General features: G+C 48.2%; 1 protein-coding gene across 1 annotated transcript; it reads right to left on the bottom strand.

Moving 5' to 3' along the window:
* Positions 1–37,157: 37,157 nt before the first annotated feature.
* Positions 37,158–39,218, bottom strand: LOC149371113 (uncharacterized). The gene is made up of 2 exons (XM_089584766.1): positions 38,001–39,218; positions 37,158–37,669 (listed from the first exon to the last, which is right to left on the bottom strand). The coding sequence occupies exons 1-2, from the start codon at positions 38,026–38,028 to the stop codon at positions 37,314–37,316; spliced, it is 384 nt and encodes a 127-aa protein (XP_089440892.1). The 5' UTR covers positions 38,029–39,218; the 3' UTR covers positions 37,158–37,313.
* Between the last annotated feature and the right edge of the window lie 32,871 nt (positions 39,219–72,089).

Here is a 72,089-nt window from a genome sequence, read left to right as displayed (position 1 = left end):
ACTGCGCCATAAACTAAAAAGACCCGCAACAATTAACAGGCGAGCAAAACGGCCGCTGGGGAATCGGCCGCGGGAGACGAAGTACGAAATGCCCTGCCCACGGAATCCCGCATGAACCGCGCGCCAAAAGACACGCGCTACCACGCAGGTGGCTGTAGCGTGGCGATTAGATTCCGGGAGCGGGCAATTCGGACAGGTACTGGAGCGTAAAACACCCCATCGCTCTAACCGATCACAAGTAGGGAGCACTGCCCAGCCTAGTTTCCAGACAAAGTCACGTAGATGGTCTGGGAGAGGTGTCGACGCTAAGCGCGCCCACTGAACGCGGCGCATAAGTGAGCGGCGAGCCGCCGGCACAACAGGCAACAATAGCGAGCCCATAATGTCCACCACACGGTCTGCGACGATGTTGACATCAGGTGCTACTGCTGTTACATGCCTGTAAAAGGCCACTGACGAGGCAGAGAAAGCGGAAGGTTGCTCTGACTTGAGGTCCATGATTAACAGGGGCCGCGGGATCCAAAAAACGCAAAGAAGGGCCCAAAAAGTACCGAGTCAGGGTTCGCGCCGGAGACGCGTTTCCTAGCAGGATACGCAAAATACCCTTTAAAGCTAACAGCGAGGACGTAACAGACAAATTTGGAAAGGCAAAACCTCCTCTCCCCGTGGTTGTCCAAGAACAGCACGAGCCACAAGCTCGGTACCGCCTGACCAAAAAATAAGAAAAAACTGTAGTCTGCACCCGCCTTATGACAGGGAGGAGTGGTTTAACAGTATAGCAAAGGTACCAGAAGGCACCGAGAATGACTGACTGAACCAGGTAGCGCCTCTCAAGCAGAGGCAGGTCGAATGTCTGCGCCCTTCGCACACGAGCTGTAATGTCGTTGACGACCGAAGACCACACACCATCCCATATTCCAGCACAGTCGTAGGTCACACCTAAAATGCGCATCTGCGCGCACCACTGCAAAGGTATTGCAGATGAAATACGAGTCTGGGTAGACCCCACAAAAAAGTAACGACTCTTCGAGTAATTAAGAGCAGCTCCAGACAAGGAGGCGTACTCTCGAAAAACATTTAGAGTTTCAAGCAGGCTGCGTTCATCAGCTAAGTACAGAGTGATGTCATCTGCATAAGCAGCGACGCGTACCGCTTCGCTCCCTGGCAAAGCCAGACCTCTAATAAGGGAGTGGCGATTCACTGCCAAGAGGAAAGGCTCTAATGCTGACAAACAAAAGGGGGGAGAGCGGACAACCTTGACGGACGCCACGGCGAACATCAAACGCGGTACTTTCCCGGCCATCGAGGAACAGAGTGCTTGAAATATCTCTGTACATCTCTTTAATGAGAAGCACGAAAGAAGCTTTGAAACCGAAAGCATCCAGCGTCCCGTAAATATACTCGTGCTCTAAAAAGTCGAACGCCTTCTCTTGATCAAGGGAAACAAGAAGACCCTGTGCTCGCCGCCGTAAAGTATACGTTAGGATGTCTCGCGTTACAGAAGATAAACTATGTATTTCACGGCCTGGGATGGAGCAAACCTGGTGGCAGGAAATAAGCAACGGGAGGAGAGACCGCAGACGACGAACGAGTAATTTTGCTAGTACTTTGTAATCTGAATTTAGTAGGGTGATAGGGCGCCAATCTGCCGGACATGTCGAGAAAGGAGACTTTTTAGGAATTAGGACAATGCGGCCTTTTTTGAATGATTCAGGGAAAACTTGCTGAGTGAAGCATAATTTTAGCACTTCCGAGAAAATGGGGCCTACAATATCCCAGAATTGTAAATAGAACTCCACAGGAAGGCCGTCTGGTCCAGGGGCTGAGCCTCGTTTCATGGAGTCCAACGCCTCCTTGATTTCCCTTGTTGTTGGCAGAGCCATAAGGCCGTCATGGAGTTCAGTGGAAACCTGAGGCAAGCCTGCTAAAAATGGGTTTGCGGAAACTACATTGCGATCAAGTAGAAGGAGCGACTGAGCAATACTCCTGAAATAGTTATAAAACGCACCGAAATTCCTGCCACCTGGTTGGGACATAGCCCCTGCGGTAGATGTAAAGGCAGGGCCACCTTGAGGGGTCAACAGCTCTTGACGCGCAAAGCGAAGTACCTCGGGATGAGCAGTTGGACTGCGTCGACAACGCCATGCAGAAGCTGTCAAAGAGGAGGCACGTAAAAGGCGCTGTAGGCGCTCCGAAAGCTCCTCTTTCCATGCGCACATAAGCAAAGAAGGCGACGGGGTGCGTTGAGCAATACGCAACTTCGCCGTCACCACGCGCACCTCATCTGACACGCGAGCCCTAAGGGCTCGACCAGATGCGGCGCAATGGTGACGCCACTGCTCCTTCAGATGGTCCCGGTCACCAGGCACGGCCCCAACAACCGAAAAACGCAAGACGCGCGTGAGCCCTTCTTTAGTGCTGGCGTCGTGAAGGATACGTGCATCCAACCGCCATGGTCTCTGAGGCGATCCTGCAGCCGCCGGAACCGCGAGCGATAGAAGAAAAGGGCGGTGGTCTGATATGTGCACCGGCGAGGATGGTAGCATCATTACATTGGCTGCACACACTGTCCGCGAAAGGCTCGTCGGAACATACGCCCTGTCTAACCGACTCGCCGATAACCCGCGACGCCAAGTCCACACAAAGACGTTGCCATAGAGGAGCTCATAAGCGTCCGTGAGCATAAAATGGCTGACTAGGCGGCGCAACTCGCGCGCATTCCAGCCTGGCCTACCCCTACCAGGGCCTTGCACATCAGCGACCGTATCGAGCACGCAGTTGAAATCGCCCAACATCACAACATTACGCCCTCCAAGAAAATACACATCTAAATCTTTAAAGAATGCGTTTACCAATTTAGAATGAGCAGGCGCATAAATGCAAAGAATTCTCAGCTGAAGTGCGTTAAACGTGCAGTCGAACGCCAGCACGCGTCCAAGCGCATCGTAGGTAACATGATGATCTCGCAAGAGTGAGCGGTTCAAAACGAGAACGCCAACGCCGCTAGAACGCGTGCTGGCGTACGAAAAGAAGGCACCGACGCCAAACCTACGCTTGAATTTCAGCACCTCACTGAGGCGAAAAAAATTGGTTTCCTGCAGGCAGACAATATCGCAACCCGAGGAACGAGCGAATGCGACCACCGCTGCATGCTTCAAAACACTGCGGAACCCCTGTACGTTAAGAGTAATAATTTGAAGATGAGTCATTTTGGAAATGAAAAATGAAACCTGAACAGTCGTGATGTTTAGGCAATACAAAGCGCGCCGCGAACGGCGCTAAACCACCTCACTTTTTGCGGAGGGTCGGACCAGAGGAGGCACGAGGCCTCCTTGGCCGACCGGCAGAATTGTTCCAGTCCGTAGTTGACGCATGTGGACGCTTTAAGCTTGAACTCAAAGCGACCATCTCAAATAAAATTAAGCGACTTTCTTAATAATTTCCCCCCTTTCATTTCCAAAAACATTTCTGGCAAATATGAGGTTGTCTTCCAACTGCAATAAGAAATTTGCTCTGCGCAGGTCTGATTATTTCTTTCAAACGATATCGGCATTCTTTCAGGGGGAAATGGGTTGCCCAAAAATGGTACTTGAGAAAAGGATGGCTAGACGCCGTAATTTTGGCTACATAGTTTTTTTGTTATTTTAGAGGGCTCAAGTAAATTCTCAGAAGCAATTTTCATATTTTAATCATAGCTTTCTAGTCCGGCGATTAAGAGGTAAATGTAGGTTTCCTGATTTAACAGTTTTCCGCCAGAACAACCTGTCTCATCTTTTATATAGTAAAGTTTGCGCCTCACATTTAATCATCTCCAAAGGGTAGTCAGGTGGATGCGATGTTTACTTAGCAGACCAAACATCTTCGTCCGAATAAGTAGAGTGAACGTTAAATATCTTAAGAAAGATCTACCGCAGTATAAGGGGTTTTCAAGCAGCCAATGACAGGCCATCAGAGTACCCTGAACTTCTGGACTAGACGATTTCTTCGCTGATGTAAGATGCCCTCTGTACGTGGCCCCTTCCAGTTTCGTTACCTTGATTTGTAATTCTTCTGTGCTGATTGTGATTATTTTATTAGGTGTTCTCACTTGACTGCGTATTTTTTTCTGCTTTCTGTTTGACCAATTTTTTCTCTTTATGTCCTCGTTCTTTTCCTAATCTTTGTTTGGGCAATGTTCACTGTTTTACCATTTCTTTACACGACTTTTTTTTTCGGCTTATTTTTTTTCTAATTATTACAGTTTTAAGTATAGTTCTTAATGTACAGACCAAGTATAGTTGTTAATGTACAGACAGGAGAACATGAAAATAAATTAAACAGAAACAAGTTGCAAGCTCCGTAAAGTCTGAACGACGATTTGCCGCTCATGATATTTTAACCGTAAGCAAGCCATATGAGAAGCTTTCCAGGACATCACCAACTGCCGCCATCAGGCAGCTGTAAGTAACGCACAAGACTTAACTTAATGGGAGTATTTTTATCTGCAGTTTGGAAAAAACTAAGCAGTCCCATGAATATGGGCGCAAAATTGTTGATACTGAAGGCTATACACTCTTCCAATGCGCTGCAGAATATGATAAATTATTCCAGCGTTCGCACTAGAGATTTTTACGATCATAGAAAATCAGTGGAGTGTACGTAAAATTCTAAATTTTCACAGCACTTTTTCTTGCTGCCTGTTGTACAGCCCGTGGCGGCATCCGCATAGACTAGTAGCTGTTGTCCAGATTTTGAGGTCTTGCCTTCAGGACGGGAAGAACGCCACGTCTTTTCTCTTTATATGGTGCCTCTGAGAGAACCTGGTGTTCGTCAGAATTCATCTGTGATACCTAGGCTACGTCTTATAGGGGGACACTGGGAACCTCTCCATCCAACTATTTTTCTGAGTAAAAACTCATTATTTCGCTCTTTCTGCCTATGCTGGTGTTGGTCCGACAACAAAAGACGCCTTAATCAGCGAGAAAATTGGAATTCAAATTCTTCCTGCTAGTCGATTTAAACTCGTGACGTCGTTACCTTGAAGGATAGCTTACCACCGTTTTAGAGCGATTGGCCGCATAATATATACTGCGGGATCAGGAAAAAAAATTGCCGATGATTACGTTACTTCCTAATGCGAAATGTGAGCGCAGCTTATCAGCTGTTTCAGCTTTTTCATAGATTCAGGCAAAGAATTTCATCAACACATGGATGTACAAATACAGACAACTTGTTATTTTTCCCACATATTCCTTCTTCAAGAAGCACTCCGCTAACAGTGCTTGATTGTCACGAAGGATGATTTGTGGTCGGAGAAATAGATAGATATATGCTCGGCTTTCTGCACCAATGCCTTGTTCTCAAAGTTGAAGTCTATGCAAGTACACGCAGTGGCGAACGGCGGCGGCTATGCGTTTCGGCGTGCGGGAGATGGCGCCAGGAGCGCGCGCAGCTAGAGCAGCGCGCTGCCCCGGCTGCGGAGCTGGTTACGAGGGACAACGGCGACACCGATAAACGCAGGAACGGGCGCCAATGAGCTGCGCTCTAAAATCGGTGTCGTCGCACACAGTTTATGTGCCAAATAAGCCGGATATGACGGCACTTGTACATTTTTTTTTGTTCTTTGTAGCTGATAACACTTCCGTTGTCGATTAGAGTCTTCTTGACTTAAATGCGACGCCCTAACGATACATACCACTTCTACTTGCCCTCAGTGCCACTTTAGCGATGCAAATTCTTGTCTTCCTTGCGGCTGCACACCTTAAAGTTCATTTTTACAGTAGTTTCCTGCTCGACCTGCGCGCTATGTAGGAAAAGAACCGCACGTAAAGGAACGACTTCTCTGGCAAAATACATGGGTCTATGGGGGGTTTGCGCCGAAATCAGTCTAAATTCCAGTAACGCATTTAGAGGTGCCCGTTATACTAGCGTCATTCAATCGTGAAGTCGAAAGGGACACTTTATATTGACACTATTTTTATTACCGCCCTACCTTTGGACATTGCTTTCCATGGCGATGGTACCCAGAGCCTAAATTTTTCTTTCTAACTCCGTAAAAAAAGGGGTCATGGAAGACATTTAGATACCAAGCGGGATGTAGTATTAAACTTGTGAAACTGATAGTGACATGTGACAATTACTGGAATTAATTCAAACCCAATTTTTATTTTTCTATGCGAATCTGCATTGTTGTAAAGGCTACTTTCAGGTGGTATTGAAATCCTCGGTATGCGTTTACCACGAAGTGCTTTCTGTTTTTTTTTTAGGGGATATCGAGTACAACTGACAGAGCGTTTTGTGCTAATCAGTCTCTGTCGATCAAGGATACCTAGGGTAAACTATAGTGAGTTGTGATTCATTTCCTGCTCTAGCCCAAGTTTAAAGTAGGAGATCTGAACAATCTGTGTCACTCTTCTGCAAAGCATTCTAGCATTGTGCCGCATGCCATAGAAACTGAAAGTTCCAAGCAGCCTGCTATATCCGGGCGAGGTGCTTCTGCACACTATAGCTTGCATATCGATGTGGCTCCGCTTCTGCACTAGCGTTGCCTATAAATGCCAAAACGATGCGATGACGCGTTTATTTCTAAGCATGCAAGTGCGCCGCACGAGCCCACTACACAAGGCTGGCGTATGCTGTACAATAGGACGCTAACCTGGGATAAAACGTTTCACTGGCACTACATAAACGACACAAGCCCTTCCAGGCACATTTCCCCATTCTATACTTTCAATACATCCATAAAGCCCCTTGCTTGAGGAGTTATATATGGGTCTAAGGCGCGGGTGAGGGGGGGGGGGGGGGGGGGATAGTTTTTTATGACAATCGAACATGTACAAAAAAGTATACGTTATTGCCAAGAAAATGAAACGAAGAAAAAAGCAATAAATATTGAAAAAGATATTTCATGAGAAATCAGGGATTATATGCACAAATAAAAGATAGCTTCGTGCACAAAGAAAAAGGCACGAAAATTAAGAGAATAATACATACGGTTAAAGTAAAATAGTTTAAAAACACTATAGACATAAGCAAACTGAAACACATACATGCTAAGTAACAGCAGAATACAGGAAAAATGAAGTCTTTGCCTTTCCTTCCTGAGATGCGCTGTAGTAAGCACTCATTTAAGCGAGTCACATGAATTGTCATAGATTAAGGCAGATCATTCCGTCATTAAAGTTCGGTGCGTAAAAAGTGCAACTAAAACAATTGTGCCTTCATGTAAGCATCTTTGCAATAAAATTGAGCAGGAGCGACTTCGGGCAGTCCTAATAGGGAAGAAAATGCGGTAGCTACTCAGGAAAATAAACAGACAATCTCGAGAAGACGGATTGTCGCGCTTCGCTTGAACGGTCGTCCGTCGCGGTCGGCGAGGACAACCCATCCCCCTCCTCCCTTCCTCACCGGAATCGACTGCGGCTTCCCTTCTGCCGATGGCGAACACTCACGCATGCGCGCTTCCGACGACTGGTCTTTGCTGTGGGAATGGAAGGATGGCCTTAGAATGCGCATTTTTACTAGGCGCAAATATATAGCTTTAAAAACAAAAAAAGAAGAAATTTTGTGACTGGTGAAGAGAGAGAAAGACGAACGGAAAGGCAAGGAGGTTAACTAGGCGACGGTCAGTATGGCACCCTACACGCGGGAACGAGGATGAAGGGAGATAGAGAAAGGGGAAACAGGAAAGGGAAACCACTTTTCACGTGTCCGTAGGCCATTACAAACAGGCTACGCAAAGCACACACAGAAAGTTTATAACCTTGAACTGAATCCTGTGTCCTTCATGAACTTGCGAGGCGCCTTCATAATGTCTTCTACGATGAGGGTTTAGAATAACTAAACACAGCAACGCAGTTCTCTGGTTTTGCACAGATACTCATCAACTCTGCGTGTCACGAAGAGGCCTGTGGCGGAAGGCAGGCAAACACCTACTTAGGTTGTGCTCGAAAGCGTCAGCTAAGTTTTATTGTCTTCCAATCTCCTCTTTCCACAGTTACATTACTGGCAAGAAGGAAACAACCCGCAGGAGCCTCAGCGGCGTCGTCGGACTTGGCTTCTGGTCAAGTACGCATGGGACGATATCGCACTGAACACAAGACACCATGCACACGTCATCGTGCTTCCGTTCGAAAGATGCTACAGCATGATTACGCTGTTGAAATGAATTATCAACCTGCCCAAGCCTATTCTGTTCTGAACGAATGATGCTGTTTTTTCTTGGCGTTGACGATGCGCACAAAATTTTTCAGCCGCTTCTGCCACGAAGTCGTTCTCTCAGAGATTCGCAAGAATCAACGCAGTCTGCGCATTATGGTGCAGGTGTTTCTAAAAGCACACGTGCAACTTGTATTTCTCATTTCACCTGCAGCTTATCTAGCAAAAAAAAAAATGGTGTTTCGCCGCCCATGAAGTTTAAAACCAATGAAACGCGCTGATTTCTTTATACCCGCTGCGCATTGGCCCGCTTACAGCGTACTTTACTTAGCGCTTTCCTTGATCATAGATCTGCCCGCGACGAAACTTATGCTTTGAGGCAGTTATTGAATTAAAGTAAATGAACCAAAAGCGCCAATGTAGCTGTGAACAATGGTCAATTACAGCCCAAGAAAATAGCTGAACAAATGTAGAAAAGTCGTCGATTACTATTGTGTTATTTCCCTTAAAGGTCTTATTGCCATAACACAGCTAAATTAATACTACAATGAACTACCGAAGCTTTCTCGAGTTTTTTTGCAGGTTACTAATTTACACGAGGAGAAGTTTTGCGAAGTCGTCTGGGCTGATTTTCGCACGCTTTCTTGTAAAGAGATCAGCAGAACACGCTTTCAGTGGGTACATTGGATGGAAGGGTTGTCTTATAAGCTATGAACACCTGGCGCACCAGCTCGTAGCCCCGCACACGTTAGACCGCGTGGATTGCATGCCTGCTCTAGTAGTGTACCTCAACAGAGAGCGGCTTGCTCATGAGGGGCTGCACTGTCGTGCCGTTTATATTTGTTTTTTTTTTGGAAACGCCGGCACTGACGCTGCACCTAAGCCCCACCCTGCCGTAATGCTACCTGGTAACATCCCTGACTATCTGTCCTTGCCAGAGTTTAGTCGCTAGTAGTAGGTAGCGGCCACATGCTTCGCGTCGTAGGCAGCGCAACGCTGCATACGACACTGAGAGCAGTCTAGGAGCGGAAAAAGGGTGGGTTAGATAAAAATTCTTGATCCCCGTTCTCAAGCCGCGAAGCTATGTTCGCAAGCTTTTTCTGAAATATGGAGATTAAGGGGCAAGGCTGTTGACATTACTAGTTTTAATTCATTATTACGTGTATTTTGTTCAAATTCCTGTGCCATATTTTTATGATTGTATCGCGCCCCACCCCCCCCCCCCCCCCCCCCCTAAGTAATACCCTCGCACGAGGGCCCTTAGGGATATTGTAAATAAATAAATGAATAAATAACCCTCCTGTAGCTTGACGAAAAGTCAGTTGGGCGAGATCGAAGGCACGATAACATGGGCTCCACGTTTGCATAAATACCGCAGGAGCGCAACGTAGTTCCTAGTTGCGGGGCTAGTTGATTATGCATTTCCTTGTTTTGAAATTTTCTAGTTTGTCTCGCGGAGGGGACACGCCATGGTTGCATGCACGCGTGTAAGCATACGGCACACGGCGGTAGGGGCGTGGTGGGGGCAGCCACTCACAACTTGAGCGTGCTCTGCTTTGCTATCCTTCTGAGGGGGTATTGTGTAGGAGCATAGAGAGGAGGAAGGGGGGGCCCGAAACTAGGGTGCCTCGATGCGCAGGAGGGGAGGGGGAGAGAAGCGCGCACACATCTAGGCGTCCTCCGAACACCTGTTCCTATTCACCCCAGCACTCGACTTGCACTTGACGATCTGCGCACTGCCTGAGGGATTAGTGCGTTTTCCTGGCGCATTTTTCCTGTTTACATGAATGGGATGCCCCTGAAAGTTGATATGATGCGCTGCTCTCGCATTCATGTAAACGGGGCTTATCAGCCGCACCTAGTGTTATGCGCTTTTCTCTAAGTTTATTTAATGCTCTATCCCCTAACTATGAGAATTAAATACAATCTAATTCAAATGTTTTTAGCGTGTAAGTACTTTCGCGTAACTAAAAGTTCGGTCCACTTCACGCCGCGGATATTTTTCACCTCCATCGTCTATGATCGCAAGGTACAGAAATAGAAAGGCTGTCAAAAGAAACAGTGGTCACTACTCTGTCACTTCCGCGGCTTAATTAAAATTATACTCCTAAAATATGATATGATATTACTACCTGGAGCCAGCTGTAGTTAAGTTCAAAATTTCAAGATGCCGTCGGCAGTCCATACTGCGTTTTGAGCGTTAATAGTCTGTTAAAAGATTGCAGCGTGGGGTGTTCATCGCCGGGAAGATATGCAATATGCTTTTAACTGCCACTCTCGGCAAACACAAAGACAAAGATCATCACGATAAAATGCCTCCCACACAGGATGCTTACCTTAGAAAAAAAAACATAAATTCGCTATTTCCCTTACTACAATTTAACTAGGTCACAGTTATATGCATGGCTGGTTTGGATAGAAGAAATGATCAGATTAAAGCAGCCATTAGGTTTTTTTTTTGCAAATAAACAACAGCAGACATGAAGAACTTGATGCACATAATGAGAGTGAAGGCGCAGGAGACGAGAAAGAAAATATTGCCACGTATAATTGCAGCGTCCGTTCGTTCGCGCAGGGCCGCAGAAAAGGGGTGTTATCATTTTTGTTCGAGACGCGAGAAGCGACCGGTCTAATCTCGATTGTTCACAGCCATGAACAGCTGCATCTACGTATTTCCAGATTACTCTAGATGATCTCGACCTGTTATCTCGAAGTTTCCTTGGCGGCTTTAAATTGCGCGATGCCGCCAGCAGCGGGCATTCGTAGTTCGACGATTGACGAGCACGCTTGTTGCTTACGCCGCCACCGAGTGAGTCAGTTCTTTTGCGGGCGCAAGTCTGCCAAATAAATAGCTTCGTTTGCAAGTATTTCTGGTGTCTTCCTGACCGCTGGACTGCCGTCACTACAACGTGACAATATAGATGTAGCTTATTAAAAAAAAATTAAGTATAAATCGGCTGTGCCTCCTGAAGCAGCAAAGCTAATGTGGCTGGATTGTTTAATGTCGTAAATTATTTTGTTATTCTGCGGTGTTTTGGGGTAATCTGCATTGATGGCTCTTGCGTATGTTTGAGCTTATAAATATTACCTTTATTAAATGACAGATTGAAAGCTTTTACCAATCGCAATCCAACTCGTTTTTGTTTACTTTTTCTTTGCGCGAATCTTTAATCAATGTGCCGGAACTGGTGCATTGCTCAGTAGCACGTCGTATAATTTCGAGGTGGCGCTGACACGCGCAGGTGGGCCGAGAGACTACAGCTGAGGCCTACCTGTCTACATTATTGCGTATAAAATGTAGGGTATTCCTCGCTCTACAAGCGATGAATGGCGTTGTTGGACATGTGTTATCCTACTTTGTTCGTCGCATGTATCAGATATGAAACACTCGAATAACACGTATTGAGAATGCTAACTTGCGTTGTTTAAGATTTTCGGTATTTTCACAGCAAGACTTTTAACTAAGCTTGAACCAAAGAGAGACACGACCGCAGACACCAGCAGACATTAAGCTAATGTTTGGAGCCGTTTTGACAAAATCGATGAACAAGCTCCGGGTTTCCACGTCCAACTTTTTGGGCGAAGATTCAAGCATTAGGCTCGCTCTTCATTCTTGCTTTTCCAATTGCACGCCGTGAATTCATTCCTATCTTCGCACTGTCGCCTCTTTTCGCCTTCTCAACCGCCTATGACGCATCCTCCAAACATCCGGAATCCGATCACTGGGACCCCTTCCCCTTCTCATTCAAGTATCATATAGTGGCATTTTGTCCCGGCCGAGCCTCTTTCTTGCAACAACACTAGCGCCCACCATACTGGGAGTAATTTTTTCTTTGTGATTTTACATATGCTGACCTTCTCTAACCTGTTTTCCCTCGCGCCAAGCACGGGCAGCGTCGCTTATCCACCTCCCTGAATTTCCCTCTACCCTTTTCTTCATGAAAGGGGTACGTACTTGCGCGAAAGACGGGACGAAAACAAAGACACACAAACGACATGTACAATGCGCCACTTCCAACTATAGTTTATTTCATAGAGAGCTATACATTTATACTCTAGAGGTCAAACACAGCGATAAAAACCGTCGCATGCGCATTTCAGGTCAGCATACCGCCACCAGAGGTGCTGAATGATTCCATTAAAAGTTTTAACAACCCCTCGCACTGCTATCAAGAAGGAAAGAAGAAGCATGAGGTGAAAAATGAGGAAAAGTTACAATAAAAATATCGCAGCAAAGCGGTGTCAAAACCAAAGGCATGTCAAAGCGTAAAAACAAATCATCGTAGCAAAAGCAGTGTCAAAAAAGCAAAACACAACGCTAAAAACAGCCGGTCAACAGGGTAAAAAAAACGCATTGCAACGAAGAATTCAAACAAGAATCGAAGGCTAGGCAACCCAACAATAGTACGACCCAAAGTAAAAAAAAAAAATGACTCACCTCTTTGTTGAAAAGTCACCTTTTTCTCAGCTGCTCTTTCTCTTGCTACAACAAATTCTCGGAAATATATTATGAACCTGTCCCGTCATCGTTTCCTCCTCTGCCCGACATTCACCCAACGAGTGTCGCCTGTAGCATCATGCGCGCTCAAGTTTAGACCGTTCGTTCTTTCCGAACTTGAAAATCCACATCTGATAGATACTTTTTGACGACTATGACGTAATTCAGTAGCCTGGACTGCAAGATTCTGTTTATTTTTATCGTGAAATGTCTTCGCAAATGAATATGGTTCTCGGCGTAATTGGTGCTTTGTTTCGGCGCCGACCCTTTTTTTTTTCTCTGGCATGAAAAGAGAAAGCGACGAAGCACTGGAGTGACTTATGTATGCCAACTTCCTCTGCAAAATGTGTGGCGTGCACAGAATGGTGAGAATTTTAATTTTCGTACTTGGTGATATGGATTTACCGAACGGTGGAGAGTCATGTGGGCCGACTCATGTTGCGTTCATGACGACATTGGTCGTATATCGTTTTTGCAAGATCAGCCAGAGAAGCTGTTAATATTGCGTCTCGCATGCAACATTCCACACAGAAAATATTTCTGCGAAGTTGTACTGACGTCCTCAAAGGCACTACGCCCCTACTTCAGGACTTCTGTCCAGCATGATAGGCTTCGACTTTGCGAATGCGAACTTTCATGTGACTTTCTGCTACTCTCCTTTCTCTTTCATTTCTTATTCCCGCACCCCCTTCTCCCGGCGTAGGGTAGCAAACCGGTCATTCTTCTTGTCGACCTCCCTGCATGTCCTCTTAATCCTCCAATTTCGAGAAATTAGGCTCCCTGCGGCATTTCATAGTTTCAAAGGGCGAGAATAAGCATTTTTATTATAAAACTCAAATGACTGACCGCGACGTCCGGCCGGCTTTGACGGTATTGCTGGGTAATACGCTGATATTTATTCGCCTCGGCTCGCGCTAAGAAAAATAAAGTAGTCTAAGCCTGATTCTCGGCCAGTCTCCTTCATACACGTCGCACTCTGCTTAATTTGTAGGTGACTAGGTCTCCGTAACTCTACACGCTCGCTAAGTTTTGATCTTCCAGAATGCAATAGTAGGGTGTGCACATCTCGCAGCATTCCATGTTTCCCAAATGTCACCATTGCAGGAGAAATTGACTCAATTTTACTCCGCAGGGACATAACGAAAACGCCAATCAAGGAAGTTGAAGTGTATAGGATATTGCTTTATTGGAAAACTAAAAGTGACAAACGTTGTGAAAATACAGAGTTGAGAGTGGCTCTTGAAAGGCCTACATGAGTTAGTATGGGCGACCGCGCGCTGCATTGAATCGCATTAGCTCTCTCGGAGAGAGCCCCCGAGGTCGATCTCGCAGCTCCCTTGCGGCTGGACGTCCCCAGACCGGAATCGGAGGACGGCGCTCCTCGCCCGCTGCTTGCTCGCCCCGTCTTCCGTGCTCCCGCAGACATTCAGCGCATTGTTGGCATCCATATCCAGGACCAGGATGACTGCGCGGTGTTTCGAAGCATCCGGGACAAGGTGGGCGACCGCGCGCTGCATTGAATCGCATTAGGTCTCTCGGAGAGAGCCCCCGAGGACGATCTCGCAGCTCCCTTGCGGCTGGACGTCCCCAGACCGGAATCGGAGGACGGCGCTCCTCGCCCGCTGCTTGCTCGCCCCGTCTTCCGCGCTCCCGCAGACATTCAGCGCATTGTTGGCATCCATATCCAGGACCAGGATGGCTGCGCGGTGTTTCGAAGCATCCGGAACAAGGCCCGTGACCGAACACCAAAGGGTGCGGAGGCCCGTCACGAGTCGGTCGCCCAGGACGGCGATGCTCGCAGCCCAGAATGCAGCGACGTAGAGAAGTCCCAGAGCCACCAAAAGCAACTACGTTGCCCGCATTTGAGCAAAAAGGCCAGTCAGGATTGGAGGCAAACAAAACCGGGGCCCCGGAAGGGCGCGGGCTTCCGCTATATCCAACGGCCTCTCCGCACTCAGGTTGGGGTTGATGCTGTAAACTGCGCAAAAAGAGAAAAGGTTTGAGCATCTTCGAAAAAATATTGCACAGATGAAACGCTTGTGCCAAGCGACTCTACAAGGAACATTAGCAACTCCAAAGCTGTGCACAAGAAGCAGTTTGCGGCGGTTGTGAAGCGCTGGAAAGGTTCCGAAATAACGCCACTGATCAGACGAGCTATTACGGCACAGACCAAACACATTTATACATGGCGCTGAAAAGTCGAAATCTCCACAAATAAAAAAGAAGCATTACAAAGACAAGCCAAATTTTGCAGAGAAACTCACAGCACACGGTACAATTCAAAAAAGAATGTTGAGCAGAATCTTACCCTTCACGGTCACCAGGTGAACCAGCATGGCGATCGCTACTGTCGCTACTACAAGCATCGCTACTGTCTTCATATTGGTCCTGCATTGGGGCCCACATGACAGCTACCCGATGGGGAAGTGTTTCTCGACGACAAGAGTCGCTCCTTATATATGCCTCTCGTCGCTTACATTGCCCCCTAGTGGCAGTTTTTGTGGAAAGGATAATCGGGCTGGCCCCACCCACGACGCCTTCTCTCTCTTCCACGTAAAGTCAAGCTTTAGAGCAATGAAAGGAGAGGGCTGAGTCGGGCTGGTGGGTTCATGTTGAATGGTACGGCAAAAAAGCGCTGGCGGACGGGACGGAAGAAAGGACAAACACATGCGTACGGTTAGAAATGTAGCGCTGAGAAATGTGGTGAAAATAGGGTTCCTGGAATGTTTCCTAGAAGGATTCCTATAGTCCGATACAACTTAAGAAGGCAGCGGCTTTTCCCGGCGAAAGGACCCACTTCCAGCCAATGACGTCAACCGATTCTCATGACCCTGCTAGGGTGACAATGCAGGGAGCGGTGCCACAATAGAGAGGGTGGTCTATCCCAGACTAGGGATGGAGAGGACTATCCCCTTTTATCTACCACTTCTTGCATTGTCACGTTAGCAGGACAATGAGAATCGGCTGACGTCATTGGCTGGAGGGGGGATCCTTTGACCGGAAGAACCCACTGCCTTCTTAAGTTGTATCCGACTATAGAAGGTAGCTGTAGGACCTGAAAAACTCAGATAAGAGGATTAGTCAGCGTGGTACAGGGAAATGAGAAGAAGGCAAACAACATAGGCTGGCACTGGAAGCAGGGGCATTTCCAAGGAAGGACAAGGGGGGGGGGGGGGGGGGAATGGCTCGAGTTCAGAGAAAGCCAAAAAGGTGAAGCGGAGGGGGTAACAGGAATGTCATGGTTTCCGAGAACTGATAGTAGGGGTATGGAAAAAAAAAAGGGGGGATGAGTCACACGGAAACGGTGAGAAGGCCGGAAATGTGGTGGAAGATATGACGTGGGAAGGGTGCAAAGAGCGATAGTATAGGCACCCTGCGCATCTAACTCCCGCGCGACGCGCGCGCCACTGCCCTCGGCGCGCGCGTCCCTGTCAGGAAGGAGGGGGCAGCCTCACAGCTCTCGCTGTGTTGCGCGCGCCGTCGTGAAGCAGTTGTGCGCCTCCTTCCCGAGCTCAAAATGGCACATAACAACAGCAGGACACATTGCTGTGTTGTAGGATGCAATAATACATATAGAAATTCGCCTCAGACAAGGTTTTATGGATTTCCAACGCAACATTGTGAGACGGCCCACCCTTCGCGACGGGCAACACGCGCGCGCGGTTTCTGGTCAAACATTGGTCAACCCCGTGCGGAAGACGCTTACTTGACTCATGCATTACCTCCTAGACAGGTTTTTGACTCATGGCAAATTCAGCAGACTCGGAGGAATGCTAATGGTCTGGGAACCCTTCCCTTTTCTTGCACCCACGATTTTCGGTCATTGACTTGGCTGTCAACAATATGTGGGCTCAAAAAGCAACGCCGAAACTCGCCCGCAGTCACACCTGAGGAAGAAGCCCAAATTTTGCGCTGCAAAGAATCGTTTACCTTAGTTTCAGCTATGCGCGGAATCCTTGCTCGCTTCCACTGCACCTTGTCGTCCAGCGTCTTTTTCGACAGTAAAGGCACGTTTTCAGGGGCAACGGCAACATGCTCCTGATAAACCTTTGCCTGCACGTTTGAACTACTGGGTGATAATTTTGCACAATAATCATAACTCCTAATGTCGAAGAATCAGGGTACTTGTACTAAATGCGTAGAAATTAAACAAACCTTGCAATGAAATTCTGCTTTTTAAGCACAAGCTTTCTGCAAGAATCCTGCATGAAATAGCCAGGATACTCCTTTTTTGCAGAATCCCAGTCAAAAAGCTTTATGTTTTCCGCGGGAGTTTCAGTGCGCACAGGCGCTTCGCCGCAGCTCGCATTCCCTTCTGCTTGCAAAAGATCGTTCATTGGACATTTGATATCACCAAAATACTGACGCACGTGTTGTAGCGATAATGGCCTGGCAGATGCTGAAAAAAGAGAAAATATGAGTGGCAGATTACGCAATTGGCACATCATTTCAAGGCGTAGTTTGGACAGGGTATTCCACATCGAACACCGGAGGTGCGGCAAACGAGAATGTTATGAAGTCAGGTTCGCGCCCTTCGCTCAGAAACTGGAGTTTTCTAATTACCTTCAATGCTATGCTACCTGGCCGTCTTTAAATGTTCAGGGTAAGCCTTTCTAAATGCAGGAACACCCCAGGCTTGCAGGTGGCTCGTTTTGGAGAGCGTTTAACACCGCTCCAAAAACACGGCAACGGCAGCAGCGTGTTTACATTTGCCTGCCTTGCAACTGCAGCTGGCGGCTACACGCTGTATACGGGAAGATAGCTACATAAAAAAAAAATGAGTGAGTGCAGCGCAGACAGGTATTAGATAGAAATATTTCTTAGCGTTGATTTGATCGTTTTCGGTGGCGCAGTGATGCTTGTCTGCGCAATGCACCGGGGAGCTAGATTCACTCCCGTCGCACGACACCACCTCTTTCACATTGTGTACATGGCCTGCTTCAAAAAGCTTCGTTCCTTTCCTGACGTTCGCTCCTCGAAAGAATTTTTCAGCCTCATGAATGCATAGGTCGAAATCCCGCCTCTACGAACAGCGGCAGCCGCTAGCAGATGCTATCCCATCACTGTCGCGGGGCGAGCCTTCGTGACAGGGACGAGGAACTGGCCGCGCGGGGGAGCTGAACGCAGCCTCAACGGTGGCGGTGCCTGGCGGGTGCAGGGTGCCTATACTCAGAAGTACTTGTATTTGGCCGTGTTGGTTCATAACTTTTCAGGAGGACACAGGGGCGCAACAAAAGACCCGGACGTAGAAGCAGACAGGGCAAGCCCTTGCCCTGTCTACCTCCACGCCCGTGCCCCCCATCCCGCCCCTGTGTCCTCCTGAAAAGATAATATACTTATGCGAGGTTCTAGGAAATGGTCTGAGCACGTGCAAGACATTTGTTAATTTAAAATTATGCTAACCCTGGAATGTACCTGAGAGATTCCAGGTTTCCTCTAGACATGTTAATCCCTGTTGGTTGCAGTGTTTTAAATTTGTGGATTAGGAATGCTTCTCTGTATTTTCTGTCCCTAGTCGATTTGAAGCCTGACTGAAGAATGAACAATTTGAGTTCGTCGAATTTGTGATGACGTTGATTAAAATGGGTCGACACTGCCTTCTGTTCATTCCGTGTTGTGTCAGCCTGGTGCCCGTTTAATCTGGCACTCATTGTTTGCCCGGTTTCCCCGATATATTGTTTCTGGCAGAAGGAGCTCTGGAGCATGTAGATAATATTGGACGATGTGCAGTCAAAACTAGTCTTTATATCGAAACTGAAATCGTTTGCCGTACTTTTAACCGTAGTGTCCCTTTGTAAATGTTTACATGTCTTGCATCTAGGTCGAGAGCATGAAGTTACTGTCGGTGGTGGTTTCTTACCGAGCCTAGCATGCACCAGGATGTCCTTCAGGTTTGTGTTGCGTCTGTATGTTACCCTTGGTGCGTCAGGAAATATTTTCTTGAGACGGTCGTTACCAGTTAAAATGGGGTGGTATTTCCGCAGGATATTGTTTATGTTTGGAAGCGCGTTTGAGTATTTTCGTTATAAGTGCAGGAGGTCGTTGACTGTTAGCTTTTGTTCGTTTTTTAAGAACTACATCTCGTTTCAAAGTGGTTGCTCGTTGGAACGCATTATTTAGGGTTGTCTGTGGATGGTTTCTGGTGATTAGTGTGTTTTTTAGCGAGTGTAGGTGTTTCAGGTAGTAGTCGTCGTCGCTACATATTCTTCTTAGTCTCGTTGCCTGTCCTACGAATATACCTTGTTTGCAGTGTCTTGGATGATGGCTAGTGAAATCTAAGTATTGTTGTCGGTCAGTGGGCTTCCTGTAAAGTGTGGTTTTGAGCTTGCTATTTTCTAAACGGACAGTGCTGTCAAGGAAATTGACTTGCGTTTTCGAGGAGTTGAAGGTGAATTTAATGCTAGAGTGGCATGAATTGAAATGTGTGACGAATGTCTTTAGGGTCTCAGCCCCATGCTCCCATATCATGAAAATGCCGTCTATGTAACGCACGTATATAAGTGGTTTTTTTAGAAATGAATTTAGAAGTTGAGATTCTAGTAGCCCCATAAAAATGTTCGCGTAAGTGGGTGCGAAGGGAGTGCCCATGCTTGTTCCAAATACTTGAAGGTAGTAAGAAGAATCTAATTCAAAGTAGTTGAGCGTTAGTACCAATTCAAGTAGCGTGAGGTACACTTCAGTTTCGTGCGGGTGAGGACTTTGATGGTTGGTTGGTTTATGGGGTTTAACGTCCCAAAGCGACTAAGGCTATGAGAGACGCCGTAGTGGAGGGCTCCGGAAATTTCGACCACCTGGGGTTCTTTAACGTGCACTGACATCGCACAGTACACGGGCCTCGAATTTCTCCTCCAAAGAAATTCAACCGCCGCGGCCGGGGGTGAGGACTTTGAGTTAGAATTTTGGAGAGTGCGTCAATACCTTCATTTATGGGAATATTTGTGTACAAAGCGGCGACGTCAAGTGTGACAAGTATGCTATCTGCTGGGATAATGGAAGCGTGATTCAGAGACTCTATTATGCGGAGAAAGTGCGGTGTATCCTCGACAAAGGAAGGGAGGTGGGTAGGAATATCTGCAAGATAGTTGTTCAGGAAAATTGATAAGTTCTCTGTGGGCGTGTTATTGTTTGAAACGATAGGTCTGCCGGGGATATCTGCGGTAAACAAGTCTTCTGCAGAAACTTTATGGATTTTGGGAAGTAGGTAAAAGCGTCCTGCCTGTTTGTTTAGCGGATTTAAGAAGTGGTAGTCGGACTGCGTGATTAGTTCCCGTGATACTAAGTTTGCCAGTTTGTTCAGAATCAATTAGCAGAACTCTGAAGTGGGATCTGAATCTAATTTCCTATAATGACAAGGGTTGTTGAGTTGCCTAAAAGCTTCTTTTTTGTATTTTTCGGCCGGCAGGATAACTATGCTACCTCCTTTGTCTGCAGGCTTAATGACTATATCGGTTCTAGAAGCTAAGTGGTTCAGAGTAGCCTGTTCTGTTGGGGTGACGTTTCTGCGTTTTGGAGCTTCCTTTGTTTGGTCTATAATTTCTTTCGAGACAGATTTAATGTACAAGTCTAATTCGGGACTCTGCTGCGCTTCCTGCGTCCATGAGCTTTCGGCTTTAAGAGGGATGGGATTAAGGCTGGTTACTTCAGTAGGGTGAGCACGTGTTGACCACGTGTTACAGGAAAGAGCTAGGTTAGTAATCGGGGTGTTCGTTTTTTCGGCAAAGAATTCCTTAATTCGCAATCTTCGCGCAAATTCTGTGATATCTCTGTGAAGTTCATACTCGTTAAAATTATTGTTAGTTGGACAAAATGTAAGGCCATGCTTCAGAATCCGTTTGTCGCTATCACTTAAGGATTTGGAAATATCGACAATGTTGCTGTCAGTGTCCTGCGGCGGAAAAGGCGTATCTTTTGGGTGTATCGAATTTGGCGGGCGGTTGTTAAACTGTCCAGATGTATTCGTATCTAGCCGAAATTTATCTTTAATTTGTTTACGCTGTTGTTTATCGTGCAGCTTTCGTTCTTTTCTGGCTACAAAATCTGCTAGTGCCTGGCTTTCGTCCGAATTTAGTTCTATCTTACTAAGTTGATCATCGAGGGAATTTAACTGCTCTTGACAATGTTCTTTTAAAATACCTATGAATGAAAGGGATGCGTCCTTTGAAGCCTTTTCCCATCGAGCGATGAGTACAGGCCTAAGCGCACCGAGGGAGCACCTAACATTAACTCGAAGTCCTTTGGGTATTGTCCTGTGCTGCGAGTAGGATTTGTAAGTGTGTAGGTGGAATCGGTAGTTAGTTTGTTTAGTGGCTAGTTTTCTGGCGACCAGGAAAATTCGTCTTTTGGGTTCGCGGCGATTGGTGCTGCCAGATGTAAGTCATCTGTGCTTACGCCGAGTGGACCTCCTGACGGGTGTTGTGTGTTTGGGGGTGGTATCGGTTTCGAGGTCCGCATCGGTGACAATCTGGGTGCTAGTGTGCGTCACTAAACGCGTAGGTGTCTGTGTGAAGGGGCTCGCTGAAATTGCATATAAAAACTTGGAGTACGTATGCGCGTTATGCCAAGTAAATATTGCGCGCAGCTGTGGCGTCTTCTGTGCTGAACTCCTACCCCTCAGTAGCTTTGTAGCACTCATTATAGTTTAGCTAATTCTTGTTCATGTTCCTTTGGCAAAAATATGTGGCATAATATAGCATCGCGTTAACGTACGAGCCGGATTGCTTAAACTGGGCCCTCTTTACCAAGCTGTTTTTCTCTCTTTTTTTAATATATTCAGCACAATCACGATGTGAACATCATGCATACCTCAAAAATGTGACTACACAGCAAAGAGGTTAATAAACACGATAAACGACACCTCTATAATTATAGTTGGAGATGCGGTCCCCCTAGTGCAAAGTTAGGCAGGTCGTCGGCAGCTTTTCGTAGGAAATGTTTAACTTCCCTCCAAGAGTGTACCCCCAAAGTACTGATCAACGCCTTTAAAAAAAAATCAATACATATCAACCTGCAAAGCAGCCGGATAAAAGGAGCAATCTTAACGATACGACCTTTACTATGCATACGACAAGCATACTCGGCACCTTTCTGAGTAGTCTGAACAAAGGGGGCAACTGTAATAATCGCACCCTTACTATGGGTGGGACAAGCATGCGTTGCACTTTTTTGGGAGTGTGCGAGTTATAGACACCAAAATGCACCCTTGATGGTCAAAATTTTTTTCCCGTGCGTTGCCCACGGTATTGAACTGTTATTCGCGGGTACGGTAAAATTGGTATGCGCGTAATGACGAGCTGTCCCTCCATTTCGAGATAGTATTGACTGCAACATAAACACAGCCGCTGTTCGCATCACTTTTTTTACAGTACTACCACTCTACGTCCGTTAGCGCATCTTCCGGTCCGATAATTCCTGTAAATATTTGTCTACCGCATGGCTCATATGAAAGCCATTCATAGGGATTGCGTATGACATTTTTGTATGGTACAGAAATGATATACGAACGACATGACAAAACTAAGCAAACATCACTGGAAGCGTACTATATTGAATTTAATATGGACTCCATAGTTCCAAAACTTCACATCCTACCTAGCAGGCTTTAAACGGAGGCTGGAACACTTTTCGAAAAATTTGGTTCCCTGCGGCATTGTATAGTTTCCAATACGTTGAATACGAATATCTCGTTTTAAAAGTAGAGAATAAGCTCAAAGAGCCGCTGTTGCCCGTGATTGGGCGCGACGTCATACGTGGGATCTCCGGCCAACACTGGCGGTATTGCTGGGTAATGCGGTGATTAGGCGGCTTGACAACTCGATTTAGAAGCGCGATTTCTCATTATGGAAGCTACATCTCAATTCTCCAGCTCCATGTTACCTTTTATTGGAACCGCCTTAATGAAAACACCGCTGTCTCATAATTCAAGCATGATGTCACCAGTTTTAGCGGCTCTGTAGCTTAAGTATCAGGTAAAAGCGACATATACTATGCATATGTAAAAAGAAATTAATTACTGGTATCGCTGCTCTCACCTTTCTTTGTCCGCGTCACACTCCGCTTAATTTGTAGAGGACTAAAAGCCACCACCCCATGTGAAGAGGGCATCAAGAAGAGTAACTGTGCCTGCATCGACATGGTAGCCATCATCATTGTTTCCACAGATCTACCACACACTACTATGCTTCTTTCCCATCCAATTGAACTCCCGCGTTTTAAATGTTTGTCGTCGCGCGGCGGAAATCGGTCCAGACCGATCGGCCTCCGTGAGCCACTTTCCGCTCCTCTACACGCACACCGAGTTTTGGTCTACCAGAAAGCTATAGTAGGGTGCGCACATCTCGCAGCATTCCACGTCTCCTAAATGTCACCTCAGCAGGGACATAACGAAAATGCCAAACAAGAAAGTTGAGTGGGTATCGGATGTTGCTTTATTGTAAAAGTAAACAACAGTGCTGAAGATACAGAGCAGTAAGAGGGTCATGAAAAGCCTAATGTAACCAGTATGGGCACATGTGCACGACAGTGACTCGCAAGACGTGCCTCCGAGAGATCGTATGAAGACGGTCTAGGTGCTCCCGTGCGGCTGGGCGTCCCCAGCTCCAAATCGGAGGACGGCGCTCATCGTCGGGTACTTGCCCGCCGCGTCTTCCCTGCTGCCGCAGGCACTCAGCGCATTGCGGGCATGCGTATCGAAGCTGGCTGCGTGGTGGGGGCTTCTGGAAGCACTCGGGACAACGTTCGTGACGGAACACGAAAAGATGCGGAGGCCTGCCACGATTACGCCGCCCACGTCGGTTATGTTCGTAGCTCAGAAGATAGAAGCGTACAGCAGCGCCATTGCCGGGAACAGGGGCTCCGTCGCTCCAAGGGTCAGGGCTTGACAAGTCAGGAGCAAACCCGAAGGGAACAGAGTCACCGGAAAGGCGCGGGCTTCGGCTATATCCAACGGCCTCTCTGCATTCGGGTTCAGGCGGATGTGGCAACCTGCGCAGGCAGAGAAAAGCTCTCAGCACCTTCGAAAACATTTTCCGTAGGTGAAAGGCTTCTGCCAAGCGACTCTACAAGGAACATTAGCAACTCCAAAGCTGTGCATAAGAAGCAGTTTGCGGGGAGTTGTGAAGCGCTGGAAAGTTTCCCAAATAACGCCACAGATCAGACGAGCTATTACGGCACAGACCAAACAAATTTATACATGGCGCTGAAAAGTCGAAATCTCCACAAATAAAAAAGAAGCATTACAAAGACCAGCCAAATTTCGCAGAGAAACTCACAGCACATGGTACAATTAAAAAAAAAAATGTTGAGCAGAATCTTACCCTTCATGGTCGCCAGGTGAACCAGCATGGCGATTAGGAGATGCAGCGCTGCTGTCTTCATATCCGCTCTGCATCGTCGAGAACAGGACAGCTACCTTATCGGGAAGTGTTTCTGGACGACAAGAGTCGCTCCTTATATAGGCATCTTCTAACTCCCCAAGGTTGCTTACATTGCCCCCAAGTGGCAGTTTTTGTGGAGAGGATAATCTGGCTGGCCCCACCCACGGCGCCTTCTCTCTCTCTCTTCCACTTCTGAAAAAGTTTTAAAGCAATCTTTTGGGTAGGAGGGGAGGGGGGAAGTGTTTTTGTGGTAAGCCAGCTGGCCTTCAGACCAATCCCACATTGCAAGAATGCCACCTGGCTTCCCTCTCTCAACTAGCGCTTTGGCACCACCAGTGGTACTGAAGGGGGCGAGAAGGATTGCGAGGAGGGAGAAGGGAAAGGGTAGGCGGTTGGTGAGGAAACACGTTCTCCGGAAAATTCGTTTCTTGCATGAAGATAGTCCTCCTCTCAATTATATGTGAGGTAGATTATCCGCCTGTTACACCTCAGGTTTCATTAAGAGCAGTTGCGCAGTTCTTTCATTTTGGTTAATATGCAAACCATTTATCAGCATAGGTTCCAGAACGAAAAAAATAACTTAAAAACCGCGAATTACTCCTTCCTAAAGTTTTGTGATATTTTCGAAAATTCTTTACAACGGGAAACACCTGTGCATGCCCTCTGAGAAGATTTTCTATAGAAACATTGCTTTCAATACTCCTTTTAATATTTTATTCACGACCAAATCTGGCGTTCAGCTCGAGGAATGACTCTACTATGCATCGTAGCGCTACATAACAAAGACAACAGCGTCAGTCTTGTCCTCGTTCCAAACTATAGTGAACTAGAATACTTTCTAGTGGCGCGACCGGCGGCTGCTGGGGCCAGCTCGGGTGAAGCGAATTGACACTGACGGCCGGCAGGGGCGCTGCTGCGCCTTTTCCTAGCCTCCGGCGCGCGCGTTGGCAGGACATGGCAATGCGGTGGGTGGTTTAGCTCGCTTTGCGCGCGCGCTGTTACCCAGACAATTTCACTTTAGCGTTCGTATCTTGCTGTTAAGTAGGGATAGCAGTGAGCAGGAACTTTGTTGCACCAACGACAGGGAATTTGACGAAGCTATGGCGATAAGAAGAACTGATTCCCACTGTTTTGCGCCAGGCTGCCGCACCGGTTATCCGGGCGCTCCAAAAGCATCGTTGTTTGCCGCACCAATATATGTCGGATAGCTTCCGTTGAGTATCATTGCATTGGGTAAATTTAAGTCTTAATTAGCTGCCAATAAAAAGTTACTTGTGATTCGATATTGAACTTCATGCTGCAGTTTCAAGACATATATCGATGGATAGCTTATTTCGAGTACGATTGAAGTATGCTAATTGCAGGTCCTAATTAAATTCCGTTAGTTAATTATGACTAAAACAAATTAGCGATACAGCAGCAACTCATATCGTTTAAAAGGTCTCAACGAGTAGAATCCAAAAACAAATGATAAACCACGCAAAACCGAGCTATCGCTCATCTATCTCGGTTGAACCATGATTAAACCACTGCCACTTTGTTGTTTAGCTAAATCTTGTATTAACGTAACACTTTGAATGGTTCTTAGCTGTACATGCATCTCATTGTAAGATTGATAAGTCCGCAGTAACTACTGCGTGTAACACTATGCAGTACCTTACCGCTGTTGAAGTAACTAGTCAAGTAATGACAAGCAGGGTGAGCCAAGACCCCGTGGAACATCTTTTTGGCATCGTCAGGCAGTCATCAGGATGCAGTACTCATCCTACACTTCAGCAATTTATTGCTACAGTCAACTGTGTCAGCTTCAGCAACCTTGCGCACTCTGTGCCAATAGGAAACTGCGAGCCCGCTGTTCGAGTTCAGTCTTGAATGCAGATGCTGGTGAGCAGGACACTTGCTCTGGGAGGGAGAAACTGACAGATTTCTCGATGCCGGAAACTTGAACGCAGCCGACGCACTGCTCACAAAAGCTGTTCCTGGCCATTCTTCCGTTGTTGTGGCATCAAGCGACAGCAGGCTTACCTTTTAAATTGCTGGTTACGTCGCGCGAAAGTTCGTTGCTTGGATGCCCTGAGCACGCTCAAACCATAGCTGCAGAAGTAACTGAAAGCTCAAAATGCAGCATAAAATTTAGCTTAAACGGTTTACTTCTGAAAGTGGGTGAGCAATAAATGACGGTGGGTACACACTCTAAATGGCATTGATTTCGGGTTTTGATCTTCAAACCATACTAATGGTCGCGCAAATAATCTGCTCCGCATGTGATGCTGACCGCTTGGCATTCTGTGATGGCGTTTCGCGCCAGAAAATCACTCTGCAAGTTGGAGTTTAGTCAACGACGCGACAGTAGGAACGTTGTATCCTCGCTTAATTACGTGGTTTTCGGACACGCGTTTTAATCCTTAACAAGGCTAGTCATTGCAACTAACAGGTGGAGAACAGCAAGAAAGAGTAAATGAGCTATTCTAATTAGTAAATGAGCTGAAAAACGCAAGATAACAGACGAACTTTTCAACACTCCGCGAATTCCCGTGCCTAGGAAAAGTTGCGGTGGCGCCATCTGGTGGCGTCTGTTGGAAAATGGCTCGCCTGCGCCTCGCCGCTCGCGCCACCCACTAGAGAGTATTCTAGTACAGTATATTCCAAACGTATTTCCAGGTAAAGCGATTTAAAATGAAGTATTTGAGACACCAGAGAAAGCAGATACAATTAGCAACAAGCACCGTATGTACGCGAAGCGTTTCCCAAGCGTGCGATACCAGCATCGGCGCTTTTGCAGCGTTGTCATACTGTGTAAACGAGTCAAATTAGATAAAGAGTAGATAACATTTAAGATATGGAGTGCCGCCTTGCGTGATGCCCAGCAAAAGATCAGTACCGTTTGAGCACAGCTTTGTAAACAACCTGAGCGCGGGGCTGGAGTAATCGTAATCGTTGCATTTCTGGCGGACTTAGCCCACCAGAGTAAGTGATAAATGGCGCACTATTATCTCAAAGCACTCATTTCGGTAGCGGCGACTATTCGTCGGTGCGGGCAGTGTAACATTCGTGTCGTGTTGGCTTCTGCCAGGGGCTCGGTTCTGCAAAAGGGTTCTGCGAGCCGAAAGATGTGTATGTTCGACTTAAACACATATGCGGCGGGGAAACAGACGCAGTTGCCACTTTTTTTGGCTCCTTTCATGCCGCCAGCTTACTCTAGTGCCACCTTGTGATAATTTGAGTTTATATATCGAGCAGACGAATAGGGGGCAACAACAGCCAGCGACAGATCGCCACGCCGTTCACGGCACACATCGGCGAACGCATGCATAGCACGTGCCGTTTTTTCACATTCGAGGGGACTTGGCTTCTTGTAAGTGTAAATAATAAAGCACGGGTGCACCGATTTCTGTTTCCTCAGTAAGAAGAAAACAGGCGCCACGAGTAAGTCCTCTTTCCCACGGATCACTAAGCTCGCGCACCAAACTGAAGGCTTCCGAAAAGGAAACATGGAAAATGCATTTTATTTCACTACGCTAAAAGAAAAACAAACTGTTGGAGCAACCGCCAACGACGTTCTGCGAGCACGCAGCTAACAGGGCACCGCACACGACGCGGGGCGGGTATGCCCTTGTGAAGTCAGCGATCAGAGGTTAACAAACCAGCAAGCAACTCGCCAGAGAAAAAAAAAAATCATTTTGAAAATATCTACCGCACAAAATGATAGGGTAATTGTAGTTTACGTGTCGGAATTTATATGCAATAAGGAGGGTATGCGGGAAAATAGGCTGTCATGGCTGCTTTAAGAAAAATGGAGATATAATTTCTCGAAAAAAATTTCAAATGAGCCCCCCATCAATATAAATATTGGCAGCTTGAAGATGACTAGCAGCCCGCCACGTGGCAAAATGACTGGGCGTTTTTTTTGTGTGTGTGTGTGTGCGTATTTTTGCTAATCCCTTTACTTGACATGCCTGTGCGAAGCTTTTGGCCCGATACCATTCAAGAACCAATTAGCGAATGCCCCTGAAATCCGCCGCACAAAATCGCCAGTGGCTGAAAGATGCCTTTGAAAAATGTGGTGAAAACGGGGTTCCTAGAAGGTGTTTCATGTGTTTTTTAACAATGGCATGGAATGGTGCCCAGGCCAGCCCGAACGAAATGAAAGTCACTTTTCTGAGAAAGGAAGAAAGTCAACGCTGTGTGCACTTGACGGATAGAACTCAAGAATCCAGTGGCTCTCTTGTGAAAGCACCTCTTTCGAGCCAATGGCGTGGGACGATTTTCGGGCTTGCAGGGTCATCTGTTAGTGTGGCAGTGCAGGGAGCGGCTTACCATGGAGGGGGGTCTCTTCCTGAGAACAGGGGGAAGGGGTGATTCATTTCAACTACCACTCCCTGCTTTGTCAAAATAGCAGGGTCCTGAAAATCCGCGGACACCAGTACCTGGAAGGCGGTCCATTTTATGGGGAAAATATACAGCGTTGTAAGTTCTATCCCTCTCTAGGTATAGGAAAGATGCGGCTTTACGGGCACATTTCTTGGTCTTGAAGAGAGAAAACAGCTCAGGATAAATATCTGGCTGTCTTGGAAGTGATTCTGAGAGTTCTTTCGTTTCGTTTTCTTTTTGTATTTTGGTGGCTTGGTCTCCTCATGGGCAGCAACGAAAATTGACCCTGTGGCGCTGAACTGTGGAAACACTGAGAACCTTTTTGCGTCTTCACTTTCGTAACGTTCAATACAGGGCCACGGAAACTGGAGTAGTCAAGCAGCCAAAAAGAGGGCTTTCTTTCTTCGACTGTGATATTAAACATCGCTTCCCGATTTTATGTGTTTCCTCTGATTCTATCCGCAGAACTACAGGAGTTGCAGTTAATCTCATCAAAACACTTCTGTCAGTTTTCCTTAGATTTATGCCTAGCAAGGAATGCTTCTACGGTGTCAATAAATAGACGGCTGTCGTTCAGGAAATAGCTCCGAGCTTCGTATTCGGTGTACCATACTTCATCGCACTAGTCTGGCGTTTCTTTTCATATTGTTGCAAATAAACCGCTCTAGGCGTATTCTGCTTTTACGAGAAAAATCGGCGTCATCATTATGACGTTTTAATCGAGGACTCAATACGCTGCGATAAATGTTGTAGAATCCATCTTGCCGCAGATAAGTCGTCCTTTGCAGGCGTCAGTTTTGATTTAGGTACATTTGCAGGTATCTTTATACTGCTGCTGTCCGGTGCCCCAGGAATTCATGCCCAACTAAAAAGAATCATCCTAGGACGCCAAGCCAGGAGCAGCATTGAGGTAGCCGGGTTTAACCTCTTGCGCTGTGCAAGAGAGAGAGCAGCTTGACTAAGGGTTTTGATAATGAAAGATGGAAACAAAAGATCTTAGTAAACTTTAAAAACATCGCTACGAATGAATTGAATAGGTAAAATTGCATATTGCACTTTATTTAGGAAATATGGTACATTTCTGAAGTTAGAAAAGAAATCCAATGCCCTTCAAGGGAAACATTTTTGCGGTAAAACAGGTTCGGCGCCTAGATTGCCCCATCACAGGAATGCATGTGTGCTGTGGAATATATTGATTTCATGAATTGAGAAGGACTAACACAAAGAAGGCTGTCGTTTAAGCAAACTTTACTCGCTATTTTCGTTGCGTCATTGCAAAAACCTACCTGGCAGCCGGAATTACGGGGTGCGTACGACCTACCTAATTGAATCCTTACGTGTTCTCGGCATCTTAGCGCAAGGATTAATTTATATGTTTTTTTTACTTTCAAAAGTATCATGCGGTCGAGGTGGTGGTGGTGAAAAACTTTAATACTCAAAGAGAGTTTGGGGCTCAAAAGACCCCGATACATGCCCGGCATCCTTAGTCCGGGATACCGCACCACGAGGCCCCGACTCGCGCCCGCTTTACAAGACCCCTTGGGTCTTCAGTGTGGAGCTGTTGAGGAGGGCAGTCTCACATGCCTCCGGGGGGGGGGAGGGAAGGTGAGGATTCTGAGTACATACCAGCACCATGTCAAAGGTACCGAAATCCCTCCGCAGTGCGGCCCGCGCCCATCTATTTTCGGAACAAAGTGTTTGGCTATGGTGGGACAGAGAAGAATTCCTCTCTGAATGCGACGCAGAGTTCGCTCCTACGGCTTACTCAGCCCCTTGGCAGGGGCCGGGTAGAAGTGGTGGCTATCGCAGTAACGAAGTAAGATTTCGCGGAACTGCAGAACCGGTTTATGAGCTTCTGAGCCAGGAGAGCAAAGATGATCAAATGTTCAGGGGAATCCCCCAAGGTGGAGTAGAGTTGTAATAAGGGAGTAATTACTCATTGGCATCCACCTAAGCGCAGCCATACAGCTACAAAGGAAAGCTATACAGCTTTCTCAGAAACTTCCTAGTTGAAGAAAATTCGTCCTGGTCCGGACTTCGAACCAGGAACCGCCGGTTCCCCCTTAGCAGTCGCTCTACCAACTGAGCTAACCGGGACGGCAACCTTATAGTTGGACGTGAGCGAATTCATCAATAACTCGAAGTGGGAACAGTGGTGATACAGGACGCTCCTCGCCGGCTGCTTCCAAAGCACGTTTACTTTGTCTATAAAGGTTTGTTTTTATTGCGAAAGCAATACTGCTTGCACTTTCAGCCCTTTGCGTAGCGAGGCCGGTAGCTACCAAGCGCGGCTTAACTCCCGCTCCTGCCGCGCGCGGCGCGCTTAGCGGTCGGTTCGGGCGTCCATCGAGATGACAGACAATTACTGCGCCATTTTCTTTCCTCAAAAAGCAGTGCGTTCAAAGGGCAAGGCATGGCGCAGTAATTCTCAGTCATCTCGATGGACACCCGAACCACAGGAAGGGAGGAACGCTACCACCCGTTCGGCGCGATGCCTTGCCCTTTGAACGCAACGCTTTTTGAGGAAAGGAAATTCTCTGTCATCTCGGTGGACCCCCGAACCTCACCGTACCGGAAGGGAGGAAGTGGGAGTGAAGAAGAGGGAAGCTTCTATACAATCATCCGTTAGCGTCCGCCGCTCGTTGTGGCGACCGAGGCACGCATAAATCTCTCAGCACGTGGGGGCCCTCGTGTGGTGAGTATAATGCCATGTAAAACAAATGGGCAAAACTTTCACAAATAAGCTTTACTAAGAGCACTACCAAGACACACCAGCAGGCAAAGCAGGCGCAGCCAGGGCTATTGCTTTCGCAACTTACCGGGCTTAACCAAGCTCAGCCTCTGCCAAATTTTTTTTCTCGTCGGCATCGGTTCCTATAAACTTTCACGCTGCATGAAAATGTGGCTCCGATTAAAGGCAAATAATCAGCGCTGGGTTCGGTTTGGGTTGGTTTGGTTTATTAGTGTTTAACATGCCAAAGCGACTCAGCCTATGGGGCACGCCACAGTGAAGAAGTGCGGTAAGTTCGACCACCTGTTGTTCTTTAACGTGCCCTGACATCGCACTGTATACGGGCCTCTAAAGTTTCGCCTCCACCGAAATTCAGCCGCCGCGGCCGGGATCGAACCCGCGTCTTTCGGGACAGCAGTCGAACGCCGTAACCACTGAGCCACCGCGGCGGGTAGCAATATAGGTTCAATCTGCGAATGTTGTGGGAGCATATTTATATCTCTTTTAAAAACAGATGTTCGCCAAGCTGATTGCTGTCCTACTCAGCGTAAGCTGCAAGCGATTGATATCCGGTGTGACGTTCCCGCCTGTAGGGGGTCAGTCACAATGCAACACAGTTGTTTGTTGCTATCTACGGGTTCTGCTGAAGCGAGGAGAAATGAGCCAACACACGACGCCTCCGAATCAACCTAGTTTATTCTCACTCTGCCTGAAGGTGAAACTGGGAGTTCCGCTCACCGCTGTCTTCCGCTCATCGCTGTCACCGCTGCCTCGCTCTCGGCTGCTCTGGCGGGGGTGGCGCTCAGTCTGGTGGCGGTCCCACGTTTCGGTGGCTGTGACGGGTTGTGGCGTCCGACTTCTTGGGCGTCTCGGCTGGCGGTACTCTGACGGGTTGTGGCGTCCGGCTTCTTGGGAGTCTCGGCTGGCGGTCAGTTTGCAACGGATGCCCTAGGGTCCGGCCTCACCGACTACAGACCAGCGCGATCTGCTTCCGTCCACCTCGCCCGTCTCTGCCCGTTCTCTCCTTTGTCTCCCTGTCCCCAACGCGTCTCTCTGAGGACTCCCTTTCTTTCCTTCGGTGCCCTCCTCGCCTCCTCTGCTGGGAGCCCTCTTGGTGCTAACTTGCCGGCCTCCCCCGCCACCTCGAGCCGTTAGTAAGGCCGTCGCGTTGCAAGACAATGCAGGCCAGTGGGCCCGCGAACTCCGGGAAACTATGCCGCGAGCGTTCCGGCCTACCCTCGGCGCCGCAGGGTGCCGGCCTCTTCGCGAACGCTGAACTCATGTTCGGCCGAAGACGCACTCCTCTCAAACTTGACATATTTATGAGGGTCACGGCTGTCCTCCCTCTTCTCGCATCGGAACCCGGGGTGGTCTCTTCCAAGAACGCGGCTTGGTCACGCGACCACGGCATTCGAAAACTTGGCCGTCAACGGACAAAGAGATTTCTCCTCTAGCAGCGGAAGAGAGCAGCTGCTCGGGGAGCCAGTGTGTACTTTCCAAGGGCCTGGAGCCCTCTTTTTTATTTTTGGTTTACTTCCCCTAATAAAGACCCAACTCCCAGTCTTCTCCGAGTCCACAGCCCGTACCTCGCAACAAGGCGGTCTGCAGGCGTGCATGCGCGCACACACAAACGCACAAACGTGCCTGTCTCTGCGCCAAAGGGGGGGAAGTTGGGGACGCGCTGCAAAACGGGCCGCAGGGATGCGTGTGGTCGCGCTGGGCCCCGTGCGGCCCTCTTTTACCCTCTGGCTGCTTCGCACGTCTTTGTGTTGCGCCCGCCGCATTCCACACAACAGCCTTCGCTGACGGGGCAGGGCGATAATTTTGAGCCAGACACAGTGTCTCTGGTGTTAGTCGATGGGGAGAGTTCTTTTGGGCCATGCCTAGGCCTCCCGTACACAGTCCTTCACACCGGCACCATCGATTGCAACAGCTCGCTTTCCGAAATCGAAGCTGTGGTGCGCTGGTGAAGGATCTCTACAGTATGACAAGAGCGACGTCTATTTACTGCTTTGGCATGCGCGAAACCTAGTGACGTCACGCACGGCGCAGACACTCGCCATGGAAGGAGAATAAGCAACAGTCGGACGGCGGCACAACAGGCAGAATTGCGAGTGCGACCAAGGTATTCACGGCAGACATTGTGAACAATACGTTCGGCTACGTGCGGGACATTTGTGAAAGACTATGGCATTTGCGGGATCTTAAGCGAGTAAGTGATGCCATGCGGCAGACATTGAGCTTAACATCTGTTCAGTTGAGTGAAACCGTGGGTAAGGTGTGTGCCTCATATCGGGTACTTTTAGTGGAAGAGAAAGACCCTCTGAAAAGCGTTCGACCTTTCGCCGCAGCCGTACGCAGTGTGCATTTGCAAGGATAGGTATAAAAGGCGCGCTTGCCCATAGAACAGGCGCAGACACTCGAGATGGAAGGACATTTATTAGGTTGGGGCAACCAAAAAGGAAATAAAAATAATATGCCCCTGCCTGCACCGCTTACGCACAACAGGCTTAACCCAATTGGAAAATAAAAGATGAGGCCCGTAGGCAAAATATGTTTTCGCCACCCGTGGGTGGAAAAATAAAATAATAGGGAAAATGCTACATTAGCGACCCACAACCGGGGGAGCGGGCACGGGGAGACTCCCCTGATCTCCCCTGGGAAGTAGCGGAAGGGATGGGATACATGGATGGGAAATTGGAAGTTGGATTGGGTTATGGGAATTAGGTGGGATTGGGGATAGCAGGATTTTGACCACATTTGGTTTGATTTGATCCTGAGTTCCTTTTCAGGCCTCCTTAAAGGGCGAGCACTCAGTGCACCAATAGTGGGCCCTCGGCGTCGAGCGTACTCCCACACCACATAGAACGTTTTGTCGGCGATCTCCGACCGTCCGAGACAGGGAAAATCCTACAGGGGCTCGACCAGGATCCCCTCCCCCAAGCCAGATTCCGCCCCCCCCCCCCCCCCCCCGACCCTCCCACAGTACTAAGAGACGGATATTTCGCAGCACTCGTTCGGTACTTCGGCTCTTACTCCTGCAGTACTCGCACACGCTGCAGCCATCATTTCACGGTTTTCGCAGCGATCGAGAGCGATCACCCTGGCATAGTATGTGAAACCTCAATCCATACGCCCACTCTGTCATGGTTGAAGTCTCGATTGACGTCCGCAGTGACATCACGTGATACCACAAGGTATATCTGCACGGGCCCGGGCCAGGCTTGATGCTCGCTGCGATTTCACCAGTCTACTAACCGCTACTCAGATAGCCGCCGGGCTTTCCCGCGTTTCGGAGCTTACTGGCCTCGGAGTTTGCTGCTACTTACTCCATCTCTTTTCGTGCTTTCAGGCCAAGGGCGACTTCCCCAAAACCTAAGCTTGGATCGCCCAGCCGCATGCCCCCGCGAGGCACCGAGCTCTTCGTGATCGGAAACCAACGCGTCCGCGGCTGGGTGGTACGCCCTCGTACCGAGAGGGAACCGTGACTTTCAATTTTTGCGAATTTTGGAACGACCGCGTCTGCCCGGGCGATCTCGTCGCTCGGCAAAACAGCGAAGTCGGAACCACGTCTACCGAGGCGCCAGCACCAACGGCAAAACGACAAAGTCCCGACCGCGTCTACCGGGTCGACCACGCCAAAAGCAAACAGTCGTTCTAGTCACCAGTTCTGCTTTTAAGCCGGATTCCACGTGCCCAGTCCGTCTCCCTTCTCGGACCTGCCCTCCCACTCAGGCGTAGGGCATCGTGGGCGCGACACGCTCACAATGTCGCGGAAAGTCTGCTGCACCTTTCCTGGGGATTCGCAACCCCAAGAGTGGGTTCCGGCGGATCCATCCACCGCTGTGCGTTGCACCGGAACAAAGCCTAGTAGCCGAAACTACACCGACCCGTATCCGGTGGCAGGGGGGGGCACGGGCAGGCCGCAAAGTCGGATTTCCCCCCCAGATGGAAGGACAGGAAGAAGCAATAGTCGGAGGGCGCAGAAACACCGATCCAGAAGTGGTAGCTTGGGAGTTGGCTGAAAAGCAGCGAGACCTTTTCGCTTCGAGATATCCAGGCTTAACTTTGGCTAAGCCACAGCCAAAATTTTCATGCACTGACTCTCTCCTCCAGATCTTCCCTCCCATGAAGCATGAAGCTGCTCGATTCGCCGCTAATGCAGTCCCGAAATCTCGCTTTATCCGCCTCTCAATTGCAAACCTTCTCTTGCAGCAACTAAAGTTCAAGGAAAAATAATGACCCTACATTCCCATCTTGAGCTGTATTGCGCCCTCAGTGCTGGGTGTGGAAGCCGCCGATCTGGGTGTAATATCAGAGAGAAGTTGCGGCCTACTCTGAGAGGACCGGGCGCCTCTAAAAAGCAAAGCAGTCAAGTGATATTTGTCGGGATACAATTGCGTAGGCAACACCGGTGACCCGGTTGTGGTCTAACTACGATCACGCGCAACGCTTCTCTCCAACCGGACTTTTGTCGCTCTGTCAACAGCAGGAAACTTCCTCTCTCTTTTTTTTTAATAAGGGTGCACTGAGCACATTAGCACCATTAATGCACTCAGGCACCCCGTTAAGGTGGACGCGTGTTTCAGCTCATTCAGGTGCAAGGGTGCGTAATGTTTACGGGTGTTCTTTGACTTGTTGAACAACATTTCGGTAGGTGAATTAAGCGTGTTTTTAAAATGTCGTGAGATCTTCGATCTTTCCGTTAAATGACAGCTACAGCCTAGACGGGAGAAGCTATGACTGCGATTTCCGCCCCCATAATATGATAATTAATTATTTTAGCTTAAGTGCTAAGCATCACTGACTGCAAATAGGTGCTCGCTCAAATGGCATATATAAACTTGGAGAACCTATGCGCGTTGTGCCAAGTAAGAATTTGGCGCAGCAGTGGTGTCTTCTGTGTTGAACTCTGTCCCCTCAGTAGCTTTGTAGCACTCATTGCAGTTTAGATTATACTTGCTTATGTTTCTTTGGCAAAAATATGTGGCATAATATAGCATCGGCTTACCGTGCGAGCCGGATTGCTGAAACTGGGCCCTATTTGTCAAACATCACTGGAAGCGGACTATATAGAATTTAAAATGGACTCCATAGTTCCAAATCTTCACATCCACAACACAAACCCATCGTTTCATAACGGATGTGCTCACGACGCGCTGCTCCTACCTAGCAGGCGTTAAACGGAAGCTGAACCACTTTTCTAAAAATTTGGCTCCCTGCGTCATTGTATAGTTTCCAATACTTTGAATACCAATATTTCGTTTTAAAAGTAGAGAATAAGCTGAAAGAGCCGCTGTTGCCCATGATTGGTCGCGACGTCATAGGTGGTATCTCCGGCCAACACTGACGGTATTGCTGGGTAATGCGGTGATTAGGCGGCTTGATAACTCGATTTAGAAGCGCGATTTCTCATTATGGAAGCTACATCTCAATTCTCCATGTTACCTTTTATTGGAACCGGCTTACTGAAAACGCCAATGTCTCATAATTCAAGAATGATGTGACCAGCTTTAGCGGCTCTGTAGCTTAAGTATCAGGTGAAAGCAACATATACTATGCATATGTAAACAGAAATTAATTACTGGTATCGCTGCTCCCACCTTTCTTTGTCCGTGTCAAACTCCGCTTAAATTGTAGGGGACTAAAAGCCACCACCCCCTGTAAAGAGGACCTCAAGAAGAGTAACTGTGCCTGCATCGATATGGTAGCCATCATCATTGTTTCCACAGATCTACCACACACTACTATACTTCCTTTCCATCCATTTGAACTTCCGCGTTTTAAATGATTGTCGCCGCGCGGCGGAAATCGGTCCAGACCGATCGGCCTCCCTGAGGCGCTTTCCGCTCCTGTACACGCACGCCGAGTTTTGGTCTTCCAGAATGCTATAATAGGGTGCGCACATATCGCAGAATTCCACGCCTCCTATATGTCGCCTCAGCAGGGACATAACGAAAATGCCAAACAAGGAAGTTGAGTGGGTATGGGTTGTTGCTTTATTGTAAAAGTAAAAGTGAAAAACATTGCTGAAGATACAGAGCAGAGAGAGGCTCATGAAAAGCCTAATTAAACGAGTATGGACACATGTGCACGACAGTGACTCGCAAGAGATGCCTCCGAGAGAGCATATGTGGACGGTCTAGTTGCTCCCTTGCGGCTTGATGCGTCCAGTTTCGAATCAAAGGACGGCGCTCAGCGTCGTTTACTTGCGCGCCGCGTCTTCCCCGCTCCCGCAGGCAGTTAGCGCATTGCGGGCATGCGTATCGAAGCTGGCTGCGTGGTGGCGGCTTCTGGAAGCAGCCGGGACAAGGTCCGTGACGGAACACCAAAAGGTGCGGAGGCCCGCCATGATTACGTCGCCCACGACGGTGATGTTCGTAGCCCAGAAGATTGTCGCGTACACCAGCGCCATTGCCGGGAACAGGGGCTCCGTCGCTCCAAGGGCTAGGGCTTGACATGTCAGGAGCGCATCCAAAGGAAACCGGGTCCCCGGAAGGGAGCGGGCTTCCGCTAGGTCCAACGGCCTCTCCGCACTAGGGTTCAGGCGGATGTTGCAACCTGCGCAGGCAGAGAAAAGCTGTCAGCACCTACGAAAATATTTTTCGCAAATGAAAGGCTTGGGCCAAGTGACTGTACAAGGGACATTAGCAACTCTAAAGCTGTTCATAAGAAGCAGTTTACGGGGAGGTGTCGAGCGCTGGAAAGATTCCGAAATAGCGCCACAGATGAGACGAGTTTTTACGGCACTGATGAGACAAATTAATAAATGTCGCAGGAAAGTAAAAATCTCCAGAAATAAAAATAACGCATTACAAAGACCAGCCAAAGTTTGCCGAGAAGCTCAAAGCACACGGTACAATTCAAAAAAGAAAGTTGAGCAGAATCTTACCCTTCACGGTCGCCAGGTGAACCAGCATGACGATTAGGAGGAGCAGCGCTGCTGTCTTGCATTGGGGACGCCATGACAGCTACCTGATCGGGAAGTGTTTCTGGACGACAGGAGTCGCTCCTTATATAGGCCTGTTCTCACTCCTAAGGTTGCTTACTTTTACCTCTCGTGGCAGTTTTTGTGGAAAGGATAAACTGGCTGGGCACACCCACAGCGCCTTCTCTCTCTTCCACGTAAAGTCAATCTTTAGAGCAATTCTTTGGGATGGAATGGGGAGAGAGGGAGGGGAGTGTTTTTCTGGTAATCCAGCAGGCTTTCAGGTCCACCGCACACTGCAAGAAGGCCCACCTGGCTTCCCTCTCTCAACTAACGCTTTGGCACCACCAGTGGTATAGAAGGGGACGAGAAGGATTACGAGGAGGTAGATGTTGTATCGTAAGTAATGATAAATATCAATTAAACAGTACACGTAGCATACGGTCGAGCCGATCTGTATTCTCCTACTTCGTCGTCTTCTCCACTCCCGTGCGCGCGAGTGCGTGCAGCGCACTTGCCACACTTCATCTTTATCACATTTCCGCCGCACTTAAAAAACAAAATGTCTAGCGGATGTCATAGTCTTTGAACCATGCGGGCCGCTTGTTTTTGCGAGTACTTCGGCGAGGTGGCGCAGGAAGAGAAGCCGCAGTTGCCGCTGTGGATGTACTACACGAGGGTTGAGGAGCGGCTGCCGATTCCGGAACGGGCGTAACCAGGTGCGATGAAGGGCCCGGGCAGCTAACTTGAGCGGCTGACATCAGATATATTGAAGGCGCGTCCGAAGAAGAACCCTGGACTACGGTTCCGGACTGTGGACTGGGCGGCGGCATTCCGTTGCCGTCGATAGGCGGCGAAATATCAGCGAAAAGGGCCGCTGGAGCTGGGGAGGACAGTTGCTGCTGAACCACTTCTGGGCGAACCGCAGAAAACTTGGACTAGTGCCACACTCGCCCATCATCCAGCAGATAAGATGCAGGTCCACGCTGCTCCACAACCTTCCGAGGCTCCGAAAACCAAGCTGACAGTTTGCCTCGCACAGTGGGCTTGCGAACACGCACGTACTGGCCAATCTGAAAGTAACGACACTTGGCCCCACTCCGTTGGTCCGCATAAAGCTTGTACTGCGCTTGCTTCTCCTCAAGCCTCTGCCGCAAAAGCTTAAGCGCTTTTGTCGGATCCATTGAGAAGCACTGATGCGGCAGTCCGACGACGTTGAGTCTTGTACGGGGCAAACGGCCATGAAGTAGGACGGCTGGTGCAATTCCTGTCGTGTCATGGGGCGTACAGCGGTAGACACCGAGGTAGTGCACAATCGCTGTACGTAGGTCACGTCGCTCGCACAGAGCCAGCTGAATATAGGACTTAAGCACTCGATTGAACCGTTCAACAAGTCCATTAGCTTGGGGATGATACACTGAAGAGTAGCAATGTGTGAAGAGTGAAGAGTAGCATTGAAGAGTAGCAGAGTAGCAATGTGAAGAGTAGCATTGTGGCGTATTCCCCGTTCACTGAACGTGCTGTTCTCGAGCGCCTGTCCCAAGCCGGACTCAAGCTCAACCACAAATGTGTCTTCGACGTTCCGAAGCTCGCTTTCTTGGGGCACGTTGTCAGCGGTGAAGGACTGTTTCCGCTTTCTTCTGCCATCGAGGCGATTACGAAGGTTCCGACTCCATCTATCATCAGAGAGCTTCTCTCCCTCCTTGGACTTGCGGGTTTCTACTCCAAGTTTATCCTGCATTACTGCGACGTCGTTGAGCCTATGCGCGCCCTACTTCGTGGAAGCGACTCAGCCTTCACTTGGACCGCTGCTGCGGATTCACGCTTCAAACTACCAAAGTCCATGTTGACGTCATGTGACGTGTTACATTTTTTAGAGCGCAGCTCTTTGGCGTCCGTTCCTGGGTTTCGCGTCGTCGTCGGCGTCGGCGTCGGCCTCGTAACAAGCTCCGCCCCCAATGTCACACTTTTCAATTGGTCGAAATGCTCGTGACGTCACAGTGCGCGAATTTCAAATGGGGCCAATTGTACTTTGGCTAGTAACCATGCAACCAATCAAAGGGATCGTATAGTGATGCTGCAACTAAGTTGGACTGAGTTTAGTTAATTGCTTAATTAATCAATTAGCCTAATTAATATAGAGGAGAATGAAGAGGTCAGAAGAAAAGAAAAGAAAGACGCGCGCCGCAGCGACAACAGCGTCCGCGGAAGGAGACGCTGCTGAAAAAAAAAACAGATAAGTACGAAGCCGCGTTCCCTCCACCACCACCCACTTCCCCACTCAGTAAGACGTTGCTCGTTTCATATACGTTGTGTCGAACATCCTAGACAGTTCCAACAATTGACAGGTTAATGACAGAACACGATGGATAGAAATACAAGAATATAAATATGAAATAGCCTAATTAACCTTTCTAGTTAGACCGCATAAATCAATAAAACCGAGAACGAAATTGGTCGAGTTGGGGAATCGAACCAGGGTCTCCGGAGTGCGATACGAGCACGCTATAGCCACTCCGTAATGCCAGCTGAATGGTTTGGAATGAACAAAGGCACGTCTAGCTAATACGGCGTCTTCGTTCACTCCCATCTTCCCCCTTTCCCTTACGGCGAGGTGCAGGTGTCCACCCAGATATGCGAGAGAGATACATTTCCTTTCCTCAAAAAAATAAATTTACCGTCCAGCAAGGCGTACAGCCGAATTGGCGATGGCGTTCTGTGGACTCCCTGGCAGCGTTGCAAGACGCTGTCGCGTTCCACTCTTACAGGCGAAGCTTAACATGTTAACCACACATCAGTAACACACGCAGACACTCAATGGACGCGTCATTCGCTGGCAGCACTTGATTCATCATTAACAACCACATTCTTAACGTACGCTCCCTTGCCGCACCTGCCAAGGACGTACACCACGATCACATTCTGCGCCATTCCTCTGTACTTTGCTTTGCTGAAACCTGGATGGATCCCAAAGAGCCTCTCGAAATCATAGATTTCCTATACTGCTGTGGTGCTCGCAGAGACCACAACAGAGCGGCGGGAGTCGCTATCTACTTGCGCACAGGTCTCTCTGCAATACCAGTCGAAATGTTTGGCACGTCACATGAAGTTGGCGAACTGTGCGCCGCAAAGTTGCCCAACGGCTTGCTGGTAGTAGCTGCCTACTTCGCCCCTACCGCACTCACGAAAGACGTCGTGAACTTCCTGCAACTCGCATTAACCGTCCATCGATCCACACCGATGTTAGTAGTGGGGGACTTTAATGTTGACATAAAGACAAACAGCAATTTCCTAACACTTATGCGGGAGAACATCCCGTTCCTCTCGCTCGTAACGCGTCCCACGGCTGTGACAACCTCGCGAGGCACTTGTATAGATCTCGTCTTTGAGAATCAAGCATTGCTGTACCAAGTCGAACATATATCAGTCTATTTCTCCGACCACAAAGCTTCCTTCATGACTGTCAAGAACTGTTAGTGGAGTCTTTGTTAAAGGAATACGTGTGAAAAATAAAAAAAAATTCTGTGATAGCGCATACATGTGTTGCTCGATTTCTTTGCCTCAATCTATCGAAAAGGTGAAACAGCTTATTTGCTGCGCTCAAATTTCGCATTAGGAAGTAACGTAATCGTCGGTAATTTTTTGATCCAATCCTCGTCGCCAAAATATGTTGTATCGTAAGTAATGATAATTAGCAATTAAACAGTACACGTCGCATACGGTCGAGCCGATCTCTATTCTCCTACTTCGTCGTCTTCTCTACTCCCGTGCGCGCGAGTGCGTGCAGCGCACTTGCCACACTTCATCTTTATCACAGTAGAGGGGAAATGGTAGGCTTGCTGGTGAGGAAACACGTTCTCCGGAAAATTCGTTTCTTACATGGAGATATTCCTCTTCTCAATTGGTTGCTATTTATATATTCATTAAGAGCAGAGTTGCGGTTCTTTAAATGTGGTTAATATGTAATCGTTTTTCAGCATAAGTTCTAAAACGAAAAAAATAACTTAATACCTGGGATTCCCTTCTTCCTAACCTTTTGTGATATGTTCCAAAATTCTTTGCTACTGGAAGCCCCTATGCATGTCCTCTCAGAAGTTTTCTACGGAAACGTTGTTTTCATTTTTCCTTTTCAATAATTTATTCACGACAAAATCTGGCTTTCAGCTCAAAGCATGACTCTACTATCCGTAGTGCTAAACAACAAAGACAACAGCGCCTCTCTTGTCCTCTTCTCTGTTGTCTTTGTTCATTAGTGCTATGATGTATTCAAGTAACACTTGTTGCTGGGCTAGTCGGTGCATTATTCTTCGTACAAAAGTTAGCGCGAAACACAAGACACTCACAAGAAAGGTGGACAGGACAGCGCGTTGTCCTGTCCACCTTTCTTGTGAGTGTCCTGTGTTTTGCGCTAACTTTTGTACGAAGCTATGATGTATATTTCGCTCCGTCTAGCCCAACTTTCCGCTATTCTAATTTGCATGACTCTACGAATGACAGCGCAAGGCCAAACGAGAGAGCGGAAGGAAAAGAAAAATGCGCCACAACACTGCGCTTTGGCCCTGTGCCATCGCGCTATTTCGAAACCGTGCTGCGTCAGTGCGCTTCAGTGCACAATGAAAAATTGCGCTCTCACGTCACTTAAGGCTCGTTCACACTAGCCCAAAAATCCGGCAAGCTAAGCGGATTCGCTTGCCGCAAGAACTATGACCTGTTCTAATCGGCTGACGCCCGGGCGAGGCGGAACCGCCGCGCCGCCGCTCGCGGCGTACACATAGGCGCGCTCATCGAGGTACCTTACCTACACAGATATACTGAGAAAAGGGCATAAATTTATGCTGTCGATTATAAGTACGATTAGCGTATGCATGTTTACGTACGCTAAACGAAGGCGTTCCCCCACTTCTAGTTTAGCGTATGCTAGAACAGACGCAAAATTAACCATAGCCGATAGTGGCGCCATCTGGTCGTCAGGACGGGAACCATATATTAAAAAATAAGAAGCATTTATGACTTATGCGTTTTCTTCTTGGCGAGACGAGACGAGGCGAAAGACCGGTGCCCCATTTATGGCCAGTGAACGCAGTGAAAAAGGCAGCAGCAACAAGAATTCTGTCCAAAGCGACGGGAGACGGCTTCGAAGGGCGCCATGTTTTTCGCCGCGCGACGGAAATCGTTCTGGACCGATCGGCCTCGCCGCGCGGTCGGCCGAATCCGCTTCGCTCGCCGGATTTTCGGGCAAGTGTGAACGCGCCTTTACTCACGAACTTTTTCGACGCACCGCGCCAGCCGAGTTAAGCAGGGATCTTTTGGGAGGGAAGTCCCTGACTTTGTTTCGCTGTCATGCTCGGCTGTGGAGCTGTTTTGATCTGACGCCGAAGCTGGAAGCAATTTCAAATAAGCCTCCGATCTTAATAAATATTCCCAGCTTGAAGGTGACAGGCAGCCGCTACGAGGCACAATGACTGTGCGTTAATCTTTGTTTTTGTGTTTTTTCTAAACCCTTGACGTTTCCGTGCGAAGCTTTTGGGCCGATACTACTCAAGAACACAGCAGCGAATGCTCCTGAAATCCGCCACATGAAGTCGCCAGTGGTTGGAAGGTGCCTTTGAAAAATGTGAAAATGAGGTTCCGAGAAGATAGGTCATGTGCTTGATGACAATGACATGTAATTGTGCCGAGTTAAGCCCGAACGAATTGAAAGTGAGGGTTCGGAGAAATGAGCACCTCAGAAGCTGCGAAGAAACTTGCTGCCTGCAAAGAGCTACAAGTGAAAGGGCGCCGGTGCATTATTTTCGACCCTGAAGATCAGCAGGTAAAGCTGCGCCTGCATTGGATGCTGCATGGTGTGGCGGACGAAGACATCCGGACTGCTTTCGCGGCGTTCGGCAACGTGACGGAGGTGACGCGGGATCGTTGGCGCGTCCAAGGCTTGAAGGATAATGGCTCGACCACCAGGACCGTGCTACTGAAGTTGAAGCCGGGAATTAAGGTGGATGATTTGCCACACCAGGTCCGAGTAGCCGGTGAGCTGGCCCTCGTTGTTGTCCCTGGGCGACCGATGCAATGCCTGCGTTGCCACGGCACGGGTCACGTTCGCCGCGACTGCAAGGAGCCCAGGTGTTCCCTGTGCAGGCGCTACTGACACGTGGACGCGGACTGCGTCCGTACCTACGCGTCAGCTACCGGGGTCGGAAAAGCGAACGACACTGCGGAACTCATGGACATCGCCGAGGCGGAGGAAGCAGCCACTGGTACGGACGAGGCGGGTAAGTCGGCTTCCACACTTGCGACGTCAGGGACTCCCAGTGACGACACCAAAGCGGCCGACGAACCAGAGAGCCAACAGCCGACGGGAGGCTCCCTCGGCGTCTCTAACGAGACACCAGAGAACGGAGCGTGCCCATCAGAGCCCGTAGTCGTCGAGGGAAAGGACCTGAACGAGGACCACCACGAGAATACCGGCGCCCGCACAACAAGCGTCACGCCCCCCCTTAACACCCCGGCGAAGCGTTCCCATGACCAGGCCAGCCCTGAAGGGGCCAAAGTGATAGCACCCGGCGTCGAGGAGCCCCCTGCAAAGACGACTCAAGCCCGGCGTTCGTCGTTACGGCCACGCCCAAACCATGCGGCTGACAAACGGTACTCCTCCGCAGGCAAGGTCCTACTCGAGCAGACTGATGTTCTTGCGCCGGATGATACCGGCGGCCACAGTGGTGTCTAGCGGCGCGCTAGACGTGGAAGGTAAGCACCATGCTGTTGGTTCCTTCCTCTTGCGTAAAAATGGCTCCCGCCTCCGCCTTTAGAGTCGCTACATTGAATGTGAGGGGCCTGGCGGCAAGAAAAAAACAAGGTCAGGCGTACCGACTTATTACGGAGCGCGAGATAGATGTATTGGCCGTGCAGGAGACGAAAGTGGACGGCAACGAAGGAACCGACAGCATGGTGCGACGTTTCACGACTAGATTTTATGCTGTCGTCAGTCAAGCAGTAGGAACATCGGCTGGATGCGTGCTTTTTGTAAAGAAGATGCCGGGGCTAGAGGTGCAGGCTTATTTTTCGTGTGTGTATGGCCGGTGTATTGTGCTTGATTTTTGTCTGAACGGCAATGAGTGGCGCATTGTTACTGTGTACGCGCCGAATGTGGTTGAGGAAACGGTTGCCTTTTTCAAAAGATTCCAAGAGCGCCTTTGTACGGAGAGGCGGCTCATTGTATTAGGCGACTTCAATTGTGTTCTTAATGAGCGCGATAGGTCAAGCATCTGGGGGTTTCGAGACAGGAGCACTGAAGTGTTGATGCGAATGATCGAGAACGGAAACCTTGAGGATGTGGCTGAACTTATTGAGGGTGCGCGGACAGTGCAGTTCACTCATTTCCAGGGCTCAAGCCATGCACGGCTGGACCGCATTTACGCATCAGTCGACCTTGCCCCTGTTTGCAACCATTATGAAGTTGTGGGGGTCTCCTTCTCAGACCACTGTTTAGTTGAGGGCTGCCTGGGAAGTGTGAACCGAAGCAAGGCATTTTCGTGGGAAATGTGGAAGCTAAACAACACGCTTCTTCAAGACGAAATCTACTACAGAGCAGTAAAGGATGAAATTGGTAAAATAAACCCGCGCAAGGACCTGAAGATTTGGCAACAGTGGGAGCTAAGTAAAGAATCTTTAAAAATCAAAGCAATAGAAAGGGCGACATGTATCCGTTATAAGGAAAAACAAGACGAAGCTGAGCTAAGGGCACTGCTTCAAACGCTGATGAAGCAGGAATGCAAAGAGCCTGGGAAAAGGATAGAAGATGTCAGGAAAACAAAACAAAAGATAGAGCTTATGGAAGAACGGCGTTATCGCGGAGCACTAGTGAGGGCAAGGGCGGAAGACACAGCTGCTGGCGAAGCGCCATCGAAACGTGCTCTTGGTCTAGAAAAAGCGCGCGCTGAAAGAAATCACATCGATAAAATGGAATGGGGGGGTATCTTAACGGCAGACACTGACCACATCAAAGAAGCCTTTAATGAATACTACCAGAGGCTTTTTTCATCGACTCCTGTAGACGCAGTAGCCTTTACGCATCAGTTTCTTTGTGCAATGCCACGGCTTGACGAAGAAAGCAAAAAGAAAATGGAACTAACAATAACTCACAGCGAGGTAGAGCACGCGATAGATCAGTTAAACCTAGGAAAATCACCATGACCAGATGGATTCAGTGCGGCATTTTATAAAGAATTTAAGCACGAAGTTGCCCCAGTGCTGTGTACAATTTTCAATGAAGCCTATAACATAAACGTATTGCCTCCGTCTTTTGGGATCACCCATACAGTGCTCATACATAAAACGGATGATATAGAGAAAATACAATTGGTTACAGCGTATCGACCCATAGCACTCACTAATGTGGACTACAAAATTTTTATGAAGGTATTGGCGCGTAGACTGCAGACAGTGATATCGGATATTGTTGGACCCCACCAGACATGTGGAATCAAAGGGCGCTCAATTTTTTCCAACATTCACAAAGCGCGCAGTGTGCTTGAAAGCTGTGACGACATCAATGGGCGAGTAGCGATGCTTCAGATTGACCTTGAAAAGGCATTTGATTGTGTTTCTCATGAAATTTTTTTTACCGTTTTAGACCATGTGAACGTCGTTTCAGTTATCCGTAAGGGTGTAGCCCTGGCGTATCGAAACTGCACGACGAGACTGATTGTTAACAAGAGTTTGGGGGCCCCCATTAGCGTGCAGCGTTCGGTGCGTCAGGGCTGCCCCCTCAGCCCTCTCTTGTTTTGTATTTACATCGAAACGCTGTGCATGAAAATCATAGAAAACAATAGTATTAATGGCTTTAGGTTACAAGCAGCTGAAGTTAAGCTGCTGGCCTATGCAGATGACGTTGCAGTATTTACGGTTGATCAGGGGAGCATAAGTGAAGCTTTCGGGTGTGTACGCGCGTTCAGCGAAGTCACAGGTAGCGGGGTTAACTGGTCCAAGTGCCTTGGCCTCTGACATGGATGGTGGCCATCCCACCCGGACCATTTCGCCAACGTACCGTGGGCGACGACCCCGGGCAAGTATTTGGGCGTTCCGCTCGATGCTTATCGCGATAGTGAGGACTATTGGAAAGAGCAAACTAAAGACGCACGTGACCGAGCTGGGAAATGGAAAGGCACCAGCCTTTCAATTTTCGCCAGAGCTACAGTCTGCAATTTTTTTTTTATTAGCAAACTCTGGTATGTGAGGCAGGTTTTGCATTGCTCGCGTGTGAACGTTCAGAAGCTACACAGGATTTTTGCAGTTTTCATATGGGCGTCCGAATGGGAACGTTGTAGCAGAACGAACCTGTTCCGGAGGGTAAAAGATGGGGGGCTAGGGCTAGGGCACCTCTTTTTATGGCAGCTGGTGAACCGTTTTTTGTCTTTTCGCGACGTCACAGACCCGTTCTTGCGCACCGTGTGCCAAGTGAAGCTGCGGCGATTGCTGCCGGAGTTTGTGGTATCCACAGAAGAGCTCTCTGGTGGAACTTTTGGTTACTACAAAGAGATTGTAGCAAGCGTTCGGTTTCTTTCGGCACGTTTTTCCACCGATTATTTGTGGAAAAGCAAAAGGAAAAAGTTGTACAATGATCTTTGTGATATTGTTTTCCCAGAGCCCATGTACAGGGCCTTGTACAGTGGAGGCCCGGGAGGGGATGTTTTAAAAAGGGTGAAGAAAATGCAGGTGCCACCAGGAGTAAAGACTTTCTTTTTTAAGTTACTTACCGGGACGTTACCAGCTAAAAAGTTTCTAGAGGGAAAGGATTTCTTTTTACCGTGGGGATCGAACTGCCTAATTTGTAAACAGCCTGAAACAATAGACCATGTTTTTTTGCACTGCTGGGAAGAGGTTTATTTTTGGGACGTGTTACAAAGGACCATAAAGAAAGAGCTACCACTTGACGCGCACGGAATTCGCTATTTAAGCACTGATAATGAGGATAGGGCACGTTTTGATCTCATAATGCTCTTGGGCCTCCACTGTATATGGCGCTCCAGAATGGCAGGCTACCATTGTGACAAAGACGCACGACCGGCCCGAATTTATTTTCGGGAAAGCATGGACTGGTTTCTTGCAATCCAAAAAGCAGCTGCGGAGCCTCCCGAGTGGCTCTCAAGACTCGAGCCGTTGTGTATGTTGCGGGAATTTTAAGCTGACGAAGCCAGTCTCGTGCTGGCTGACCACGACAGTGTCGTATGTATATAGCGTTATGTGTATTTTTGTTGTGCAATGTCATGAGCCAAAGACATGCAATAAAGAAAAAAAAAGGTGGCGTGGCGTAGTGGTTAGCGTGCTAGTATAGGGAGTCTAAGGTCAGCGGTTCGAATACTCGTGGAGGCCGGGATTTTTTTTCATTTTTTTTCTTTTTTTGCTTTTGCTCCACTTTTTCTATCTTGGCTCTTATTTTACATTACTGATCCCCATATTTGGGTCAGGTTTTGCAACGGCAGGTAGGACACGAGAGAGTCAAGACAAAATCATCAGAAAAGCACACATTAAGAACACACTAGAACAACGGTGGCCAATTCGTTTTAGAAAGCCATTAGCAATTCATTAGGAAAATCACCAGAAAGTCATGAAAAAGGCATAAGATCCTAATGTCAAAAGTCACTAGACTTTCTAAAGAAAGTCATTAGATTATTTGTTAAGGCTGGCTTGCTAGGGTGAGCGTGACAATGCAGGGAGTGGCCTACCATGGAGTGTGAAGAGGGGGGGGGGGGTCCCTCCCCGACCATAGAGTAAATGGGATAATTGATTTCTGCTACCACTCCCTGCTTTGTCACAGTAGCAGGGTCGTGAAAATCGGCGGACACCATTACCTGGAAGGCGGTCGTATCTGCAGCGTTCTTACGCCTTTGCAAATATAGGCATAGGTAAGAGGGGCCTTTGTGGCCACATTTCTTCGTCTTGAAGGGATAAAGGAGCTCGGGATAAATATCGGTAGGCCTTGGAAGTGATTCTCAGAGTTTTTTCGACTCGTTTTCGTTTAGTAGTTGTGGTGATTGTGCTTCGTCATGCAGAGCAGCGAAAAACTCACTTAGGGATGCTGCAGTGTGGAAAAATGGAGAACATATTTGCGTCTTCACTTCCTTAACGATCGCTGCACGGCCATGGAAGCTGGAATAGTCAAGCATCCAAAAAGAAGGGTTTCTTTCTTCGAATATGACATTAAACTTTGCTTCCCGTTTTTAAGCGTTTCCTCCGACTCAATCCGCACATTTACAGGAGTCGCTCAGGAGACAGCGCCGAGCTTCGTATTCGCTTAGTCTGCGGCTTAGTCTGCTGTCACGAGAATAATTGGCGTCGCCAGTATGACGTTTCAATCAGGGACTAAACACGCCCCGATAAATGTTGTAGAATCCATCTTGCCTCAGATAGGTCGTCCTTTTCATGCGTCCGTGTTGAATTTAGGTACATCTGCAGGTATCCTCTTGCTTTTAGGGTCCAGTGGCCCAGGAAATCGTGACCAACGAAAGACAATGATCCTAGAACACCAAGCCAGGAAGAGCAGTGGGGCAGCCGGGTCTAACCTCTCGCGCCGTGCAGGAAACAGAGAGGCTTGGAGAAGAGTTTTAGAAGAGAAAGGTGGAAAGAAAAGATTGCAGAAAAGTAAAAACATCGCAACAAATAGAATAAATAGATAAATTCGCATATTGCATTATTTTGACCAAATTTGATCAACACTATTCCCACTTCGAGTTATTGATCAATTCGCTCTCGCCCTACCATATGCTTGCCGTCCCGGTTAGCTCTGTTGGTAGAGCGACTGCTCCGGTGAAGCGGTGCTCCCGGGTTCGAACCCCGGACCAGGACAAATTTTTCTTTCACTGCGAAGTTTCTGAGAAAGCAGTATAGCTTTTCTTTGTAGCCGTTGGCTGCGTTTGGGTGGACGTCAATGAGTAATTACTCCCTTATTGCATTATTTTAGAAAGAAAGAGAACTGTGGTACATTTCTGAAGTTAGTGATGGAATCCAATGCCCTTCAAGGGGGTAGGAAACATTTTTCCAATAAAACGTGTTCGGTGCCTAGATTCGCCCAGCAATGCATGCGTGCTGTTGATACCAACACAAGGAAGGTTGTCGTGTAAGCTAACGTTATCCACTATTTTCGTTGCGGCATTGGAAAAGCAACGGGGCAGCCGCAGTTACGTGCCGCGTTCACAATACCTACATAGAATCCTCGCCTGTTCTCGGTATCTAACCGCCAGCATTTATTTATAGTTTCGATTACTTTCCAAAAGTATCATGTGATCGATGTGGTGGTGGTGAAAAGATTTTTAATAATCAAAGAGCGTTTGGGGGTCAGAAGACCTCGCTACATGGCCGGTTTCCTTATTCCGGGGCACCGCTCCACGAGGCCCCGTCTCGCGCCCGCGTTACTAGAGGCCTTTGGGACTCCAGAGGGGAACAGTTGAGGAGGGCACTTTCCCATGCCCATACCACGTGAAAGATATCGCAGATCTGTCGGCAGTGCGGCAGCGCTCATCTATTTTCTGAACAAAGGGTTTGGCCCGGCAGGAAAAAAAAAGAGTTCCTGTCTGCAGGCGCCGCACAGTTTGCTCCTATGACTTACTCAGCCCCTTGGCAGGTGCCGGGTAGGGGCGGTGGCTGTCGCAGTGATGAATTAAGATTTCGCGGAAACGCAGAAGCGGTTTATGAGCTTCTGAGCTAGGATGAGGAGCTAGCTGTGTGACCGCTCCGGCTGCAGCATCAGCGGCCTCATTGCCTCGTAGACCCTGGTGGCAAGGAGCACTGACTACTTTTTGTGCGAGTTGGATCGGCGGAAGCAGGCTTTAAAATTTGGGAGGCAAGAGATGATATTTCTTGTGCAAGATGGTATTCGCAGGCCCAGCGAGAGTGACCTGCGAACGGTGGCAGCGAGAGCTAGTGCAACGTCCTCCGCTCGCGTTTTATTTGGGGCTCGAAAAGATAGCCCATTGACATTCATTCCCCCGTTGACCACGGCAGCCGTGTAGTATCTCGTGGGCGACTGCCCTGTGATTTCCACGTAGTAGACGCCCTGTTTAGATCCATGTTGCCTCTCAAGCGTGCGAACCTCCGCTTGTCGTCTCCCTTCATGTGAAGAAATGTCCACGTTTCGTGGGCGCGGAGCGACCCAGAGCATATGGCGTCACTGACCCGGGATGTTTTCCGTACCCTCTGGCATGCATATCTGTTGGATGTTTAAGCGGTTTAGCAGGCGGCGCCAAGGAGCCGTCTGCGAGAGCCGCATATAGTGCTTCACGAGGTGGGCCTTTCACAACTAATAAAGTTTACCACCTCCTATACCTTCAGTTTGGCGTTGGAGGTAGCCGCCTGGAGGTCCAGTGCTCGCTTTGTTGCCTTCCTGATGATGGCGTCAATGCGCTCGTCTTGTTTGGTGGTGCGTAGTTACGGCACCGCGTAGACAAACCGGCTGGTCACGAAGGCATGGGCGAGTGGTAGCGCTTGCCTGTCCCTCAGTCCACCCCGTTTGTTGGAAACACGGTGTATCATGCGGTCTACCTGTTCGCCTACACGCTTGAGTTTCGCTAGAGCGCTGCCTAAGCCTGTTATTGATGAACAGACCAAGGATGCTGAGCTCTTCCACTTCTCTGATGGGTCCGCCCGACAGAGAGATGTGAGGTTGCCCTGACGGATGCAGACATGGACCCTAGCTTTTGCACAAGCATATCTATATATGTTTCAAACTGTCTCGCTCAGAATGAACCGATGTGGACACTGCAAACACGTGTGAGCACGGACAAGAGCACATGCGAAAAAGGGGTATGAACGCATGCTAGAACGAAATACCGAATGCACCACCAAAAGGCATCTTGCACATACCCAAAAAGACAGAAAGGTGCCAGTTTATAATTCGCCTCTGTGGGCATCTCGTGAGGACATTGTGTATTTATATACAAATAAAATTTATATAACTCTTTACGATCCTTCTTGTTTTCCAACGTACGAAATGAGCGTTGCATTTAGAAACCTTTTTATGCTGCAGTAATTTTAAGATAAATATCAGTAGAGCATGTGCCTTTGCATCTGCTTCTACAACCTGCATAAAAATTGAAAGTAGCCGCAGCGGCAACTGCTACCGTGGGCACAAACGGCCTATGCACACTACGTTCCTCCGATCCATACTGGTGCCTAAACGGAGCAGGAACGAATGCGACTCACATTTATACCTTTCCACTTTTTTTAAGGGTTGCCACATTAATTGGATAGATGGTCAAAATCTGCGCGCGAAGACAGTTGATAATAAAGCCATTAAATGCCTTCCTCCAATAAAACTCATATGCATAGTGCATGGGCATCCAAAGGTACCCAGTTAATTTTCTCAGTTTCGTGTGCTGTGAATAGAATAGGAAAAGTTCCGAAAACACAGTGCTGCTACCCCTTGCAAGCACTGCACCTAAAACGCAGTTCAATGCGATTTGGCCATGAGCGAGTATCGCTTTTATTGCTTGTGATATGCTCGATCGTCTGCGTAAACAGAATTGTCAGAATATGGACAGTAACGCTGCTTGTGGAACACATTTCTTCAAAGCTGACAACAGGTATAACTTACATGACTTTTAAAGCCGACAGTATAATTGTCAACATCATGAGTCCTACTGCAGCCACTGCACCCTATATTTCACCTATATTTCTCCAAAGAACCTGGTCATTTTCAGTCTGTGGCCTCAAGCCACGAAGCTAAGTTCGCAAGCTTTCTCTGAAATATGGAGATTAAGGGGCATTAGCCCTACCGTAGCCCGCCTTTGCTCAGGTATTTTTAGAAGTTGGAAGTGTTGGACCAGTTTCTCGGACGCTGTCCCTGCGTTGGCTCAGACATATTTCGAAGCTTTCAGTATTGGACCAGCTTCTGGAATATTATTCCTGCCTTGGCTCTACCATTTTTAGAAGCTGGTTGACCAAATTCTCGAACGTTTCCGCTGCGCTGACTTTACCATATTAAGAAGATGACAGTATTTTACCAGTTCTCCAATCTTTTCCTGCAATAGGTAGTGCAGCTTCATGTCGTAGGCGGCGCAACGCTGCCTACGATACTAAAGAAGGGTGGACTAGGAGCTAAAAAAAGGTGGGTTAGATAAAAATTCTGGATCCCCGTTCTCAAGCCGCGAAGCTATGTACGCAAGCTTTTTCTGAAATATGGAGATTATGGGGCATTAACCCTGCTGCAGCTTGCAGAAGATTTAGTTCGGCGAGAATGAAGGCACGATAACATGGGCTCCACGTTTGCATAAACTTACCGCAGGAGCGCAACGTAGTTCCTAGTTGCGGGGCTAGTTGATGATGCATTTCATTTTTTTGAAATTTTCTAATGTATCTCGCTAAGGGGACACGCCATGGTTGCATGCACGCGTGTAAGCATACGGCACACGGCGGTAGGGGCGTGGTGGGAGGGTGGTGGGGGGGGGGGAGGGGGGCGGTGGCAGCCACTCACAACTTGAGCGTGCTCTGCTTTGCTATCCTTCTGAGGGGGTATTGTGTAGGCGCCTAGAGAGGAGGAAGGGGGGGCCCGAAACTAGGGTGCCTCGATGCGCAGGAGGGGAGGAGGGGAGGGGGAGAGAAGCGCGCACACATCTAGGCATCCTACGAGCACCTATTTCTGTTCACACCAGCACTCGACTTGCACTTGCCGATCTGCGCCTTGCCTGAGGGATTAGTGCATTTTCCTGGCGCATTTTTCCTGTTTACATCAGTGCGATGCACCAGAAAGTTAGTAGGGTGCGCTGATCTCGCATTCATGTAAACGGGGCTTATCAGCCGCCCTAGTGTTATGCGCTTTTATCGCTTTTATGCGCTGATCGACCACAAGTTATCATGGAGCCCGCATTGCACTCTACTGAAAAAAAAGCTAACATCTTTCGCTCATTTACTCCGATTTCTAGGTGGAAAATCATGGGGCTCGTCGGTCCAGTCAATGCTGGAGTTGTACAGAGCTCTATTTGTCGGATGCTTGCGGTACAGTACACCTGTACTCTCAAAAACACGTGCAAAACTAACATGCGTGCCCTCCAGTCAGTGCAGGGTCAGGCCCTTCGCACATGCCTAGGCCTCCCTCGGAGCGCATGAACACTGGGTAGCATTGCACTCGCCAAAGACCACCCTATCTCTACTTATATTGTCCTAGACTGCTTGCGAATGCACATACGTCATATCTCAAGGATTCCACAGCATCACCTTGCGCCTCTGCCACTGCAGAGACCACATTCTGCATTTGCAAAGGTGATAACGACGCAACAGTCGTCGATCCCACAACAGTTCACCCCGGCAGCACTACCTCCCTCTCCTCTGTGGTGTATGCGGCTCCCATGTGTGCGCCTTGCTATTCCGGGGATAGCGAAGAAGTCAAATTTATCTACGCCAGCCATTAAGCAACTGACACTGTCCATGCTCCACTTCGATTATTCGGACCGTACTCACGTCCATACGGATGGATCAGTAACCTCTACTAGTTCTGCTTGCGCTGTGGTCGTTCCTGCGCGACAGACTCAAATTCACCAACAAATTTCGCATCGGACTACCTCTTCTGGAGCAGAGTTGGCCGCACTTCTTGCGGCGGTACAGTATATCTCACAACAATCACCTCAAAAATGGGCTGTTTTCTGTGATTCAAAAGCTGCCCTAAACAATGTCATCAATCTTCCTTGAGACATAGCGACCATGAGCAGCTTGCAGCGGAGATACGATATCTGCACCACCAGGCAATCGAACAAGATCATGAAATCATCTTCCAGTGGGTACCAGGCCATAGCGGCATTGTTGGTAACGCCTTAGCTGACGATGCTGCTCGATCGGCTCACGATACAACCAATACTGTCCGCATACCACTGACAAGAGCTCACGCAGCAAGGCACCTTCAACTGCTCGGCCGAAACCTGACTGTAACGTCGTGGTCTGCCCCTGGAGGTTGGACACCCCGCTCGCATCACTTCAACCTCTTGCTCCAACATCATATACCATTCGGCCTCCCCCGCAGTGATACTACGCTGTTGTGCCGCCTGTGGCTGGGAGTGGCGTTCACAAACATGCATCTCATCGCAATGGCTGACACTCCTGCGTGTGGCCAGTGCGGTTATGACGAAACGATCAGCCATCTCCTCTGTGACTGCCCTCGTTTCGAGCGAGAGCGCGGTTTCCTAAGTGCTTCTCTGCTCCGCTTGGACTCGCGTCCTTTAACAGAGTCTAACGTTCTGGGGCCTTGGACACAACCTTCCAGACAACGAAAAGCGGTGAAAGCGCTCCTGAATTTCTTAAGGGACTCGGGGTTGCATTCCCGCCTATAATCTTTAAGATTTCAGTGCGCGTCCTCTGTCCCTGTGACATAGTGGTAGCTGGACACTTAGAACACTCATTTCCTTGCCGCTCTTTTTCCTTTTTTCCCCTTTGTTCCCCTCCCCAAGTGTAGGGTAGCCAACTAGGCATCGCCTGGTTAACCTCCCTGCCTTTCCGTCCTTTTTTCTCTCTCTCTCGCTCTCTCTTATTTTAGTTTATTTAATGCTCTATCCCCTAACTATGAGAATTAAATACAATGCAATTCAAATGTTCCTAGCGTGTAAGTACTTTCGCGTAACTAAAAGTTCGGTCCACTTCACGCCGCGGGTATTTTTCAACTCCATCGTCTATGATAGCAAGCTACAGAAAAAGAAAGGCTCTCAGAAGAAACAGTGGTCACTACTCTGTCTCTTCCGCAGCTTAATTAAACCTATACTCCTAAAATATGATATGATGTTACTACCTAGAGCCAGCTGTAGTTAAGTGAAAAATTTCTAGATGCCGTCGGCAGCCCATACTGTGTTTTGAGCGTTAATAGTCTGTTAAAAGATTGCAGCGTGGGGTGTTCACCGCCTCAGAAGATATGCAATATGCTTTTAGCTCCCACTCTCGGCAAACACAAAGACAAACATCATCACGATAAAATGCCGCCCCCACAGGATGCTTACCTTAGAAAAAAAACACATAAATTCGCTATTTCTGTTACTAAAATTTAACTAGGTCACAGTTATATGCATGGCTCGTTTGGATAGAAGAAATGATCAGATTAAAGCAGCATTTAGGTTTCTTCGCAAATAAACAACAGCAGACGTGAACAACTTGATGCACATATAGAGAGTGAAGGGTAAGGAGACGAGAAAGAAAATAGAGATGTAGCTTATTTAAAAAAAAATTAAGTAGAAAACAGCTGGGCTTCCTGAAGCCGCAATGTAATGTGGCTAGATTGTTTAATGTCGTAAATTATTTTGTTATTCTGCTGTGTTTTTGTGTATTCTGCATTGATGGCTCTTGCGTACTTTTTAGCTTATAAATATTACCTTTATTAAATGACAGATTGAAAGCTTTTACCAATCGCAATCCAACTCGTTTTTGTTTACTTTTTCTTTGCGCGAATCTTTAATCAATACGCCGCAACTGGTGCATTGCTGAGTAGCGCGTCGCATAATTTCGAGGTAGCGCTGACACGCACAGGTGGGCCGAGAGACTACGGCTGAGGCCGACCTGTCTACATTGTTGCGTATAAAATATAGGGTATTCGCCGCTCTACAAGCGATGAGTCGCGTTGTTGGACAAGTGTTATCCTACTTTTTTCGTCGCATGTATCAGATGTGAAACACTCGAATAACACGTACTACGAATGCTAACTTATGTTGTTTTAGGTTTTCGATATCTTCACAGTAACACTTTTATCTAAGCTTGAACCAAAGAGATACAGGACCGCAGACACCAGCAGACATTAAGCTATTGTTTGGAGCCGTTTTGACAAAATCGATCAACAACCTCCGGGTTTCCACCTCCAACATTTGGGGCGATGATCTGAACACGAGGCTCGCTATTCATTCTTGCTGTTCCACTTGCACGCCGTCAATTCTTTCTTATCTTCGCACTGTCGCCTCTTTTCGCCTTCTCAACCGCCTATGACGCATCCTCCAAACATCCGGAATCCGATCACTGGTTTCCCCTTCCCCTTCTCATTAAAGTTTCATACAGTGGCCTTTTGCCCCGGCCGAGCCTCTTTTTGCAACAACGCTAGCGCCCACCATGCTGGGAGTAATTTGTTCTTTGTGATTTTACGTATGCTGACCTTCTCTAACCTCTTTTACCTCGCGCCCAGCACGGGCAGCGATGCTTATCCACCTACCTGGATTTCGCTCTACCCTTTTCTTCATGAAAGGGGTACCAATTTGCGCGAAAGACGGGACGAAAACAAAGAAACACAAACGACATGTACAATGCGCAACTGCCAACTAGTTTATTTCATACGGAGATACACATTTATACTCTAGAGGTCAAACACAGCAATAAAAACCGTCGCATGCGCATTTCACGTCAGCATACCGCCACCACCTGTGCTGCCTGATTACATCAAAAGTTTCAACAACACCTGGCACTGCTATCAAGAAGGAAAGAAAAATCATGAGGTGAAAAATGAGGAATGGTGACATTAAAAAATATCGCAGCAAAGCAGTGTCAAAACCAAAGGCATGACAAAGCGTAAAAACAAATCATCGTAGCAAAAGCAGTGTCAGAAAAGGCAAAACACAACGCTTAAAACAGTCGGTCAACAAGGTAAAAAAAAACGCATTGCAATGAAGAATTCAAACAAGAATCGAAGGCTAGGCAACCCAACAACAGTACGACCCAAAGTAAAAAAAAAAATGAGTCACCCCTTTGTTGAAAAGTCACCTTTTTCTCAGCTGCTCTTTCTCTTGCTACAACAAATTCTCCGAAATATATTATGAACCTGTCCCGTCATCGTTTTCTCCTCTGCCCGACATTCACCCAACGAGTGTCGCCTGTAGCATCATGCGCGCTCAAGTTGAGGCCGTTCGTTCTTTCCGAACTTGAAAATCCACATCTGGTGGATACTTCTTGATGACGATGACGTAATTCAGTAGCCTGGACTGCAAGACTCTGTTTGTGAGTACCATCATACTTTTATCTTGAAATGTCTTCGCAAATGAATATGGTTCTTGGCGTAATTAGTGCTTTGTTTCGGCGCCAACCCTTTTTTCTCCGGCATGAAAAGAGAAAGCGACAATGCACTGGAGTGACTTCAGTATGCCAACTTCCACTGCGAAATGTGTGGCGTGCACAGAATGGTGAGAATTTTAATTTTCGTACTTGGTCGTATGGATTTACCGAACGGTGGAGAGTCGTGTGGCCCGACTCATGTTGCGTTCATGACGACATCGGTCGTATATCGTTTTTGAAAGATGAGCCAGAGAAGCTCTTAATCTTCCGTCTCGCATGTAACATTCCAGACAGAAAATCTTTCTGCGGAGTTGTACTGACGTCCTCAAAGGCACTGCTCCCTTCTTGAGGACTTCTGTACTGCATGAGAGGCTTTGACTTCACGAATGCGAACTTTCATGTGAATTCAATTTTCTGCTACTCTCCTTTCTCTTTCATTTCTTCTTCCCGCACCCCCTTCTCCCGGTGTAGGGTAGCAAACCGATCATTATTCTTGTCGACCTCCCTGCATGTCGTCTTAATCCTCCAATTTCGAGAAATTAGGCTCCCTGCGGCATTTCATAGTTTCAAAGGGCGAGAATAAGCATTTTTATTGTAAAACTCAAATGACTGACCGCGACGTCCGGCCGGCTTTGACGGTATTGCTGGGTAATACGCTGATATTTATTCGCCTCGGCTCGCGCTAAGAATAATAAAGTAGTCTAAGCCTGACTCTCGGCCAGTCTCCTTCATACACGTCGCACTCTGCTTAATTTGTAGGTGACTAGGTCTCCGTAGCTCTGCACGCTCACTAAGTTTTGATCTTCCAGAATGCAATAGTAGGGTGCGCACATCTCGCAGCATTCCATGTTTCCCAAATGTCACCATTGCAGGAGAAATTGACTCAATTTTACTCCGCAGGGACATAACGAAAACGCCAATCAAGGAAGTTGAAGTGTATAGGATATTGCTTTATTGGAAAAGTAAAAGTATCAAGCGTTATGAAAATACAGAGTTGAGAGTGGCTCTTGAAAGGCCTACATGAGTTAGTATGGGCGACCGCGCGCTGCATTGAATCGCATTAGGTCACTCAGAGAGAGACCCCGAGGATCTCGCAGCTCCCTTGCGGCTGGACGTCCCCGGTTCGGAATCGGAGGATGCCGCTCACCGTCGGGTGCTTGATAGCCGCGTCTTCCGTTCTCCCGCAGACACTCGGCGCATTGTTGGTATCCATACCCAGACTGGCTGCGCGGTGTTCCGAAGCAGCAGGGAGAAGGTGGGCGACCGCGCGCTGCATTGAATCGCATTAGGTCACTCAGAGAGAGCCCCTGAGGACGATCTCGCAGCTCCCTTGCGGCTGGACGTCCCCGGTTCGGAATCGGAGGATGCCGCTCATCGTCGGGTGCTTGATACCCGCGTCTTCCGTTCTCCCGCAGACACTCGGCGCATTGTTGGTATCCATACCCAGGCTGGCTGCGCGGTGTTCCGAAGCAGCCGGGACAAGGTGGGCGACCGCGCGCTGCATTGAATCGCATTAGGTCTCTCGGAGAGAGACCCCGAGGACGATCTCGCAGCTCCCTTGCGGCCGGACGTCCCCAGACCGGAATCGGAGGACGGCGCTCCTCGGCCCGTCTTCCGTGCTCCCGCAGACATTCAGCGCATTGTTGGCATCCATATCCAGGACCAGGATGGCTGCGCGGTGTTTCGAAGCATCCGGGACAAGGCCCGTGACCGAACACCAAAGGGTGCGGAGGCCCGTCACGAGTTGGTCGCTGTTCGCGACGGCGATGTTCGCAGCCCAGAATGTAGCGACGTAGAGAAGGCATAGAGCCACCAAAAGCAACTACGTTCCTCGGAGTCGAGCAAAAAGGCCAGTCAGGATTGGAGACAAACGAAACAGAGGCCCCGGAAGGGCGCGGGCTTCCGCTATATCCAACGGCCTCTCCGCACTCAGGTTGGGGCTGATGCTCTAAACTGCGCAAAAAGAGAAGATATGAGCATCTTCGAAAAAATATTGCACAGATGAAACGCTTGTGCCAAGCGATTCTACAAGGAACATTAGCAACTCCAAAGCTGTGCACAAGAAGCAGTTTGCGGCGGTTGTGAAGCGCTGGAAAGGTTCCGAAATAACGCCACTGATCAGACGAGCTATTACGGCACAGACCAAACAAATTTATACATGGCGCTGAAAAGTCGAAATCTCCACAAATAAAAAAGAAGCATTACAAAGACAAGCCAAATTTTGCAGAGAAACTCACAGCACACGGTACAATTCAAAAAAGAATGTTGAGCAGAATCTTACCCTTCACGGTCACCAGGTGAACCAGCATGGCGATTGCTACTGTCGCTACTACAAGCATCGCTGCTGTCTTCATATTGGTCCTGCATTGGGGCCCACATGACAGCTACCTGATGGGGAAGTGTTTCTCGACGACAAGAGTCGCTCCTTATATAGGCCTCTCGTCGCTTACATTGCCCCCTAGTGGCAGTTTTTGTTGAAAGGATAATCTGGCTGGCCCCACCCACGGCGCCTTCTCTCTCTTCCGCTTAGAGTGAAAAAGTTTCAGAGAAATCTTTTGTGTAGGAGGGCAGGGGGGAAGCGTTTTTCTGGTAAGCCAGCTGGCCTTCAGACCAATCCCACATTCCAAGAATGCCACCTGGCTTCCCTCTCTCAACTACCGCTTTAGCACAACACCCCCTAGACTTCCAGGGCGCAGCGCTCCTGCTGATCACGTGATGCGCGTCATCAACTGGAGGCGGCTGCGGGGGGCCGAGAAAGCGCGAGCCGCCGCCGCCGCTCGAGTCCGGTCGTTGTCATTGACATGTTTGACAGCTTTTGCAGGTGCACGGGAGGCAAGTGAATAGGGAAACGGGCTACCCGAAAAGCCGCGTTCGCGGGATATTCATCCGCAGCCGAGTTACATGGCAATCCTGCATTCTTATTTCGAAAATAACGCTTGCTAAATGTCAGGATTGTCCGAGATCGCCTTATGTCTTCACAATAAAAGTTTGTTGTTACGCACAAAACTTCTTGTTTCTACGCCTTCTTAGCACCATTTCGTCACGCGGATGAGAGTTCTGCGGCAGCGTCTGCCGCACTTCTTTTTGCTGGTATTTCGGTTTTTTTTTCGTAGCAAAGTAGCAAACAGAGCGCTCTGGGCCTATACTTGCCTCGTGGTTGTGCTTCACCTTTTGCGAGATTTTGTGCCCCTACTGCCTACTGTCGGCGCAGCGATGGAATAACTGTGACGCCGCTATGCCGAACAAGTGTTGTGTACCGCGCTGCCGCGGAAACTACACGGCAGAGTGCAAAGCCCATGTATTCAGGTTCCCGCAAGATGACGAACTGCGAAAGAAATGGATTCGTGCAATACCGCGTCAGGGCTTCGTCTGTACGCAGAACTCCAGGGTAAGCAATCTGCAGATTCCTGACTAATATTTTATTCTGTGAAATCGACGCAGTGGTGGACATCTTTTCTTGACTAATTATAAGAGACTAATTTCTTGACCTGTGGAGCAGGCATTTTTTTTAAATGTCATTGGGATCTTTATCTATGTCGCCGTTGCGCGCCGGCTTAATTTAAAAACGGCGGTTATACTTGTAATTCTGTTTCTTCGAGAACTAAATTCTGTGGTAACAGTGACGGTAATAAATCTGACGACTAAATTCATTAAGTAACGCCCACGTATCCTTTTCTTGTACACCTATTAAGGTGTGTATTTTGATATGCTTCAGTGAACAATAATTTGATATTCACTTAAGCGTTACAATGTAAATCTAATCTTTATAATTTGCCTTTTATGCGACCAAATCAAGCTTTTGCATGCGGTAAGGAAATAGTTAAGAAATGTGCTGTTTTGGGAGAACCTCCGCATGGTATATTTGCATTTACGGTGCATAGAGGAAAAAATTACTCATGTCCGGTGATATTTTCCTTAGGTATGCGAGGCCCATTTCCGCCCAGAGGATATCCTGAAGGAAACTTCATACCTCGATGATGCCTCTGGGAGAACAATCACGGCTCCTTTGCCATATCCGCGCCTTTGTCAAGGTGCAGTGCCATCCAAATTCCCCGCCTGTCCGATGTATCTCTCGACTGAGAATGCAACAAGGGAGAGCCCAGAGGCCAAGAGGATCCGCTTAGAGGCTTCAGCTATGCAGAAAGCTCTTGCGGAATCTGTGGAGACATTTCGTGAAGAGGAAGACGCAGACAAAATTTCGCGAATTCAGGACATAATTGCTCACTTGCGGCTAAAGAACTCCTCATTCTGGCACACTATTGAGGGCAATGAGCGGATTATTCTCCTCCACATCGTTGAAGATGAGGCCCCATGGATTAAGTATTCTGTGACCATCAAAGCGGACTTGGCCGTTACGTTCCACTTCATGAAGTGCTTGACGACGAAGCTTGGATCTTGCTTAGTCGTTCCAGCGACCGCAAAGAGCAAGAGAGAGCTAGAAGGATTTCTCGACAGCGTCCAAACATGGGACAGCAAACTGGACTCAGCCTCCGAGAGATCGGAAGAGGAAACCTTTACAGCCATCCTTTTCCTGCTCGATAAGCTTTGCGACACAGAAACAGAGGACAGAGGTCGTGCCGTCCGATTTATTCGCGAGCAGTTGAAGTTGCTCCTAGTGAACAAGATTCGGAGGCGTTATTCAGCTGAATTTATGGTGTTTTGCTGCCTTTTATTCACAATTTCGCCCCATGCCTACAAATACATGCGCAGCTACGGGAACGTCATCTTGCCACACCCAATGACAATTAGCTCTATATGCTCATCCTACGGCATGAACCCTCTGCTAGAACACGATGATTCTGCGTTCCTGAAATACATGGCCACACGGATTTCCGACTTGGATCACTACCAACGCACTGTCACCCTGATGGTAGATGAAATCCATATTAAACCTTTCTTTGATTATAAAGGCGGTGGTATAACTGGCGCCGCCCACAATTCGGCTGAAGCTGCTAACAGTGCCCTGGTTTTTATGGTGCAGAGCCTAACATGCAAATTCAAAGAAGTGGCCCACATAGTGCCCGTACGTGGCGCCGATGGTGACTTCTTGCATAGATTGCTGAAGCGCATCATATGTGGACTTGAGAACATCGGTTATAAAATAATATGTGTCGTAACCGCCAACAACAAGGTTAACGGGAAGGCAATGGAAAATTTCAGGAACTCTGCCCCTTGCCTAGGCAGCGATCACCTGACTTTTCTTTACCCGCATCCATGCTCAGCCGAGAGGCCACTGTTCTTCATTATCGACACTGTGCACTTGCTAAAATGCATCCGAAACAACTGGATTCGGCAACGCAATGACCAACACTGCTTCTCATTCCCGGAATTCGATGAAGGGATGTTGCAAGAACGGCGCATGCTCTCTGCATCTTTCGACACCTTAAGGGACGTCTACAACATCGAGCTCGGCCAGCTCCTTAGGCATGCGTATACGCTGTCCAGAAAAGGCCTTTTTCCCTCTGATGTCGAGAAACAAAATGTGAAGCTTGCTTTGCAAGTATTTAATGACACCCTGCCCCCGGCCCTCCGAGTCATTTCAGAGAAACATACTTTGAACCACATTGAAGGGACCGCCAGTTTCATAGAAATAATTGTGAAGTGGTGGAAGATTGTAAACGTCAAAACTCCGTTCAAAGGCACTAGACTAAGGGATCCGTTTCAAGGGCCAGTGTTTTCTATGGACGGTGCAAAGATAGTTTTTCTTTCCAACCTGCTCAACTGGTTGGACGAATGGAAAGAAAAAAAACAGAACATTACAACTCCGGTAAGCTTACCAAAGAAACTCACGGAGCCCTTCATCAGACTACCTACGGCCTCATCGAACTTTCCAGGTACTGCCTTGATGAGCTCAAACTCTCTTATGTACTGCTCGGGAAAATACAGACGGATGGCCTGGAGGACCGCTTTGGGAAGTACAGGCAGCTTGCAGGTGCTCAATATCATGTGTCCATTCGGCAAGTGTACGAATGCGAAAACAAGCTCCGCCTTCAGAACACTTTGCCTCTCGTGGCCACAAAATCTAGAGACTGCACCGACGAGGACCAGCAGTGGGATGGACTTCTTAAGGAAAATGAAAGATCGCGGCCTAACTGCAATGTGGTAGTCTCTGAACAGACACTGACCAAAATCAAAGACCTCATTCCAGTATTGGTGTACGTCGCAGGATATGCCGTTTACGCCACGCTAAAAAAGCTCAAGTGTGAGAGTTGCCGGGCCGCCTTGACTGTGGACAAGGAATTAACAGTCGGCGTGGAGGAAAAGCACTATCAACTTATTAGAGAGATGGATCGAGGCGGTCTGGTACATCCAGCGATGTTTGTGGTTAATGCTGTTGCCCACAACTACGCAGTAGTTGAGCAGCTGTCAAAGAACAGCGACTTCCTCAGTATGCCATGCCAGCGCAAAGTGGTCACAGACCTGACGGTGGAGCTCCTCACGAGCGAAGACAGCCAAGATTTCGACACCTGTGACAGCGGACACACTAGTGAACTGGTATTGAAGCACGTGCTATGGTGCAGCACCAATATCCTGCTAAAAAATTTTTGCTGCAGGTTAAATGACAAGATTGCTGATGCCAGTACCAAATCTAAGGAGAGAAAACTGAAGACACTAAGTAACAAGTAGGTGGGCGGGCCCCATAATGAAATAAAATTTCGTACTTGGATTACTCAAACTGTGTTTTGTGTTATAAATTATCGCTGCTTAAACAGCCGCAAAAACCAACTCCAAAAACAAAGGCGACTGATCAGGCACATCAACCTTAAAACGCCCAAAGAAACCTCAACAAAGCCTTCGCAGTCATTGGCTCGTAGCGGTGTTAATCGTAGTAGCTATCACGAAAGGCAATAATGTGTTCAGATGTCTTGCGCAGATATGGGTGCAAATTAGTGTGCGCTTTCACATCTTACAGAATTGGACTTACGAGACCCGCTCAGGTCATCCTTCCCGCTCGCATACCAGCGACGCGTCGCGCACCCGCCTCCACCACGTGACGTCACGGAAGGAGCACTACGGCCTTCAAAGTCTAGTGGGTGTTGTTTAGCACCACCAGTGGTACAGAAGAGAGAAAGAAGGATCGCGAGGAGGGAGACGGGAAAAGGTAGGGTTTTAGGTGAGCAAACACGTTCTCCGGAAAATTCGTTTCTCGCATGAAGATTTTGCTCTTCTCTGTTTTATGCGGCTTAGATTATTCCCCTGTTGCATATCAGATTTATTAAGACCAGAGTTGCGGTTCTCTCACTCTCGTCAAAAGCCATTTATGAGCATAGGTTCTAGAACGCAGCAAGAATAACTTAAAAGCAGCGAATCATTTCTTCGCAACCTTTTGTCATATTTTCGTAAATTTTTTACTGATGGAAACACCTGTGCATGCCCTCTGAGATGTTTTTCTACAGAAGCATTGTTTTCAATACTCCTTTTTAATATTTTGTTCACCACCAAATCAGGCTTTAACCTTGAGGAATGACTCAACTATGCATCGCAGTGCTGAACAATGAAGACAACGGCGCCTGTCTTGTCCTCTTCTCTGCTGTTTTCGTTGCTTAGCACATTGATGTATAGTTCGCTCCAACTAGCCCAACTTTGCGCTATTCTATTTTGTATAACTCTAGAAAAGACAGCGCAAGGCCAAACGAGAAAGCGGAATGGAAAACAACAATGCGCCACAACACTGAGCTTTGGCCGTGTTCCATCGGTCTGTTTCGAAACCATGCTGCGTCAGTGCGCTTTACTGCACAATTAATAATTCCGCTGTCACGTCACTTAATCACGAACTTATTCGAAGCACCGAGCTAGCCTAATTAAACCGATATTTTCGGGAAGGAAGTCCTTGACAATATTTCGCTGCCATGCTCGACTCTGGAGCTGTATTTACCAGATGCCAAGATTGAGCGAGATGGATATATAGTTTCTTGCGTCAATTTCAAATGAGCCTCCGATCTTAATAAATATACTCAGCTGGCAGCCCGCCCCGCGGCCGAAAGACTGATCGTCATTAATTTTTTCCTTTATTTTTTCTAGTATCTGGAGATGTCCGTCCGAAGTTTGTGACCGATACTACTCAAGAACGCAGCAGCGAATGCCCCCCAAATAAAGCACATGAAATCAGCAGTGGCTAGAAGGTAGCGTTGAGAAATGGGGTTCCTGGAATGTTTCCTAGAAGGATTCCTAGAAGGTGAATCATGTGTTTTGTAACAATGGAATGCAATGGTGCCCAGGCAAGCCCGAACAAAAGTCAGGTTTCTCAGGAAGGAAGAAAGTCAATGCTGTGTGCACTTGACTCATAGCACTCAAGAAACCAGGGGCTATCCTGCCAAAGTGCCCCTTCCAGGAAATGGCCTGGGACGACTGTCAGGCTTGCAAGGTCATCTGCTAGCGTGACAGTGCAGGAAGCGGCTTACCATAGAGGGCCATGGTAGAGAGAGGGTGCGGTAGATGGTCCTTGGCGATCACAAAATGAACAAGGGAGGGGAAAACCTCAGGTTGCTAGAGCCAACGTTTCGACAAGGGGACTTGTCTTCGTCTGGGCAAAGCGTTCATCATCGGCAGGGATTATATAGGGCCTTCGCTCCGAGGAGGAAGGCCCCGGGGGTGGGGAAGGAAAGTGGTGTGGGAGGGGATGCGTGTCAGGAAGGGGAGGGAGGTGAATCATCATTCGCTAGGCTGCAATAGTGCAACAACCTATATCCGGGGGTATGCAATGAACAAAAGGCTTTGAAGGGGCTGCGACGGGGGAGGCGCTGGGTGAACCTGCAAAACTCAGATAAAAGGATTAGTCAGCGTGGTACAGGGAAATGAGAACAAGGGAAAAAAAAAGGGGGGGGGGGGGGCTGGCACTGGAAGGAGAAAGGAAGGGGGCATTTCCAAGGAAGGACGAGGCAGGGGGGGGGGGGGAGAAATGGCTCGTGTTCAGAGAAAGCCAAAAAGTGGGGGCGGAGGGGGTAACAGGAGTGTCATGGTTTCCGAGAACTGGTAGCAGGGGATTAGGAGAAAAAAAAAGAAAAAAAAGGAAAAAAAAGGTGAACAAAGGAAGAGGGTGACAAGGCCGGAAATGGGGTGGAAGATATGACTTGGGAAGGGTGCAAGGAGCGACAATATACTTATGTGAGGTTCTAGGAAATAGTCTGACCACGTGCAAGACATTTGTTAATTTGTTTGTTTGTTAAATGCAAGACATTTGTTAAATTAACAAATGTCTTGCACGTGGTCAGACTATTTCCTAGAACCTCACATAAGTATATTGTCGCTCCTTGCACCCTTCCCAAGTCATATCTTCCACCCCCATTTCCGGCCTTGTCACCCTCTTCCTTTGTTCACCTTTTTTTCCTTTTTTTTTCTTTTTTTTTTTCTCCTAATCCCCTGCTACCAGTTCTCGGAAACCATGACACTCCTGTTACCCCCCTGCCTCGTCCTTCCTTGGAAATGCCCCCCTTCCTTTCTCCTTCCAGTGCCAGCCCCCCCCCCCCCCCTTTTTTTTTCCCTTGTTCTCATTTCCCTGTACCACGCTGACTAATCCTTTTATCTGAGTTTTGCAGGTTCACCCAGCGCCTCCCCCGTCGCAGCCCCTTCAAAGCCTTTTGTTCATTGCATACCCCCCTGATATAGGTTGTTGCACTACTGCAGCCTAGCGAATGATGATTCACCTCCCTCCCCTTCCTGACACGCATCCCCTCCCACACCACTTTCCTTCCCCACCCCCGGGGCCTTCCTCCTCGGAGCGAAGGCCCTATATAATCCCTGCCGATGATGAACGCTTTGCCCAGACGAAGACAAGTCCCCTTGTCGAAACGTTGGCTCTAGCAACCTGAGGTTTTCCCCTCCCTTGTTCATTTTGTGATTACCATAGAGGGGTGCGTCTTCCTGACCATAGGAGGAAGTGGTGATTCATTTAAACAACCACTCTCTGCTTTGTCGCACTAGCCGGGTCCTGAAAATCGGCTGACACCAGTACCTGGAAGGCGGTCCATTTTACGGGGAAAATATGCAGCGTTGTAATTTCTATCCAACTATAGGTATAGGAAAGGTGCGGCTTTGGGTGCACATTTCTGGGTCTTGAAGAGAGAAAATAGCTCAGGATAAATATCTGCCTTTCTTGGAAGTGATTCTGGGAGTTCTTTCGTTTGGTTTTCTTTTGGTATTTTGGTGCCTTGGTCTCCTCATGCCCAGCAACGAAAAACTTACTCACTGTCGCTGCACTGTGCAAACACTGGGAACCTTTTTCCGTCATCACATTCGTAACGTTCACTGCAGGGCCACGGAAGCTGGAGTAGTTAAGAAGCCGAGAAGAGGGCTGTCTTTCTTTCTTTGAATGTGATATTAAACGTTGCTTCCCGTTTTTCTCTCTTTCCTTTGACTCAATCCGCAGAATTACAGGAGTTGCAGTAAATCTCATCAAAACAATTCTGTCAGTTTTCCTTACCTTTATGCCTAGCAAGGAGTGCTTCTACGTTGTCAATAAATAGACGGCTGTCACTCGGGAAATAGCGTCGAACTTTGTATTCGGTGTACCGTACTTCATCATCGCACTGGTGTGGCGTTTCTTTTCATAGTGTCGCAAATAAATCGCTCTAGGCTCAGCTTTCGCAACTTACCGAGCTTAACCAAGCTAAGCCTCTGCCAAATTTTTTTCTCGTCGTCATGGGTTCCTATAAACTTTCACGCTGCATGAAAATGTGGCTCCGATTAAATACAAATAATCAGCACTAGGTTCGGTTTGGGTTGATTTGGTTTAGTAGTATTTAACATGCCAAAGCGACTCAGCCTATGAGGCACGCCGCAGTGAAGAACTGCGGTAAGTTCGACCACCTGGGACCACCTTATCCTATAATAGCTTAAAGTTGCCTATTTCACTTCCACCCCGACATACTTAATTGATATCCTCTCCCTGACTGTGCAGGTCACGGTTTCCTCATCAACCTGATATCGCAGCAACCGCTGGACGACATCGGCCGGTACCTACCGGAGGACGTGCTGATCCTGGCCTTTGCCGTGATCCGCCAAACCCTCACCGCTGCGACCAAGGTGGTCGTGCTCGTGGTCCCGGCACCGGGGCTGCGGTGCCAGAGTTTTATCTCGCTTACGTACTGCCGCCTCATCGAGGGCGACCTGTTGTAGGCGAGCCTCAACGATGTTTCGTCGCTTTTGACGGTGGCTGTGCCGCCCGCCATGTGCACCTGCGTACACTGAGCGGCTAGCCTGGACATCGAAGCATACGTTACGCTCTCGATCGGCTACGTAACAGAGGAGGCCACGCGCGGGGATGCCTGACCACTGCCGCCATGGTTAAAGCAAGGGACAGCAGCCTCCATCAATCTCCGCAGAGTGCTTTGTCTCCGTTCGACAGCGCGTCTTTGTATTCGAAGCGTGGGCGTTCTTGTTTTGACACTCTTACGAATAACCTGGCTAGAACTGTATTTTCTGTCAGGGTTTGGCAAATTATCATCAGAAGTAAAGCCGGTTCTTATACACTTCAGTACCCTGCCGCATTTTCTTGTCCATGCGGAGTAGAATGAGTCTTGCACCATCCCTCCTCCATGGGCTTTTTTTTTAATCATGGCATCGGAAATTTCTTTTTGGAGAATGTATCCTTTTAGGTCAGGCGTCTAATATAAACGAATTGAGATTGCCGCTATGCCAGTTACAAGCAGGCGTTGCTGACATCTTTTCAACCTTCGTTTTTATTATTACTCTTTTCTAATTACCCACACTCTTTAGTACTCGCACTTAATCAATTGAGGCCGCGCGATGGGCTACCAGACACGTAAGGTCTCCTTTCAGCCAAGTGGAACGAATGTGCCTCCGAGGTCTAGTGGACGCGTGTGTTGTTTGTAACTTAAGGGTTATTGTTTCTTTTTTATTATTTTCATTTTCTTAGTTATGTCCCGTATATGTTCCTACATGGAATGAGTAGGCAAGGCAAAGGAAAATTCGGGGCTCGTTATGATATACGTGAAGGATTCCTACAGTCACTGAATTCATAGAGCATAGGGGATTTTCTTTTATCTGTAGTGTTCGCCAGGAGTCGACTATTAATATAGTTTCGTGTCCGGTGCATAGGGGGCTAAATTCAGAGGTAGTGGGTTCGCAGCCTACCAGCGCCGTGGTGCTTTTTCTTATCTTTTCTAATCAATTATCTTTAAATAATTACGCTGTTAAACTCTAATTTTTGAACACAACAAAATACCCTAGGCTCCTTGGTTTTGGTGACTATTGGCTTCTGTGACGTTCTGCGCACAGTAATAGGCTATTTAGTAATGCGACTAAAACGTCATTAATTGCAACTTAACAAATGATTTACTCATTTTTATTGCACAACTCAAAGTGTGCTTTCACGACCCTCAGAAGCTGTAGAGATTTTTTTCAACTCGCCAAGGATGATGGACTATACGCTGTACGGCAGCTTAATGCTACAGCGTAAAAAATGGCCTATGTGAAGTTCTCAATAAGATAACTCACCTCGAGCAAGGAAAATACTACTATTGTTATATAACATATATGAAGCTCTAAAAGTTAGGCGCTGCTCTGAGAAGTTAAGCCTATGTAGTAGAGTTGTACTCCCGTGTACCGTATTTTCGCCGTCCTTTTTCTGCACGCAGAACAACAACTTCACACCCTATCGGGTTTTTTTTTTGTTTCTTGCCTCCTACAGAGTTGTTGAAGTAATCGTTCTATTTGTTTTTTAGGTTTTTCACTAACCGGAGTCATAGGTGCAATGCGTGTTTTTAGCCTCAAAAACACGGAGAATAAGATTAATTCCTGTGCTTGTTGGGATCTAAATTTTCTAGTTTTCTGAATTGCTCCGAAGCGATTCAATTCCACTTTCTCTGAAATTTATTTGCCCTTCAAGCGGATCTTGTTGCACATACGGATTGCACATATCGAAAAACGGTACTGACGGTGGTTGTACTTAACAATATACACGACGCTCCACAGCGGCGTCTTCCAATGCATGTTTCCTCTGTCTATAAAGGTTTGTTTTTCTCGTCGGCCTTCGGTTCCTGCAAACGTTCACGCTGCATCAAAATGTGGCAACGATTAAAGGCTAACAATGATCACTAGGTTCGGTTTGGTTTGGTTTAATCGGGTACAACGTTCCAAAACGACTCAGGTTATGAGGGACGCCGTATTGAAGGACTCCGGACATTTTGGCCACCTGGGATTCTTTAACGTGCACTGACATCGCACAGTACACGGGCCTCTAAAATTTCGCCTCCATCGAAATTCAGCCGCAGCGGCCGGAGTCGAACCCGCGTATTCCGGGACAGCAGTCGAGTGCCGTAAGAACTGAGCCACGGCGGCGGGTAGCACTAGGTTCATTCTGCGAATGTTGTGGGAGCATACTTATACCTCTTTGAAAACCAGATTCTCGCCAAGCTGGTTACCGTCGTAACTCAGCGTGAGGTGAACGGATTGACATCCGACACCATCGCTTGAACAGCGCGCTTTCTCAAATCCAAAGTATGGTGCGCTCGTGTCGGATTTGGACAGTATCACAGAAGCGACACCTATTTACTGCTTTGACGCTTAGAGACAACCTTTCCTGAATCAAGAAGTCCGGAAAAATGGCCTCACATCTTGAAGCCAGAGGAGATTAACCTTCTATAGGAGGTATTCACTGAGGCTGCGCTACCAGACGGCGCGAGCGTCGTCGCGGCAGGCGCGCTATGTTTGCGGTCGTTTCAGGCCAGCTCGCGCAGTGTCACGGTGCGCCGTGAGGTACCCGGCCTGAACTGTTAGTGATCCGTAACATATTTGTACGTTGTTGAATACGTCAGCGACCACTTATTTTTGTGGAGCGCGTATTGTGCATGAAGCTTGCAGCAGAATTCTTCTGCGCCGTGTTATAACCGAGCTGCCTCAACTCGGCAGCAAAACTGGCGTATTGTGCATGAAGCTTGCAGCAGAATTCTTCTGCGCCGTGTTATAACCGAGCTGCCTCAACTCGGCAGCAAAACTGGCATATTGTGCATGAAGCTTGCAGCAGAATTCTTCTGCGCCGTGTTATAACCGAGCTGCCTCAACTCGGCAGCAAAACTGGCGTATTGTGCATGAAGCTTGCAGCAG

The sequence above is a fragment of the Amblyomma mixtum genome, chromosome 1 (assembly GCF_055824585.1).
Source record: "Amblyomma mixtum isolate Tamu chromosome 1, ASM5582458v1, whole genome shotgun sequence".
Classification (NCBI taxonomy): domain Eukaryota; kingdom Metazoa; phylum Arthropoda; class Arachnida; order Ixodida; family Ixodidae; genus Amblyomma; species Amblyomma mixtum.
The sequence above is the reverse complement of the archived record's forward strand: the minus strand, read 5'-3'. Positions and strand labels throughout refer to the sequence as shown.

Bases quoted from the DNA above. Each gene is read 5' to 3' on its own strand.
- LOC149371113 (XM_089584766.1), bottom strand. From the start codon at position 38,028: ATGCTGGTTCACCTGGCGACCGTGAAGG. The intron at 37,670-38,000 runs GTAAGATTCTGC...CTGCCTGCGCAG, and splicing joins TCACCTGGCGACCGTGAAGG to GTTGCAACATCCGCCTGAAC.